We start from the raw sequence: 72,089 nt of genomic DNA, 5'->3' as shown, positions 1-72,089 counted from the left end.
TTGTATTTCAACATTTAGACATTTTTTATTGCATGATTTATGCAATTGAATTTCTTCCTTTTTTTAAATTATTTATACTTGTTTTATTGTTATTATTGCACTATGGCATAATCTAGATTTACTGCCTCGCTACTTACAAAGCGCTAATATAGGACAAACGTTCCTAATATAGAGACCTGGATGTGACGATAACATGTGCAAGGTGGTTTTGAGAGATTATTTATTGTAAGAGAGTAATACCTCTTCCTGTGGGTGACAGATTATGGACTGTTAACAGCGTATTGTAATATACATGTTCATTAATGTTATAGCTTGGATTCAGTGAAATAACAGGAGCAGGAAGTAGTTCTTTTTCCTAACAGCATGTTATGTATTGATGCAACAGTGATGATCTGGTTTTGAGTCTGACAAGCCATTGTGTTGCCTTACAATGGTATTTGAAGTTTATTATAACTTGGGTCTTATTTTCTAGTTTTTTCTATTTTTATTATTGGTTATCAAAACTCACTTGAGTAATTGCTGAGATCTCCTAATGTTGTGATTCATCTACAACAAAAGAAGCACACACCCTGCGATGATTACAAAAATTGTAAGAAAGCCAAACATTTGATTGGGTTATTTGAACCACTTTGTTTTGGAGGTGAAACTGTAATAATCCATCACTGCCGAGAAAACCATGCGCCTTTGCTACTATTATTTAGTCACTGTTAGGGTTGCAAAATTCCGGGAGTTTTCAAAAATGGAAACTTTCCACGGGAATTTATGGGAATTTTCAAAATTGAAGGTTGGCTCTTCTTAGGGAACTTAAATATAGTTTGGGAAAGTATATTTTAGCATAATCTTGACTACAACAAACAGATGCCATTCAAGTACACTTAAATATCCATGCCATAGCACACTGCTTACTGCATGGCTATTGAGACCACACAAAGGTTCGCAACAGGCTCACAAATGTGAGAGTGGAAAAACTGGTTGGCATTCGGGCAAACCTAAGGCTCTTTGAGCAGTGGCGCCAGCACGGGGGCCATGGCCACCCTGATATATTTGTTGGCCCCCCCACTGGCCCCCCCACCACACACACCGCCTCGCCAGTCACGTATGCGTAGTAGTTGATCTGATATTTAACAACAAATACACAGCCAGCGAGTCGCTTGATTTGAGCTTCCAACGCTCATACTGCAGCCCCTCCCTCTCTCTCTGCTACCATGGTAACACTCTGATACTCGGTACACCACTCTGATACTCACGCCACCACTCTGATACTTGCGCGCACCACTCTGAGATTTGCACAGAAAGCAGCAGGTTGCAGCAAAACGTTTCTTTCTACTGACTTTTTTACTGACTTGACAAAAATCCACCAGACTTCTAGAAGGTAAGTCGTATACGTTTGTTGACTGTTAAGCCCCACAACACTTTAGGCTTTAGTGTGTTAGCTTTAGGTAGCAAAAAACGGAGATATGCTTACCTTTAGCTGTTATTCTGATCAAAATGTGTGTTCAATGGCATTAAAATGAGAAACGCTGGAAGACCTGGAAAACAGGCTCGGAGCTCAGTAAAGGCTGGCTTGACTTCAGGTATAATTTGTCTGTAAACACACTTTGGCGGCTATCCTAGTTAGCGTTAGTTTAGCTTGCTAAGCTAACGTTAGCTGATGTCGGTATGCTGGGCTGGTGTAATGCGTAGGCTACTATTAATCACTGCTGTGTGTAATGTCAATTTGCAGAAAATGAAGAGAAAGTCAACAGACATCTCTTCTTATTTTAAGAAGAAGATGAGTAAAGGAGAGACAGAGCTGGCAGGGGAGCAGCAGCATAGGGCTAGTGAGGAGATGGCTATACATGCTATAAAGTACATGTGGAACTCTGTTTTGTAAAAGTGAAGCTAAAACCTAAATACAGTTTTATTGATGTGATTGTGACCTTTTTAATCATTTAAGTCTTCTACACACTTTAGGTCTGCCGCTCCTTCAGAATGAAAACGAGAATCTATGCAGTTTTTCCTCTTCTGTGTTCTGAGGTTATGAGCCGACCATTAGTCAAGTTTGTTTTCATAATGTTCTGTATGCTAATTTTAAAAAAGGGTAACCAGTTTGTTTATAAAGTATAAATATACATTTTCAAAACAAATGGAATACAAGCTATATGTATTACTCTCACCACAGTGTACTAATCTAAAAAAAAATTGAAATATGTCTCGTCACCTATTTTCTGTCTAATACTAAAAGGTGGTGTTTTGTATCATTTATAATGTTTTGAATTTGCTATAAAGGTCAATAATAGATGGTGTTTTTGTGTTCAATCACAATATGTATTTACCCTTTTATACCCCTTGAGTTTTTGGGTCCTGTTGAAATAAAATAGTCATGTTTTAAAACTTGATTTAATAACATATTGATGTGTGTATTGTCTTTTTGTATGTGATATGGACCTTGAGTCTGAAATAAAGATTGAATGAATAAAGTCATGTCAATCATCTTTGATCCCAGTGTGACACAAACAGCTTTGTTCAGTCTAAAACAATTTATAGGGACATAATATAACTGAAGAATATGTTGTGTTGCTGTTGTGTATTGTATGTGTTGAGAATGCTGAACATTTTGTGCCTTACAATAAAGGAACTTATTTAAATTAAGCTGTATTTGTCTTTTTAAAAAGGAAAGAACAACTAGCATATAAAAAACAAAAATAAATCACCAACACATGTATACATAACACAAAACAAGGTTCTTTTAAATGTTGTTTGAAGTAAAATTGTAACTATCCGTATTATATTCACTTCAGATGAATAGTATCAGAAAATGTAAAATAAGAAACCAAAGTATATCAGTAGGTAATTCTCTTTGCCATTGTTTTCATCTAGTCTATACTTTTACAACAATTAAATTATTGGTTTTGGTGGGCCACCCCAAGATTTTCAGTGGCCCCATTTGGCCACCCCTATGAAACATTTCTGGAGGCGCCACTGTCTTTGAGCCCGACACAGAGCCATCCTCAACAAGGCTGGACAGTGACACTGAAGAGGAAGACTCAGAGTTGGATGTTGATGAGGCCCAGGAAGAGCCCATTGACTGAAAGGTTTTAGCAAAAATGCAGAGGATTGCTCGAAGGAAGATTTGCATGTTTAATGGGACTTTTTGCAGGGAGAAGGGCTCTTTTCATTTAACATTTTGAATGGGACTTTTTGGATGGGGGGTGCATTTTTGTTCATTTTTTAATGAGTGGGGTTGGGGGGGATGAGTAACATTTAACACAACATTCCTGTTTTCGTTCTTCAATGAGAAAAAATATTTGATCAATAAAATAATAAAAACTTGTTCTGTTCTACTTAAACAAATTAGAAATAAAATCAGTTGAAATGTCATGTTTTTTTGTTTAATTTTGCATCGAATATTTCCAAAATTCCCCAGCTTAACTTCCCATGGAAACTTTCCGGAAATTTACCGGAAACGTTCCGCCCCTTTGCAATCCTACTGTGCACCAGCAAGTTGATCTGTGATAGACAATGGTGCAGAAACAAGGACGCTTCAGAATTACATTTATTTCCAGAAAAGCCCCATCCTCTCACAATAAAGCCATTTAATTGAATGGAAATTGAATTAAATCTTCATTCAATATCTTCAGCCATGTTGGAGATGTTCTACTATGTCTTCTTAGTGTCTGAAACAGTACATCGTCAATGTAATAACTTCCATGTCTTAAATTAACTGGACACGCATGTCAGCATATTTGGTTTCAAATTTTAATTAACTTGAACTTTAGCCAAAAAGCCTGGCAGAAAATCAGAGCAGTAAAGCATGTTGCCCTTTTGGTGTGAAAACTAATGATTTTAACACTTTTTTGGTCCTCCTAATAGGTTTGGCTGAGTTTATGAGTTTAATTAGAACCTGTTTGATTGCCTGACTGATTTATTTTTTTCTGACATTTTTTTTTTAGCAACGTCCCTACTTTCCCTGATCTCAGCAATGTACTTGGTGAGTACAGTATTATTATCACCGATACAAATCATGGCAAAACTGAACTGTTTACTGTACAGTAATGGAAATATATGAATTAGTAAAGTAAAAAATAGATAATCTAAAAGCTACTTCCTCACACCTTACATAATTTAAGGTGTTAACACTTCACTTTGTCAAAGGGACTTCATATATTTGTATTTCTTATTAGTTATTAGGCCTCATGGTACTATGATACAGAAGCTGAACTGAAAATAACCCGAATGAACTGAATGTGCCTGGAGACATATGCCTGGAGAAATGGCAAACACTCCACCCAGCTAAATCAATATCTTTCTAAGAGATTGCAAGAGAAGAGACTGGCAGTTTGTACAGATACTGTAACCCCAAGCTGATCCTCTCAGTTAAACCATTGGTTGTTTGATTAGCTTGAAGAAACATTGGACTGTGCTTTGGGAATTAAATTACCTTTTCATTATGCACGCTTTAGTTAACTTTAGTTTCTTGTGGCGGTGTAATTTCTAAACAAGATTATATGAGTCTTGCTCTCTGATTAATATGCAAAATGTTTATAAGCAAGCAAATATACCTTAACTTGAGTCTTGTAGCAATTTGCCAGCCATGCACATTACCGGAATATAACAAAAAATATAATTAAGCTGTTGCAATTGATGTCTTTAATCTGCTGTGGATATTTGCCGGTAAAGTGTGCAAATCCGTTATCGTTTCCTTGTAGTTTTACTCCTGCAAATGAGAACACATCAAACTATTAGTAGCTTTAATGATAAAGATTAAATATGTCAATCATATTTATTTTTGTAAATTAAAATATGAGTTTGTTCTGGGATTTGCAGTCCGGTCTGTATGATTAAGCTTCAGTGACTCGAATAAACAGCGTTGAACTATTTTGAGAACCAGTAATGAAATCAGAATGATATTTTAAATTCCCTACATTATGCTTGAAAAGTGAAAAGAAGAACTCCTTTGTTCTTCATCGAGCCTCTTTGTCACTCTGCGGCTGACAGTTCTCGCTAATGGAGTGCGTCTCTTTGAGCTGAGATCAGCAGTTAACCTTAGTTCACCTGGCGGCAGTAAAGTGTCTGTCCCCGTGAGGCTGACAACTCTCGGGTCAGTTAAGTACAAATCTTTATGGCAACACAAGGGCATTTCAGTATCAGCTGTAAAAGTTATCAGGTTGGTGCAAATGAGATCAGTGTCAATGGAACAAAAGGGAACTGGGAGAAAACTATTTGAGAAAGGGTTCATTCATTTTTATCACATTAAAGATACATACATTGCTTCCCCTTTGGACATGTGGTAGCCTGAGGGGTAAAGCATTAATGCCAGGTGGAGGCATATCACCCCTAAATATTGATGTGCTATGTGCAACGTTTGCTTTTATGTAGCCATTTCAAAGACAAAAAGGGCATCAATAACCCCTTAATTAAAGTGGACCTATTATGCTATATTGGAAAAATATATTGTAGGGCCATATACAAAACATGTCGGTGAAGTTTTTTGCTTAAAATACCAAACAGTTCACCCACTGTAGCCATACCTCATACTGATCATACCCCTCTTTTGCAGCCCTGTTAGAGAAACATGGATCTTGGGTACTTAGCTTGAAAAAAAAAGAGGAGGCGGAGCTAATGCCTGATCAGAATTCTACCGGAGATAAAGTTAAATTCTGCTGTGATAAAACGCCATCCTGTTCTAAACCACATCAAGGATTATTTCTGAAACAGTATGGAGCTCAAATGCCTTTTCTCTTGCAGGTTTATCCAGTGCTTGAATTGGAATAAAAAAGGTGCCAGTACTCTAAATCAGCAACAAGTATTTGGCACAAAGTCATAGTATATCCTATAATGCTGGTGGGTTTGTCTCTTTACTGTATATTTTAGAAAGGCTCACTGTACTTAAACAAAATGACTCAGGGTGCATCTGAGATTAGAGGGGGTGCAGTGGTAAAGTGCTATTTTTATAAGTTGGGAGTGGACCTGACACCCTCTAGTCTAGGGGGGTCCGGGGGCATGCTCCCCTTTTTAAATATTGAAGTTAGATGCATCAATCTGGTGCAATTTGAGAGCAAAATGAAGAGATATATGGATACCTCTCAACATCCATAATGAAACAACTGTAAACAGATTTACTTTTTCTTTATGGATATAAAAGAAAGTAAAGCTTGACTCCTACTGGCTGGTTAAATGACTCCTCGTCCCTGAGGCCACTACCAGTTTTTTGTGCCATTTTGCTGGATTTATTTGTCAATAGCGTTGCTGCACAAAGTGATAGCCCTCTAGTTTAAATCTACTACCCAAAAAGAAACATATGGAGATGGGTTACTATTTAAAAAAAATTGCAAATCTATTTGGGAACAGTGGGGTCGGGCCTCAAATCCTATAGGGGGGTCCGGGGGCATGCTCCCCCGGTAAGGTTTTTTTTTTAAATGTTGGACTTAAATGCATCAATCTGGTGCATTTTGAGGGGAAAATAAAGAGACTACACCCATATGAAACATATGGGGGGCGCTCGTAAATTGTTGTTACGTAAGCAGAGGGGTTTTAGGTTGCCATAAGGCTGTTGACGGTCTTATTATAGGCTACATCCATTGGTTGGTTTTGTGGCACATTTGTAACGCTGTGCCAACATAGGCAAGCACGCAGGCAAATTTGAGGAGCGCACACAGGGTGGAGAGGTGGAGTGAGCGAGGCAGAGAGCGTGTGCACTGTGCAGCGGTCTGCTTGCGCACAGAGCAGTTTGTGAGAGAGCCGGCTTGAGAGTCAATTTCTCTTCAAAATATAATTGATTGCCAGCCACCCTTGTCCCTGGCTGGCTTGCTAGCTCGTTGGTAACGTAACTGATTTCTTCTAAGGTGCCTGCATCTGGCGCTCAGTTGCCATATTCCTTTCGTGAACCACTTCCTGATCTACATTGTTGCAGATACATATAAATGATAATAGCCAAACTAACCTAGCAAGAGTAAACTGACAGGCTGCTGTGCCGCATCTCACTCAAAAACCCACACGACTCAACCCAGCGAAAAACCTGTCTCGCGCGCAGCCTTTCATTCGAGATTTCATTCAGAATTTCATAGCAAAATAAAAAAATGATAATAAACCAATCTTTCAACATAGTTTAAAACTAAAATAAATATTAGGACAAAGCCCTAAAAACAACAACAATAAACATAATAATAAAACAATTAAAATGTTGTATTAATTCAGCCCTGATTAAAACAGCGGGCACAAATCCTGGATGGGCGGGCCCGGCCCCATGGGGCCCGCCCATCCAGGATTTGTGTCCGCTGACGCCGGGTCTGGGGAGGGTAGACAAACAAGGACAGGCAAACAAATAAGTATAGTAAAATAAAAATAAATTTAAAAAAAGATTTACTAATGATTACTTGCTGTAAGCATTAGAGGTGGCAGAATGACAACACATGTTTCTCTCTCTATCACAATTTTGGGTTGACCAGAACCTGGACCAACTTCTGTTTCCTGTTCTACAATGGGCATAGAGCTTGCATTAATTTTCAACTAAACAGGATACCGGATAAAGTTAGCAACACACGTTAACCATGAATAGCCTATTAATCCAACATTGTGGAATTAGAGAAAAGGGCTTCTTAACGTGCTTTTATCCGGGGTGGAGGGAGTTACATATTAGTTAAATATAACATTGGGGCGTTTCATTGTAGTGGGTGGAGGTGGTGAAATGAGGATATCCATCTTGGAGTTCAAGCTAGCATAATATAGTTAACATCACACAATAATAAGGAAGAGAGCTATTTGTGTGATACATCACTATTGATATATTTAGAGTGCATGAGTCATTTTTTTTTATGTGGTGCCTTTGGTGTCCCCAGTACAAAATATGTTGTATTTGGTCTAAATTTGGACAAATACTAATTACATTTTGGTTTTAATGTGTGTTCAATTGTTAAGTTATTATTAATACAATGATATTCACATCTAAGTTTTTTTTTCATCTTAAAAGCTTTGGTTAAAGGGATATCGAGGAGTTTTTCCATTTCCCCACTGCTGGTCATTCAACTTAGATCTAAAATATAGCTATTAAATTTTTTTTTTTTATAAATATGTTATTATTATTTTATTTAACTTGTCAAAATCTATCTAATCAAATAATGTTTTTATTCAAATTGTAAACAAATAAAAAAATAAAAATAAGGTTTAATGTTCGTCCCCGCGGCCGCTGTCCACCCTGTTGAGCTGTGTATCTGTCCCTTTAAGAAAAATGCATTATTTCTCAGTCACATCACACCTATGAAATTAAATGACACCAGAGGCGGGAAATTCAACTGAGGTAAGCTGTGTGGGTTTTTACTGCTCTTACAACTGATTTTGATGTTTCTGTCAATTTAGTTTGATGTTTTTGAACATAACATGTCCAACCTGTTAGGCTTAAGTATGAAGGATATTAATCAAATTTGATTGTTTTAAAAAGTTTATTTAAAAAGAGATTGATTCCTCATAAAGTATCCAAGGTCATGCTAGCAAATATGCTAACACAGGCAGGGTAAAGGCTAACCTTTGCTCAAAATGTCCACCCTGTTAGTGTCCACCCTGTTAGGCTTATTCAACTAACAGGGTGGACAACATCCTAACAGGGTGGACATGTAAGTATTGTTAACTTATTACAACATTTGTTAATATTATATTAATATTATATTATTTATTTTTATATTATTATATTACTATTATAACATTATAATAATGTTTTTATTATATCATAAATTATCACCACCATTAGATCTATAGGCACAACACAAACTGCTGCAAAAAATCCTAGGGAAACACTGATGGGTATATTATCTAGTATATTATATACACAAGAATTATAGGTATAGTACTTAAAGTAATGGCATGCATTTGTATAGGAATGGCACCCCCGATAAGTGCAGCTAAATCACAGCGGTACTACAGAGCACACCGTGATGCTGACCCAGAGAGAAGACAGCAATACCTTGAAAAAGAGAGAGAGAAATGGAGGAGGGACAGAGAGAAAGGCATAAAGATGGGTATTAATGAGGTCTGTGAGAGGGATAAAAGGGCAAAAAGAATGAAGTAAGAAATAATTATGAAGAAGCAAAGGCAGAGACAGATACACAAAGTTGCAGCTCCAGCTCCAAATAGTGGGTTCATCAAACCAAAACAATTTGATATATTCAAACAATTTTAATAATTTAATATAAAAGATTGTTTTAACAATAGAATTAATACTGTGTAAAATTTTAACCAAACATTACACTTTAAAATGATAGGGCCTGGAGAGAAGGTCCTGAAGGCCCTGATGGACTTCCACTGGTGTCCACCCTGTTAGACGTATGTCCACCCTGTTAGACGTCTGTCCACCCTGTTATGTTGGTATTTTTCTAGTATAGTTTAATAAAAATATCAAATATCAAGTGTATATTTGTACTTTTCTAAAGAAATGAGAGAGGTTGATTATATATTCTAGAAACTTTGAGTAATTCTTATTGTATTTAAGTTTTCTCAAGAAAAACAGTGGAAAATATGCCACGTTGTCATAATCTACACTTGTTTTTCTCAATGTATACTACTTAAAACTAATTAGGTATGAAATACATATCTAATTAGAGTTAGGGACATACAACCCTTGTTAAAAAGTCATTTTAATTGTAAGAATGCACTGAAAACTCATTTAAGCAGTTATGTGTATGGCCTTAACAGGGTGGACATATCCCGGGTGTCACGTGTTGTGTATATATATATATATATATATATATAAAGATTTAGGTGCCTGAGCTTGACCAAAATGTTTTTTAGCAAATTAGATATGTCCTTTATAGAATAGAACATTAAAAAGTAGATAAATCAACTATTTATTTCAAACAACTTATGAAGTCCAAATGGCACCCTATAAAAAAAATGACCCGCATATTTGAGACTTCTAAACAGTAAACAAAAACGTAATTTATGAGTGAGTGTTTTTAGCAGAGCCATATTATGTCCTTGTGATTCTGTTAATTATGACCTGTCTGTCTGTATTATGTTGCAGCTCAGCTGATTTTGGATTGACGGCAAAGGGAGAGGGACTTAAGTGAGAGTGAAAACACAAGGTAAGTTTCAAATAGGCCAGGAATTTCCCATTCTATAGGTTGCTAGATGTATCCAACCCTTTCTCCTGTCTTTGTCTCCCTCTCTCAGCACAAGAACCCCAGGGGGATTCAATGGAGCCTGAAGACCTGCAATGAGACCCTCACCCTGCACCTGAGTCTCAACTCCCAGAGTTTAGCAAGCCTCTCCCTGTTCCTTGTTTTTATTAAACGGACGTTAAGCTTCCCAATGGTGTGGTCTTCGTTTTGTGAAAAATATGATTACCTCACATATGTTGTTGTTGTCTTTAGTGATAGTTGAATTGCTCCTGCTGACTTGAGCCAGCCATTCTTCCCTCCTCTCTGTGTCAGTGGGGAAACCTTACATGTGTACTCCTTTCTCTGAGCGATTGGAGCATCCCCAGGCAGCACAGCAAACCATTGGGGAGACTATATGCCAAGACAACATAGAGGAAAAGGCACAGACAAACTGCATGATATGCTATGCAATGTTTATTGAATTCCATTTATTGACATGGATGTTCCTAAAACAACACATTTAATATCCTCATGCTGCTGCTGCTAGTCCTTTGACTCATTGTGCTGTCAGTTGGCAATCATTGATAGGCACCTGTGGGTCTCCTGTCCTTTCTGAAAGTCATAAAGATTATATTAGTCATTTAGATTACTTATGTCCTCAATTACCAGGGCCCAGGAGTTAAAAACTTTTAATCCCTATCTGATCAGATCAGATTTGGATTTTGGGGAGTTCAAAACCAAAAAACAGGATTAGGATCACTTTGTTTTTTGGGATCAGTTTGATTTCCAGTGGATTACCAGAGCAAAATGTACTGTACCATTTATTTAAAAATATGTTTCAATATAAATAATATGGCAAAGTTTGTTAACTGAAATAATACACAATTTTTAGCCTTCATGGGAAATACATTTTATTTTTCATTTTTTGATCACGTTTGTGGTGGCCTATTTTGTTTTCAACCAAATGTTGATGACATAAATGTTTATGCTCATGAAAGTATCACAGCAAAGATTGTCAATCACAAATGTAATTTAGATTTTTTTAAAAATACCTTCAACAAAAGAAAAGTCCATCTGTCATCACCTTTCAAAAGTAATTGCGGACAATAGATGTCTGCAATGTGGTCTCTTGTCTTCCTTGTATTATTTTTCATGTCCACTAGATGGCGATCGGTAGGATTAAAGCACTGATATTCAGGATCTAGTCATCTTGAAAAATCGTAATCTGGATCAGGCTGATCCTATCCTGAATTTCTTTGAACTCCAGGGACAAAATCTGGCCGATTTGTCTGATCCTGGATCACAAAAAATGGGATTTCCAAATCTGATCGGATCTGATCGAGATTAAAAGTTTTGAACTCCTGGGCCCAGGGGATTACTGAAACCACCATGAATTAAAGAAATGTTAGAAATTATTCTAATCTGAATTTTGAAACCTTCCTTCCCTCCCTCTAAATATATCAAACATTAGGAAGTGATGCTCCTGACTACCATACAGGTTTAAGAAGATAATATTTGTTTTAAAGAATTCAAAGCAATAAACAACAGCAACAGGCTCTGTAACCAAGGCAACGTTAGCCTAACATGTATATGTTAACAGGTAAAATAGCTGTTCACACTATCTATGTATAATTTCTACTTTTTGTAATGCTATTTTATTTCTATTTAAGATGTTTACATTTTCGATTGTTTAATTCTAGTCTTTTAACTGTCTAATGTACAATGACTTGTCTTTTGCTGCTGCAGCGTAAACATTTCCCCAATTGTTATCAATAAAGTACTTCTTGTTTTATCTTAATCCTCAAATATTAGCACATTTTATTTAAAAAAAACAAACACATTATTGTAACTACATACACATATCGATATGTTGTATACATATTGCAAATCAAAACCTTTATTGACCACTAATCACCAAACATTGCATTTCTATCCTGTTATTAATGCATTCAAATCGTGATTCAAATGGCCCGCCACGAACTTCCGGGAACTTTCTGAGTGTCCATGACGTGACGTAACCACTTGACGATCAAGCATTTTGGACTTCCGCTGTCGCAACTCTTCTCTCTACATGGCGCTGGACTAGCCAATCAGAATTGACCCTCTCGAGTTCTCCGATTGGTTGGTTTTGTGGCACATTTGTAACGCTGTGCCAACTTGAGCGAGCGCAGACAAAGCTGAGCGTGCACAGGCTGGAGAGGTCGAGCGAGCGAGGGAGAGAGAGCGCGTGCAGCGGTCTGCTTGCGCACGGAGCAGGAGTTTTATGAGAGAAAATATATTTCTCTGTGCTCAAAAATGTTCAAGTGCGCGCTCAATCATATTTTCTATGCTCAACATGTTTCATTGCGTGCTCAGGATAGAGGCACAAATATAACGCCATACGGGGACACATATTTATGTATAAAATACATCAAGAAGTGCATTTTGCATGATAGGTCCCCTTTAAGCTAAAAATAATAAATACTGTATCTAAATGGACAATTTGGAAAAAGAAACCATGCTTTCATCATAAATCTTTTTATTCATACTTTTATTAAAACATCATTTGCCTCCAACAAGTAAAGAATGTACAATAATAATTAACAATAATAATTATTAATAATAAATTGAATAAACTTTTTTCTGTTTGAATGATATAGTATTTATATTGTATCTTGTGTCAATTCATTAGTGAGGCGTTTTCTGGACATTTTTTCTGACTTCAAGGCTTCAGCTATAGGTTCGGAGGAATGTACAGTACAGGAAACAAAAAGTATCTCACCCCCATCATATACGGTTTTTTCTATTTTCATGTATTTCTTCAGATTTTCAATACATTACACACATAAACCACTCACATCTGTGCCAAAAAAATAAGCTAAACCTCCTGTGGTGAACACGTACGCCTGCAGGCACACATACTCTATAGGCTAGAGTGTGCGTGACACACACACACACACACACAGTAAAACACACGCTTGGATGCCTGCAGTGGACGGTATAGTGCTGAGCTCCGGTGCTTTTATCAGACATTTGGTCGTAAAGCGTTACACTGACCGAGGCAGCAGCTTCCACAGAGCTCATTTCTCAGCAGAACCTTACACAGAGGGAAAAGCATTTGTCTGCCACCAACCTCGCTGTAGCACAGCACAGATAGCCCCCCATGACTGACCCTTATCACTCTCTGCTCCTCCTCTCCGTCAGTGCCTCGCGCTGAATGGTAGTTCCTTGGGTGATGGAATTCAAAGGAAATGCCACATAGTTGAAAAAGTGACCTTTAAAAAATACAAGATACTCACCGAGGGGCGACCAGCTGTCCATTTACACAACATAATGTCACCGGTCTGCACACTGTGGAGATTGTCTTTTTAATAAAACTTTGAGCTTTGAAAACATTTGAAACAATTAAAAACACAATAGCACGATAAAAACCTTTGACTTGATTTCAAAGTCTGCACGCTGCACTCAGAGTCAAGTGTAGGTTTACAGTATGTTCTGACAGGCAGGTGATGCTGAAAATCTCTTTTATGGTTTCACAGCAGTTCATGTGGGCTTGACAAGAGCAGAATCCCGTCATGCAGCTGATTCCTCTATCCACCTCCAGCAGCTTTCATTAAAAAGCTTTGAGTTTCTAATGATGCTCAGTCCAGAGCTGGCGGTCATGTGTCAATGACGTCCTGCGCCGGCGAGGGTTCATGTGGTAAACTGGTGGCGTTGGGCAGCGGCTGCGTGTGGCTGTTCTGCTGCAGCTCTAGCGCCATGGCGTTCTGCGGGTGGGGGAACTCCTTTACCTGTCGGCGGTACTCCAGGAAGGTGGACGCCTTGGTGGCGATGGCCACCACGTTCTTCCCGACAAAGATGGTGGAAACCCGGCTGTCCTGAAACAGCACCATGTTCACGCCCCGTATGAGGATGGTGACCACGTTTATAGTGACCAGGCTCAGGACCGGGTACAGCATCATCTTCTGGGGCGACATGTGCTCCCCCTGCATGCTGATTTCACTGAGAGACACGCAGGGCAGGATGAGCAGCAGGATGTAGCAGTAGAAGAACATCAGGCCCTCGGCCCAGATGGGCAGGCCTGTCCGCTGCGGCTCCCACAGGTTGGCTTGGATATCCAGCAGGTCCAGCAGGTCCAGAGCAACCCAGAACAGACGACTCCTCATGTCCTCTTTCTTCCGGAAAGTTCTCACATATTCCATACTATCCAGAGCCACTAGAACCAAGTACAAGCCCGGTACACATACTGATAATAATAACGTCAAAGCTTTCCTGGCCACCGTCTCCAAGCTCTTCCTGTCTGCCTTGCAATTCTGGAAAACAAAGTAGAGTTTTATCTCTAGGACAAAGATGTAGAGAAACCAGAGGATCATGGCGTATCCTCTTCGGGCGGTGCGCACCTCTGCACCGACCCACACGGCCACGTAGCGCAGCACTATGAGGAAGCACACATCCCCTACCAGCACTATTATACACACACCAATCTTTCTGGGACCCTGGTTCTGCTCCACCAGGTAGGCGTCCATGAAGGCCATGCTGGTCATGATGACGATGGTGGTGAGGCACACGTGGCGTTTGTCTGGGGGCGGTAACACCATGGCGAGGGCACCTGCTGGCTCTCACTATCAGTCCCCAGTTTCAAAAGCAAAAACACACCAGAAGGTGATTGGGCACTCCAAACCTCTAAGGTTGGAGAAAAACGAGTTGCATTTAAAGTGTTCTGATAGGTCTTGTGTGCACAGGAGCAAATGTCCGCCTAGTGTGTCTTTATATTACAACAATACTATAATTCACTACACGAACAGTCTTTAAAGGAGGACGGTTATTGCAATGTAGAAGCAGAGCGGTGTGTGGAGTCAGCGGAGATATGCTGGCTGCTGATTGCTCTCAGACCATGTGAAAACAGGAACATCACCTCGTTACTCAACGCACTTCCATTGATCCGCCTCTGTCCCTGAGCAGCGACTACACCGCGGGTTTTACAGCTGACACGCCATGACTGATAGTAATCCACACACAGTCAAAGGGAGAATACTCTTAGAGCATGCTCGGTCTAATGGAAATGTGATGGGAATGCGGGACACGCTGCTCTAGTATAGAAATGTTTATGGAGGGGTTTGTTTTGATACGAGACTGTGTTGAAAGCAGGAGTTGCGCCTGTGCTGCAGCTCAGCATGTGCGAAGAATTCCCCTTTGGAAGCTCCCGTAGACGATGGTGCAGTGTGTGTGGCTCCTCGCGATCCTGCAGTGTGTGTGGAGGGAAAGGAGGTGTCTGCAGTGGCCGGAGGCCCCCAGCCGCCATAAATCACGGAGACAGCAGGTCAACGGCCCATGAGGCCTTGCATCCGACGCCGGCTTCCCTGGGGGGAGGCTCTTACACCGGTCTGAAGATCCATCCTTCCCCCCTCCCCTTTCCACGTGCCAGCCTCTTCACAGCCTAGAAGAGGGAGAAATAAAGAGGAGAGGAGGGGGAGGGCAGGAGAGGGGGAGAAAGAAACCTGTCAGCACTACTGGGCCATATAACACAGTTTTCATTGCCAATGGCCCTCCACATACGATGAGCCAAGCAATGTGTCAGCTCGGCTCAAGTAGAGTCTGTTTCACTATTGATAGGGAAGGACATATTGCACATGTTGGAGTAGGACTGCTTCAGGATGTCATTACCTCTCTATTGTCTGTGATCTGTCACAGGACAACTGGAGTCATGGCTTAATATCCTCTGGTGGTAACGTTATTATCTTCAGCATATTTTGGGAACATAATACCCAGAAGTTTAATTTGGGCAGTTGAATTAATAGAAGATTTATTACAATAATTTGTAGAAACTAATTTAAAGTCTTATGAAGTAGTGAACTGCCTGACAAGTCGTTTTTTATTGCTTTACTTGGTTCTACATTTTCTTCTTGTGCAAGGGTAAATGGCAAAAAGATTGCAAGTTAATTTCCTACAGCTTTGGTTCAGTATGGTGTGCTGAGATTTCTAAAATAAAACATAGACAATTTGAATGCTGTGTGCATGCTGTATCATTATTACTGGAGGATTAATAGGATTAGGGCTGTTTGTATCAGTGACAGATATTGATCGCACAGACAAACAAACCGACTTTCAGCTTTAATGTGTGACTTTCATGCATGCTCAGTGTCTAAACTGTGCAAACTGTGTATTGAAGATGATACAATTCCCCCCCGTTTATTTAACCCTCAGTTCAAGCTCCATTTAAAGTCTATTTTTGCTGAATGATGTTTCAAAGTGTTTCTGTTTTGACCTGTTTAGTATTCCAGCTGCTGTGTGTGCTGAAGCGTGTGACGGCTTGGGTCAGGGGGGGCCTCTCTTCAACAGTCCAGTTTACAGCACTTTGGAAAAAGAAACCGTACAGATGCTGAGAGCTTAACTTGCCAGCAGGAGTCCACCTTGCGCACTGGCCTTGTCCATAAATAACACACAAGCATGTCTAAATATTTGCATAGAGAGCAAACAAGGCTTTGAGAAAGTGAAATGTGTTAATTGAGCAGAAAGCTCCCCACGATTTGAGCTTGCTGAGCTTCAGGAGAAACTAGAATTTATCTGATGCTCTGTTCTGCTCTGTTAATTTCTGTCTCCTCCTCCACTCACTGGATCCTTCAGGCAGAACACAAATAAATCACATTAGTGTTTCTGTCAGCTGGGGGTACGTTTCAAATTAAGATATGACTATCAGGGAGCATCTGCAGCAATCCCCAAATATTACTGTCTCGCCAAAAGGGGAGTTTTAGTTGACCTACAGACCAGGATATTAATAATGTCTAAATCTCTGCAAAACAAACAACAGGTGATACTTGAACAGCTTACTTCACTATTTATCAACATAAAAAAAAAACGAAATAACTGACAGCTAAAAAAGCATTTAGTGTTCAAACGTTAAATATCGATCCTTCAAGTGTACTTCACTGACTTAGTATTGCTTTTACATAAAGATTGGTGACCCCCAAGAGACAGATTTAAAGAAGGTGAATGAACCGCGTCGTCCCTTAAAACTGTCCGGGGTCATCGGGAGCATGTTGTTCCCGACCTCTCTCCCTCTTTTCGCTGTCATTTCTTTACAATCCCTATAAAATAAAAGCACAGCAAGATGACGGCCTCGGGTTTATTCTTCAGATTTGGAAAGTCTTTATTAGACACTTTATTTAACTTCTTTCATGGGGTGAAAAGTAGTCCCCATTAACATTTGTTTAAATTTCATGTCTAAAGTCGTAGAAGTTCAGAGTACCAATTTTGCTTTAATGCACCCTTTTATAAGCTTGTACGACTGTCTTGTCATTAGTTAGTATGTCGTTTATCAATGCTTTCACAGTAGGTCACTAATAAGTTCACATTTTGAGTTGCCGCATTATCTTTTATTTTCATCATAATAATTTCATGTAATGTTAGTTAAACCGATGATGATTTAGTCTGCAGTTACAAGTGTCTATTTGTTTAAAAAATATTCAACATTTGGGGAGATGCTTCACTTTTCTTGTTTGCTTAAAGGTGATTTTGGAGAAACCAGCTGGAGTGCGCTAGAATTGGAAAATACACAACCGGAAAAAATCTGCCACTTCCTTACAGAGCCCCTCCTCCAACACACACGAACGCGCACATGACCAATGAGGGCACGAGATAAGTTTGTGCACAGATGGAAGGCTGACAGGCAGGTAGGCCATCCAGTTATTTTAGCCGGGCCGGCTCAGATGATTGGTCGTGCTTTTTACAGCGCCACGGCTTCCACAGATGACGTTTTTTTTATGGATTTGTTGTCAAAGCACTTCAGATATTCATTGCTATCGGGATGTTAAGAGCATTCCATGGAATATAACAAAAAGTGTATCTCGAGCCGATTTCTCAAATGTACCTACCCCACCTTTAACATTAGATTAGGAGATTATTCTCAGTCTTGGATTTGCACGATAAATACGTAACTTGGGTCAGCAGTCGTTTAGCTCGAAAAAAAAAGGGGAATCGACAATCCTAGCTCTAACCAAAGATATCTGGAAAAAATTGCATATTTTCCAAAATGTTGAATTATTCAAACATTAACAAAATAAGAAATACAACTTCAAACTGTGATCAATAGTGAGTCCAAAAGAAACAGAAGGCCAAAGCATTCATTTGTCTTGATATTTACTGATACAGAAAAACAATGGCTGACCTTTCAGTGCTATTGATTGGATTCATTTCGAAAAGCCAATTTAGAAATGGATTACAAATTGATCCACCACTGTTTACTTTTGTAAAGCAAAGGCTTCTATTTCACTCCATTTTGATAAACTGAGCTCCTGATATGAGAGACTTAAGTATGTGATAAATAAACATGAGTTTGTTTTCAGCTGCTGTGTGAAACCTCGAAAGCAAAATGAGCTTTTTCAATGAGATCCAGAGTTTGTAGAGAGGATTTTTCATCAGAAAAATATCACCCTTGAAGAACATGAAGTACATCTATAGAGAATATATGAAAAACAACAACCATGGAGCTTCAATGGCTCATAGTAGAAATGTTAAGAGATACATTGTGCTGTGTCAGTGTCACCTTGTCTGTTGAACAAAAAAAAAATCATTTAACATATAATAACATCCCGATTCAAAGGCTGTCATTGAAAGCCCAAGAGCCTGACACCAGAATGAGCCTCATTTGTAATCCAAGCATGAATTTGAATGTTTAAAACCCATTATGTAGAACAGTGCCTAAGTAAGAGATTACATTCATAGTGCGGTGATTAATTGACTGATTAGCAGAATGCTGTGGATCATTAACATGCTATAGGGAAGGCTGCCCCCACATATACAGTACATCATATCATCATTTAAATGCCATTCATTATCAAGAGAGACTTTGAGATTGTTTCCCTAATAAACGGATTACAGCCGGAAACATAATATGAGAGCGCTAAATTGGATGGTTTGAACCTCCGTGGAATTAAAACTCGAGCTGCAAAACATGGATCCCAAGATGTCATTAACGTGATTTCAGCGCTACATGGAACAGGAAGCTGATGAACTTTGGCAGTAATGGACGATTATTAATCCTTTTGGTCATATTCTGTAGAAAAGTGCCTTTGTCTGCGTGAGATGATGACATGAGTGCTCTGCTCTGCAAATTCTGTTATAATTTAGAACTCTACACTGAAGATTAACCCCGCAGAAAGAAATGTCCATTAATATGTAATTTGACAGCTGTGATGACTATCATTTTACATCTTTGCCTCGCTTTTTACCCCGTGAGAGCAGGAGGCCTCTGTGTACTGAACGCTGAACATGCTTATATGCTTCAATTACATCGTATTAATTATGGTGTACTATAAAAAGGCAACATGGAGGGCTGTGAACTGGCAGCACAACATTTCTTTGCCGAGGAAGGGCTATTACTGTGTCTCTGGTCAAGGCCATTATCTCTCTAAACACCCAGAGTTTTCTTGTCAGGCAGTTATATTAACGATTAGCCTCCTGGCTGCCCCCAGGCCTCCACATGGATCACAACAAGGACATTAGGTTGTGGCAGGAAGTGGCATAACTGCAACTTTCTTTTGTTAGTGTTTCAAGTTATAACCAAAAAACACACTGGAGTTCTGGTTAGGTCAAAGCTCCGTACAGTCAGTACAAATATAAGAACAGCACTTTGGCACCGGATTCTTCCACTCCTTACCAGGTGGAAAATCGAATCAAAAGCGTATAAGTTGTTTAAACGGTGCAGTTTTGAGCTGCTGGTTTTGAATATGCACGATCACAGTTTCCCTTTTAAGCACTGACTTGCAGTATCTTAATTACCTGTGTTCTCGCTTTTGATGTTATTTTTTGACACAGGCTCAGAGCTTAAGGACAGTAAAGTCTTACAAACTTCAAAAGGCTTTTCTTTCAACATTAAGGTGTTCAGACACATCATACACCTCGTGAGGGCTGTGAGCTAGCACTTGTTTACAGCAGCAAAATCATTTCGTCCAGCAACTGTGGATGGTATGCTCTATTACCTTCAGGCTTCAAAGGAAACTGAGCTGTTTATGCTTTTAGGGAGCCATATTGTTATGCATTAAATGTATCCTATTACATTTCAAACTTTGCATTCACTCCACGCTTCTGCTCGCATTTCTCAAGCCTCAAAACCCTAAGGATGATCAAATGTCAATGTCAGCAACACACAGCAGTGGGACAGTGCAGGTCTCCAGAGCTGTCCGTTTTGTACGATATTTATGTCATGTTGTCTTCATTAGGGCCAGAATGAGACCCATATGTCGTCTTGGCTGCCTGCCATCTCCATCATCGCAGCAGGTGTTCTGCGCCGTCCTTTGTGTTACAGTCAGCGCTCGGATAGTTTTGGGAGAGGTGGCAGATTGCTTTGAATCCGCCCAGTACTCAGAAAACAGCTCAGAACAGCTAAGCCAAACTAAATGTTGTAAACACACACAAACAGAATACACACAGGTACGTATGCGTGTGCGTGTGTGTGTGAAAGCTCTTACACACACGCATTCCTTCCCTGAAAGGTTGCTGACAGGTCACGTCTTTATTCCATCTTTCACATCCTGATAACGTTCTGTAACCACACACTGATCTCGTACATTCTGTACTGATTGTAACAAAGTCAGGTATTAGATCCCCTAATCCCTGAATACATGTTAATACATATCTCAGATAACAACCTGGCTGTGTTCAAACACATCGGGCTTGATTCCCCCTGACACACTGACGAGTGTGTGAGGCATCTCTCAGGCGCTCAGCACATTTCTTTAACATATTAAACCTCATCTGCCCTCATAAGGCTTAACCTTGTCAGTGTTGCATTATTCACACTGTATATGCTGCATCTAATGGATCGGTGCGCTGCTTCATTGGAATTACCAACACGTCTGTTTTGCATTTTGTTGTTAGTGTTTTTTGGCAGGTGTAGTCCTTTCCACCTTTTTTGTGCAATTCAATGGCACACACTTTAATGAGTCAAAACCCAATACACAGGGTTTGTGTGTTATTCGCCGCCATCCTTTCCATGCTCTTGTTATCTTGTTATCCTGGCATAATATGCTTGTAATTGCTTATGAGGTTGCACAGGGTTAGAATACTGAGGAGGATCTGAAACTGAGGAGAACACCGTGTTTTGTAGCAGTGGCTAAGCTCATTTCATCAACCATTATGGTTGATTAAAGCTGATCCTCACTTTACTTTGTTATGTCACATTGTGCATGATAAGCACTGAAGGTTCATTTCAGCACATAGCTGTTACCAACCCAATCTGTATCCAGCTGTCTGTGCTTTTAAGTAGCTGTGGGTGTTGATCAAACGCTGCCGAAATCAAGCATGCTGCACATGACAAAGGACGGATAGCTGCTGTGCCGGGTAGCCTCCCATGATAGGCATTGTTTAGGGTTAGAAGTAGAAAGCAGCTCAAATGTGCATTTCCTCCAACTTGGCCCACAGCAGCATAGACGGAGCTTTTCAACATAACAGACGTGTATTCTTCTCTCCTGCCAACTCTGAAACGGCCATGATGTGCGCAGCGTCAATCAAAGTGTATTCTGTATTCACAAAGCTGGGGAGAGGATCAAAGGCACCGTGCCACAGTGAGTCATCATCATAGTGAGGAGCATCCCTCTGACATCCCACCCAGAAGTTAGTCACTGACACAGCATAACTTATACGCAAGTCACTCTTGAAGTACTGTCAATCAAGTTGTTTAAGTGGATACGGCTGTAACCTTTTTGTGGAAGAAGCGTACCATTTCCTCGTCACCAGCGTTTTGAAGTTGCTGTACTGTACGCCAGTGGCGAACCGTGTCTATCACAACTGGACCTTCTCTAGACACACACACCCCCCGCCGCCACCGCCGAGGGAAAAACTCTGAAAGAATACGCCCATTGGCTACAAATCAATATCTGATTGGTTGATCAAACTATCAGTCCAAACGTACGCTCTCATTCAGTGCAACGGCCAGGGCATTCTATCAAGGATGTAGAATGCCCTGGTTGAAGGATATTCTACCCCGAGACCCAGAACAAGATCTGATTGGTTGCTTTCTTTTCTAACACAAAACCACTGAAATGCGTAGTGCATGGTCCGAGAAGGACAAACAAATCAATATAACCCTGTAATATTACAGATCAACAACACAGATACGATTCTCATTTATTCATTTTATATACATTTTATTACATGTTATTTATATAATTCAATCGATTTGTTCCAGGGTATTCTCTGAATACCTTGACGGCCCTGACGGTTCGCCACTGCTGTACGCACACTGAGAGCTCATCACTATAGCCCGGTTCCATCAGCTTCTGTAACTCAATGCAATCTCTCATTGAATCCTGGGGTTCACCATCCATGTTCTACCATCCATGCCCATCTTCTACAGCACTCTGAACCCTTTATGAATTCATCAGCCAGGATTTCCTTTTTAGCATTCATTACATTACATTGCATTTAGCTGACGCTTTTATCCAAAGCAACTTACAATAAGTGCATTCGACCAGGAAGATACAACCTTTAAGAAAACAGAATCATATAAGGACATCAGGTGTCATAGAGCCAAACATTTCAAGTGCTACTCAACTGGCTTTAGGAAAGCCTGTCCTTTATTAGTATATAAGTGCTTTGTTAGTAATTCTATCGCTCGCAGTGGAGTGGAAAGAGATGAGTTTTCAGTCTGCGCCGGAAGATGTGTAAGCTATCTGCTGTCCTGATTTCAATGGGGAACTCATTCCACCATTTTGGAGCCAGGATAGCATTCATGAAACTATAGTCCCTATTTAACGTGGAACCAGTTCCACCCACACTCTTTACTCTCTAACCTCCTCTCTATAAAGAAATGTGAACCATGTTCAGCCATTACTGTCTGTTCTCGCTTTGTTTCATCAGTAACATTTAACCCATGATGATGTTTTAAAAATAACAATAATATTTCACAGTTTTTCCCAAATGTATTCCAATACCATCTAGACAAATGGAGTGAATGCTTACCACACACCTAAAGTGGCAGTACTTAACATTTAGGCCCTGGTTGAACCCTGTTTACTGATGGTAAAAGCAACTGTGTTAAAGAGCAACAAAACAAACCATTTTTGTTTTGATACAAAATTCAGGCAATAATTGGGCTTTTTCTAGCACACTGTAAGCAAAGTGTGATCTGATGTTATGCTGCACAGGGCATGAGTCTATAAACAGCCAAAGTGGGGATGATTCCTCATTGAGGAGTTGGAGCTGTCGCCTGCAGCTCTTCGTCTGACAGATCACTGCGGCTGACTCTTCCATTACTCCCTGCAACACTTCAAACTGATCCGCTGTCAAAAAATCACTGAAATGAACGTTGTCATGTTTTTCAGACACATTTTTGATGAACGTGATTGGTCAGCTCACTGTCAAACTCGTTACATTTCCTCTGACTAAAATTGAGCCTGGCAACCATAGCTTTAATTTATTCATTTACATTTTGTACGAGTTAAGTTTCTGCCTTGCTAAAGAACAAAAGACCAATTCCACTCTCTTTTTACTTTAACTTAAAGGTCCCATGTCATGGCCATTTCTACTGATCATATTTCCATTGTTGAGGTCTACTCGAATAGATTTAAATTGTGCAATTTTCCAAACTCACATTGATTTCCCATACAGCATCTCTGTAATGTATGTGTATTCACCGGTATTCACTCTCTGTCCGAAACGGCTTATTGGAGCTCCTGCCCCGCCTCCTCTCTGTGAGCCCAGTGTGCTCTGATTGGTCGGGACGTTTGCGAGGCTCGTTGCTGTGAGCTGCTGCGAGGAGCGGACAGGCTTCCGTGTCGGCGATACTGGAGAACAAGCAAAACTCCCTACGTAGCGATACCCAGGAAGAAAACAATGGAAAAAGAGAAATCTCCAACGAGGCGTTCTGGGGAAGCATAGACAGGTCTTTTCTGTGTTAGAGTTTTAATCACCACTTTGAGGGTTTTTGACTCTGCAGACCGTTTACATGCATACAAACCTTCACAGCACACAAGGGGACGGGTAATAACCGAAGCATGACATGGGACCTTTAAATGTCTGTCTCTTTAGCAGCTACAGTAAATGTCCCACCATGTTCACCAGCTAGTGACTAACTGCCTGTGTGCCGGCTGTTTGGTGTTGGACAAGAAGAGAACATTTGTTGTATTGGATTTTTTGTTGATGTTGCAAATAACATCTGCCTGCTGAAGCTGGAAGGCTGGGCACGACTGTTGAAAAATAAAACACTAGTAAAATGGCGGCCCTTGAAACGAAAAACAATGAGCTGTTACTGTAGATCCTTAAACACTAGAACCGAGAGGAACTGCAGTGCTGCTGATATTTCTCTGTGGATTCATATAAGATACCCTTTTTTATGATAATTTATGATATCAAAATATTGATTGGCGCTGCTTTACGGATCAAAAACATGATGTTCTGCCAATACTCCGTGTCGTTTGGGATGACTGATGCTTCAGCAGCATGTCCTCTTTGCCATTGTTTAAGAGGACACAATGACATAAATCCAGTGAGGAATGGGGAAACACTACCACTACGGCTGTCAGTGTAAACATGATCCTTTAAAGGGAAACTCCACTCACTTTGAGATTTACTGCAGGTCCTTTGATCCTGGACTTTTTCAGTTGACCTACAAAATCTCTTTAATACCCAAATGTGCTTTAGCCTCTAATGTCGCTGCCAGCTCTGATCAACAGAACATAACGTCATCCCCAGGAAATAGCCTCTCATTTTCTCTCACTTTTATCAAAATTCCCTGATTGTAGTCAGTGAAGCGGGACCACACATATAAATCTCAGCTGCTTTGTCCCTGGCTTTTGGTTTCGCGACTTAAACTCCAGTGATAACAATTAGGAATTGGCCGAATAATTAAGTCAAGCTTCCTTTTAATCCTTTCTGTTGAAAAAACACACCTTCAAGCACATATTGTCACTACCCCTCACACTGATAATTGGATTGTCCCTTCAAGTGATTGTTGGACACTCTTTTCATTTTTCAAATTGAGGGCCACAAAAGGGCGTAAAGTGCCGCAGTGATTACCATTAACCCTCATCCTAAACACACACACACACACACACACACACACACACACACACACACACACACACACACACACACACACACACACACACACACACACACACACACACACACACACACACACACACACACACACACACACATATTACGCACTCCTTTAGCTTTCTATTCTCCGAAGCGCCCATGCAAGGGTTTAACAAGCATATTGATTTTGCAGTTTCAGCTCTCATATTCATTTTCTCTAATGATAATTTCGGAGTGTGATCACCCAGGGACAGAAGTGATTTTTATCCAGCGGGTTTTACAGAGAGATCTATTTAATCTTTGTCTCAATAACCAACCCCCCTGTCTTCCTCCTCTCCTCAGCTTCCTCTTTTGCCATGCCTTGCAATTCCTCCTCCTGTGCTCACTGTCGCCATTTCTAATCCGGCCACCCGAAGGGAGGAGGCATCCATACCTCATTCCTGTCACGCTTCCTTTCAGTTTGCTTTCCATCCCACTTGAGGGTAAAATGACTTCCCAAAGACATCAAACCCTCAGAGGTCCTTTTCAGTATATGTATCACTCCTGAATTGGGATAATGCAGCCAATGTTAGCTGAAAATGCAGAGTTGCAGATAAGAATCCGGTTCAAACAGGTATTTTAGCCACTAAAGCTAACTGTGTTTTTATCTTAATTAAAACCCCACTCCCCCTGCTGCTCCTACTTGCTCCCATATGTAAAAACAGATGTGCACTGTTAGGTAAAAGGATAAGGACACCTGCACTGTCCTCAGAGGGGAAAGAAGAAGCCAGAGAAATAGAGGAAGGAGATGAGATAGAGGGATTGATGCAAGAGAGCAAGGGTTGCAGTTCCACGTGATTGAATGAAAGGGAAAATAGATGCGATACAGGGAGGCTTTGAAGTGCTGCTAATGAGCTGGGAGTAAAAATGGATAGCTTTGCAGAGGAAACAGATTTGAATATTACCAGTCAGGGACTCAGGGATCAGAGAGAAGACCAGGCAGTGAGAAGCAAAAAATGTCGCTTTCAACAAGTCATTTAATCTTACATTCAGTCTAAAAGAATTATGCTCCATGAAGCGAGAGGAAAATCTATTTATAGGGTGCAAAATAGTTCCCCATTTTAAGGGTTAGAGTTTTTAAAGACCGAACACAAGATAATGTACCCTTTTAGCCGACATTTTCAGCAATTTCTGTTCATGTGCTTCTCATAACAGCTGTGAAGTATTTGACAAAACGTTGCTAAACTTTGAATGTGTCTCACGGGCCGGGTGTTGCTGAAGGCGGCACCTGCTTTGTATGATAATGAAATGGAAAACAATATTTCATTCAGGATTAGACAATTGCCTGCCTGCGACTCGCTGAGGAGTGTCGAATGTCTTGGCAACTTCTTCTGCTGAGGTGTGTTTCTAACTCTCTAAAGTTTAGAAGTGCTCTGAGTCTCGGAAACAAGGATTCATGCCATTTTGAATTTAATCAGTGGAACCAAAACTGGAACATTTCACCAGTGGATGTGGCTCAGACTCAGCCTACGACCAATCATTCCCCTCAGGACTTATTATGAGTGTTGTCTACTAAGGTTTTTACAGGCAATTATAGGCTGCGTAAATGTGAACAGACTGGAGGCTTTTGGCATGTTATTGTGAATCTGTTCAGCAGTGTGCAATTGTTGATGGGTAAATGATGTTGATGGCATAATTTGGCTGCATGTTACATTGTCAGGCAGAAGCTATCCCGCAGTTACAGAAGAAAATTAGACTCAATTGTAACCCACTTACTGAACCTGAACAAAATCCATGTGATGTCTGAATTCAGCGGGCAAACAGTTAGGAAGACGCAACATGTCAACAATACTATAACGTCTGAGCTACCAGAAGACGCACACTTCTCTTTTCCATCACCCACACTGTAATAGTCCTTTATGCCAGTGGTTCCCAACCTTTTTTCCCAAGAGCCCCCCCAAATTACTCCTGTTGGAAGTTGCGCCCCCCCCCCCCCACACACACACACACACACACACACACACACACCCACACACACACCCACACCCACACCCACACCCACACCCACACACACACCCACACACACACACACACACACACACACACACACACACACACACACACACACACACACACACACACACATACTGTACAAGTGGGGGGGGGGGGGCGCAACTTCCAACAGGAGAAGAAACATTTATATTAAAGAAAGAATGATATATTTCTGTCTTTTTATGCCTTTAATAGCTACTAACTTGAATTGTTATTCAAATTAATTAATCAATTATTTTTTATATTTTATTGTAATGTAGAGACAAGGCCTTTAGCGACAATCATGTATTGCTTTACAATTATATGTAAAAAAAAAAGAAAAAAAAAAAGGTCTAAATATGATATTTGGCCTCAAATCATCTGAGGCCTGGCGCCCACCCTGCGATCTTTGGTGCCCCCCACGTTGGGAACCACTGCTTTATGCTATATAGTTGGCCGCAGATCATGGAGAGTAATAAGGTATCCGTAGACCTTTGTATGAGATATCTTTATTACTTAACAGGTCTATAGCCATGATACATAGATGCGGGCTTGCATACACACAGTATCACTCCGCAGCCGCAACCCATCAGTAACGTCCTGATGGTATATGTGCGTGGCACTATATACTACACACACCAAATGAACATACACCAGACCTGTCCACTGAGCCCAAAGAGAGGAAACTGATAATAATGACATTCCTGGTAAGACTGCATACAAACATATCTCCATAAAGTGTAAAAGAAAAGGAGCATTACTGGGATTAGTAGCTGCAAGTCATTTGTGAATTTCAAATTAAAACCCCTTAATGCAAAAACGAATAACAGATACTCAGTGTTGCGCGGCGTAACTGCCCATTACTGATGTATAGACATGCAAACGTACTGTGTGAGAAAGTCTTAAAGCCCCTTTTATACAGCCACACAAGTTTTCTCACTCATGGATAGATGTGAATGTTACATTAACGGAGCAATTGCTAGTGATGACACAAAATGATACCCTTTGGAAATCTCAATTCCCTGCTAATTACTGTATAGTCAACTGCGAGAGTCTACAGTTATGTGTGATGGATTGCCAAAGAGCCATTGTGCCCAGATCCATAAAAGACATTTAGGCACAATTATAGGTCAGGTATACCATTATGTGCACATTAAAGAAAAAATCATGTCACATCTGAAAAGGATTATTATCAAAGTGACACTAGAATCAATAAAATATCCTACTTGCTCCATGAATAATTCTCACGATCATACTAGTAATTAATATAACAAAGTGTGCTGTTGTGTGCCACTTCTACCCCTGCACATGGGCTTTGTCAAGGACATCAAGCACCATTGGCATCCACTTAAAGATGATAGCATATTCCTTTTCTCTTCATGCAGGCACTTTCTTATCAATTAGATGATCTGAAGCCACGCATTTAAGAATGACACGAAAATCAGGTTGTCTGATGCAAGCAGCCCTAAAGAGCCCCCCGAGCAGATGGGGCACACTAACAAACTGCTGCTGTGCCATGCTCTCTAAACAATGCTATGCGGTAATTCACAAACAAATCAACAATGCAGAGGAGCCATTAAGAGAAGCAATTAAAGTCTGAGGTATTAATTATGTGACTGCAAACGTTTAAACAGTGAAATGCGGCCTGCAAGCAAACCTTTCATTCAAAATGTACGTTTCATGTCTGCTGTAAACAATATAGAAATGTAAGGCTACAGATTTGATTAAAAGCATCAAGTCGCTGAAAGAAAACTGAAGTACTTAAAGGTGGGGTAGCTAAGTTTGAGAAACTGGCTCGAGATACACTTTTTGTTATATTCCAAGGAATGCTCTTAACATCCTGATAGCAATGAATATCTGAAGTGCTTTGACAAAAAATCCATTAAAAAATATCATCTGTGGAAGCCGTGGTACTGTAAAATCATCTGAGCCGGCCCGGCTAAAATAACTGGATGGCCTACCTGCCTGTCAGCCTTCCATCTGTGCACAAACTTATCTCGTGCCCTCATTGGTCATGTGCGCGTTCGTGTTTGTTGGAGGAGGGGCTCTGTAAGGAAGTGGCAGATTTTTTCCGGTTGTGTATTTTCAAATTCTAGCGCACTCGAGCTGATTTGTCCAAAATTACCTACCCCACCTTTAATGTGTAGCTTATCACACCTTATAGCCAGGGGTGCACACAACTTTCTCAGTGAGGTACTCAGATGAGTACCTGGAGTCAGTGTTTGGTACTCCAACTTCCGGCTCCCCTCAAAGTTCCCATGAAGCCCTCTGTATCGCGAATGTCAACGGGGGGTAGTAGTAGAGTGCAGAGCTTCGTGACCACAGAGCGTGTGAACGTTGTGATCAGCTGTTTTAGCGCAGTGCTGCTGTACAGGCCGACGTTAACAGCAGCCCTGTCTGTGCACACGGAGACCAACTCCGTCGTCCGATGATCTAACCGCCTTCTGGAAAAGCTTCACATATACATCGGTACGCAAATGCGCTTTGTGACACAAGTGACGGTACGCATTTCAGATTGTTGCCGCGCATGCGTACCTGCGTACCACTTATGTGCACCCCTGCTTATAGCAGAGGTGGGGACTCGAGTCACATGACTTGACTCGAGTCAGACTCGAGTCACATATTTTTGGACTTGAGACTTGCTTGACTAACATTGATAAAAGACTTGGTATTCATTTTTGTAGTATGATATTACGTTTAGTTTTTTCGAAAAACGTGATTATAGCACAATGCGTGCAAACCTGGCAACCCACTAGAAGGCAGGAGTGTCAGTTAACATGGCATCGGCTAGCGTTACTCCAAAAATAGTGAAGTTTGGAATCAAGGATTATTTTGTCGATGACGCTAATAAGAAGAGAACAGTGGTATGCAGAGTCTGCAGCATAAAGATCAGTGACACGACCACCACAACATCCAACTTCAGAAAGAAAGCTAACGTTAAGTTTAAGCTACGTTAGACTTGGTTTCAAATCGATTAAGCAAAGAGAAGACAAAACGGTAAATGAACACGAGAACCGCCGAGGGATTCATTTTGTCTAACCCTGATACTGACGAGCTGTCAGGAGAGAGAGAGAGAGAGAGAGAGAGAGAGATGCCTCGTTTATTTACCCCGTGTTATTATCAGAAGTTACTGTCAACTTTTGAATAATGTAGTTCTTCTACTTTTAGTCGTTTGTTTAAATGTTTTAATTATGTTGTTTTTGTTTGTAGAAGTGCATCATTCCTTGATTTATTGTAAAATGAATCTGAACTTTTTGATCTGTTATGATGATTAACTGAAGCCATTTCTAAATGAACCCAATTAAGTGAGTTTTAAATCATCCTACTTAGTTCATAAGGAAATTATGAAGAGGAACACATGAAATGATTTGAAAGTGATATCTATGTAGGTGCTGACACTGTTGGCGGTTCTAGTGTTAACATACATTTAAATTAAATATGTGTAATGGCAAATGCCATATCTGATTTTCTTACCTGGAATTCTGCCTTTTTGAACAGACTTTTTGAGTCAAAGCTATATTGTCTGCAGTTCTGGGGTTAATATGAATCTAATATGATTGTCATCGGTCTAAATTAGATTTCAAATGATTAACTGTGTATGTAATGAAGATCATATGTGGGTTGAATCCATTTTCATAACCACTGTCTTTTAACTGATTTAAATGCAGAAACTGGGCTTATTCATCAGAATTTTGTATGACTTGATTTGACTTGCTTGACTCTCACCACAGTGACTTGACTTGACTTGCTTGACCCTCACCACAGTGACTTGGGACTTGCTTGATACTTGTAGGTCAAGACTTGAGACTTGCTCATGACTTGCACATGTAGGACTTACTCCCACCTCTGCCTTATAGTGTATGGTAACATAATCATAATCAACCTTCTGTTCACTACCATCACCATACTGTACACACAGTTTGTAGCAAAGTAAGCAATCAACAAGCTACTTTTTATATACATATATTTTAAATGCATCCCTTAATTTTTACAATACTGCCAGGTAGCAAATTGAGGGCTCTATTTAGGGTTCCCTTCTTCAACCAGTAGCCAGCTTACAGACTCCTGGTCTTCCACTCATTGATCTTTAGGAAATGGTGCCCTTGTGTGTGTTGGTATTTGCTAGGGTTATAGTTGATGTGGTTTTGACATTATAAAAAGTGAAAGCATCCATATATTGTTTATTTTTTAAATATTATTTTTCTTCTTTTTAGATAGATGGATATACCAGAGACAGATTCACTGAGTAAGGATACCACCACAGCACAAGAGGTAATCATCTGTATTTGGTGCAGTTTAAATTACTAAAGGTAAATAGTTAAAGTAGCTTTAGGAACCTCTCATATTTTTTTATCCAAATAGGTGTGTTTAGTCAAATGTGTTTTGATTTCTTGAGCCTTCAATCTCCACCGATATTTCAAGACAATATGTATATTTAATTCTATAATGTAGCCAACCTTGATCAAATATTCTTATTCATCTATAAAAAAACGACATCATACATGTACTTAGATCTTATGTTGCTTTAGTCATATTTCCAACACTGCGTCAAGCGTTGATTGGAGCAGCGGGAACCAAATATTGTCCAATCCTGACTGAAGGTCTCAGATGAAGCTGGAGGGCTGTTGTGAGCTAAAAAGTCAATTTGATCAATCAGCCTGAATTGCTTTTTCAAATGAGAACAGCCTCCATCTTTTGAAGTGCTACGCTGATGTATAACACACACACGTGCATGCACACACACACACACACACACACACACACACACAAACACACACACACACACACACACACACACACACACACACACACACACACACACACACACACACACACACACACACACACACACACACACACACACACACACACACACACACACACACACGCACGTTCCTCAGGCTAGCCTGCATGTTCAGCAACAGAGTGTATAAACGAAAGAATTTAAAACAGCTATCTGCTGCCTCTTCTTCAGAATGAGCTCTGTGTTTCCAAATGCGATTCTGCCTTTGGGCTGCGCTTTAGCCTTTATTAACAGATTAAAAGCCAAAAAGTAATTGAGAATTAGCAATTCATCAAAAAGTTATTGGCGGGTTGGACTTGCCAAACTGGGTCTTAAATCATTCAGGCCACGGGCTCCCATTTTAGCAATCCTATTTCTCCAGCCCAGAGAGGGAGTTAGTGAAATACGCTGTGGCCCGCCACTGTATTCCTTTCTGTGGTTTGTAATGTCCTTTGACAGAAGCAAAGCCCTATTTAACTGCCTCCTACATTGACACGCAATTTAGTTTTTGCTAATTATAGGGTACAGCGGTCATAAATTATTCCCCGCTCCTTAGCTCTCCCCCTCTTTCTTCATACACAGACAGAAACACACACTCCCACACTAACCATACAAACAAAATTACCATCTGCTGATTTTCACACTGAGGCTGAATGTCACACACAATGGGATGCTGCACACTGACTCTGGGTGGGGGCTGGAGAGCTGAGAGACATGAGAAAAGCAGAGAACGCGCAAAGAAACGAGAGCAGGGAAAATCCAGCAGTTCATCTGTCCCCTGCTGTTTAAAGCCATTCATAAATACTCTGCCTCACAGTCACAGATTCTATGAGACTGTAGTGTCAGTATATCACAAGCAACGCTTTCAAATATCACAACACCAGAAGATGGAAACAAAAAATGTATCCTGACAAGAGAAGAAGTGTAGGGTTCAGAAACTGCCAGCTCAAATGTAGCCTGCTAACAGCATGGCATGCTAGCTCCCCAATTATAATAATGAGACATTCACAGAGCTGCTATATTTAGCCGCGTGCGGCACAAAGGTATTACTGAAATGTTGAATAGTGCTGCAAGTGCTGAAACTCTGAAACTGACTTTTGCTGTGCTTGTGTGTTACTGTATATGTGTCACTATGTCATGGCGTTAATAAGGTCAACACTAAAGGACAAAGACACAGAGAAGCTAAATAAATAAGAAAAATAAGACTATTAAAACATTTGGTGCATCTACAAAATGACTTTATCAGAAGGTAGTCTAAAACAAGCAATATGTTGTTTAATCATTTTTGTTGTCAATCTATTAAATAAAAAGTAGTTATTGAATTCCCCTTGCCTCCCTTGTTGCTTTATGACTCTGGACCTCCATGTGTACACACAATTATTAATTGAATGTAATCTCAGCTGTTAGGAAATGAACCTTGTTAACATGTAACAGTCGTCCTTCTTCAGCTGCATACCCTGCATAATAAATCCATTTCTTTAAATTAGAAAAAGAAAATATTGCCTATTCCTTGAAATCTAGTAAAACAGTTGCTTAAGGATTAAAGTTCTTCAGTCAAAGATAACACACACACCCAAAGCATTATTATGTGTTGATGAAAAGTAGTGAAGCATTTCAATCCCTCCTGCAGCAGACCAGAGTTTGTGTCCACATTTGAACATTGAATTTACGTCCTTGTCTGGTTTTGTTGCAGTCGTTGTGAGCTATGTTCCTAGAAGGTCTTGGTCTGTGGTTTTTAGTTATCCCTCGTCTGGACTATGTTTTTTTTTTATTTCTCTCCGTGTCTGGTCATAAATGTTGAGTATCCACAAGGGGGAAATGCTCCAGTTCTCCCATTTCTCTCCTTGAGTGAGCTCTGAGATTCCTCCCCTAGCTCCTTCCCGCTCTGCCCTGATTCCGTCCTTCTCTTCACAGACTTTGGCCTGTGCTAAGGGGATACGACTCTGCCCTCCTCACCCCACACAGAGCTAACAATATTCCCCTGCTCCTGGTTATGCTGAGCATTCACACTGCAACCCTCACTCAAGGTCATACATGCAAGGCTAAGCTCACGCTGTTCATGTTTACAAAGCAAGAGAGGAAGAACAAGCGCTTGGAATCAAAATTGAACTTCCATAACATAAGAAAAACTTAAAACAGTAATGCAGAGAGGACACTGACTGAGCAGCAAACCAGCAGGGTATGTTCAACAGAGCATGTTAAAACCAAATTCCTTTGTTGCTGAGGCGACCGATCTCCTGGTGGAGACTGGGGAGTGATATTTGAAGAACAGGGCTGTAATGAAGACCTGGCTTCCCTAAGAGAAAACACTCGAGGCCAGTTTCACAGACAAGGATTATGCCTAGACTAATTTGCCTTTTCAACAGATGTCTCTTTTGAGAAATCTCTTTAGCTGGACACTGAGTGTAACGGACCCCTTGTGTTTCCTCCTGAACTTTCTTCAGATCAATTGTCTGGCTTTTCTCTCTCTCCGAAAAGCCTTGGACCAACATGGACTCGCTCGATTGGCAGTCTCACCCCTCTACCCCATCGCTAGGACTGGAGATTTAAAACCTCAGCAGATAGCACAAGTACGGCTCCGGCTAATTCATCATGTTAAATATCCCTTAGCCCTCTGCTCCCTCTGTGTAGATTATTCAAATGACGGCAACCTCATATTTGGAAGTAGGCCGTGGACATATCGGCTCATTAATGTGCGCGATCCGACAACACACTCCAGCTACAGAGAGCTCCCATGATGTATGCTCTTGTGTGTCATAATGTACTATTATTCCATTTTCAACATGCTGGTGGGTGCTGTGCCCGTGTCAGCCACCCAGATTAGAGTCATAAAACTTGGCTCTGGGATGATGTGACATTTCGCCCGCGCTGTAAAATCTCAGCAGGCTGATTATACGTTCACACTGTAATTCAAAGCCTGCAGCAAGAGTACCGAGTCAGACATGCACATGCTAATGGTATGTTAAATGTGAGCATATACAGTAGGAGGCAGTCTGTCTATTCTTGTCTGTATATGCATTCATCCAATTTATAGATGATGGTGTTGTCTGCATGTGTTTGAATTTATACATGCGGCATTTACAGAAGCTGACACGCGGCATGTGGGCATCTCAACCGCTGCTCGATTATGGCAAAAATCATAATCTTGATTATTTGGGTCAATAATTGATATCACGATTATTAAAAACGATTATCCATTTACTTTGAAAACATCAATTTATTGGAGAATTTTTTTTGAACAGTATGTTTTGAACAGTTGATTACCCTGAACTTTAAGTATAATTCAACTGAAAAAACAATTACAAAAAACAATAATAATAATAATAAAAAAATAATCGTTTTATTTTGATTACGTTGTTTTTGTAATTGTTGCAAGCCATAATCGTAATTGCTATTAAAATACGATTAATTGAGCAGCCCTACCCACAAGTATTCAGCCATGACTGAACACACATGTTCTCAATAAAAAGTATTTGTCTCTCTTTCCTACTTGCCTAAAACTTGAATATTCATCTTGCTCTCTTGTGCTGTGTGTGTGTATCAGTATCTCCCCATTGAATCGGGTGGGGTGGCAGCGGGTTGTACAAGGGAAGGAGAAGGGACAATGAATGACATTGACAGGCAACGTGCTGTAGAACTTCTCCCCGTTGCAGGGACACTGAGCTGATCGCTGATAGCAGATGTGTGTCTAATTGCGGAGGGGTTGGGCGCCCTGGATACGTCTCTGTCTCTGCCTGCCAGGAAGCTAAGCCCCCTCCAGAGCCCCCAATCACTGCTTCTAATTAGAGGCCTTATCTCTGTCAATCACTGTGCCATTCGCTCTCTGGATAACAGAGGAGCAGGCCTGGCCAAGGATGGCGTGGTGGTCACAGGGGAGGAGAAACGAAGATAGACAAGGAGGAGAGAGAAAATGCTTCAGGGAGCTGACGGAGGTAGATTTGGATGGGTTGGGGGGGGGGGGGGGGGATCAAAAAGGTGTGTGTTTGTCCCTGCTTGTGTGCAAAAGTGTGAAAGCACTGGGCTTGTACAGTGGTGTAAAAGAGGAAAGGTGTGAAAATGTCTTCCTTTGATCAACACCTACAGATTCACTAAGCTACTCCACTGGAACAGTATGAGGTTAAGTGCTTAGCTCAATGGAAACTCAACACTATTGAGGGAGAGGCAAATTATTTCCCTTCCACCATTTGTCCAGCTGCTTCTATAGATGGTTTTCAGTCCCTACGCCTACAGCATATATGTGCCCTTGACAGCTATGCTCGAAAATAAAATGATAAAAGACATATTCATAGTTAGAAACAGAAAAAAATATATAGAATATTGGTATGCATGGATTCACAAAAGCCTTTCAGACATGCACTCGGTCCGGCTAAGAAGCTAATGTTACTACTCAACTTACGGATTGAAGTGTCGAAGTCCATTGAAAACTCAGAATTCAATTTAAAGCTTTTAGATTCAAACACTGTGGAATCTAACGGCCCTTCTACACTACAGGAATCGAAAAATGCTTTCAACGCTTCGCCCATTCACTTGAATGGGGTGACGTAGAAGATTTTTAATCTTCGCCGAACTGCATTGTGGGGAGCATGGCATGGCTTTGCAAGCATCCCGAGCATCTATCGGCTCGATAATTGGCATCAGCCAATCAAATCCCGTTTATGCAATTCCCGCCAGTACAACCGCTAGCCAATCAAACCGCGTGTATGCTGATACCGCATGTCTTGACTATTTTCCATATGTCATAAAATGGAGGATAAATTAATCATTGCCGTGGCAAGTGTCCCAGTCCTGTATGACTGTGCTCTGTTCACCTACCGGGACCTAAACCGGAGGAACCAGCCATGGCGGGAGGTGGCAGAGACAGTTGGTGAAACTGGTTGGTTTTCAACTGTTTGGGGAGTTTATATCCAGTTTACTTCGTTGAAGAAGCGGGCTTTTTTTTGCTTTGTATGCCGGGGGCGGGCGGGAGATTCCTGATTGGTTGTTGGTCGCCTTGGGCGTGAGAAATCGCCAAGCCTCAGACACGCCCAGCTTCAAGATTTTTTGATGCCTGTAGTGTAGACGGGCCGTAAGAGGAAAGCTGCTCAATGGTATTTGTTTAAAAAATCAGGCTACTCCAGTCTCAAGAGCCAACTTCACTTCTTCATATGTGTCTCTAAGGGGCAATTGTGGATTTTTTTGCTCGTCATATTTCAATTTCCAAATACAGATAAAGTGTCTTTATACCCCAACATTCATGGTTAATGTTTTGAATATTATTAAAAAGATAATAAAAACAACCAATAATGGGAATTATAAGAATTCCTCAATACAAATACTAGTTGGTGTTATGCCGAGTAATTTATTTGTATTCATTTAAAGGTAAAAGGTAAAATGTAGCTTGCTTGCCCAGTGTGAAATTAAGAGACTATAATCATGTTTGTAGGTTAAATATAGAACTGGAGGTTAGATGTGATTATATCAGCTTGGGCAGGGGGAAACATTAATTATTACAATAACGTAGCACAGTCCGTGATGTCATGTGCCTCCCTGAGATTATATTCTCAGTCCAACTAAATCACATTGCGCTTAAAGACTTAAAGTTTTAGGTCATATATACTTATGACTGAGTTAAACAAGATAATACTTGATAAGACAATCACATCGTAGAGGTATGTGAACCGAAAACCTGGGCAGGGAGAGGTGAGATGTTGAGGTTAAGTAAAAGAGATTGAAACAAAAGGACAGACGTGTGGCTCTGAAGCTTAAGTGTGGGATAAAAAGGGAGATTAGGCCAGGGGTGAAAAGGGCTGGAACATGTCCAGAGTGAGAGTGAAAGGGAGAGGAGAGTGAGGGAGGGATCCTCTCTCCCACCCATCTCAATGTCTCTCCATGCCGGTTCTGTCTGGGCACCTTTTCAAAATCAATTTAAGAAATTACCATTCAGCCGGAGTTCCGTCATTAGGATTTTATAATTTCATCTTCCTCCTCCAGTGCCTTTATCCCAGAGCCCCTCAGTTCATCTCTGCAGCACAACCCCAGTGAATAATTAACCGCGGCCGTGAGCGGAAAGGCGATGAGCGACACAAGCCTTCTATCATTCGCACACAGCCGCGCACACCTTGGGAGGCGACGACGGCGTGCTTTTAAGTCTCTTCCTCTGCTTCTATCTTTTTCTACGCTTTAACTTAAACCTGACATGTTTCTTGCTCTCACGCTCACACGCCAGCGCTATGAGATACGGGTTATCCTACACACGCTCTCACATCCAGCTTATCATCTGCACACACACTTGCTTACTGTCTGTCTCCTCTGCCCGTCCTCTAGTCCCTGACGGCATTTCGGCTGAGTGGGCAGAGGTAGGTGGGGCAGCAGGTTTTGGGAGGGGTGTGTGTGCAGGGACCTCAACCTCTAAGATCCACTATGTGCCACAGTAAGTTGGCAAGCTTCTCCATCAATACAAGAACAGCAATACCTGCTGAGGCGGGGGCGGCAGAGCCCTCATCCGACCTCTCTCGCCTGCAGTGTAGAGCTCAATAACCCCAGGGTGGGCTGGGAGGAGGTGGGTTTCTGTTAGAGGTACGCAAAGGTGTGGATCTTAACCAGGTCTTTGCCTCAGGACCAGATAGGGGCGAATGTATTTCTAGACAATCAATAGGGAAGGCTCAAACTCACTGAGATGCAGTCGGCGCCTGAGAGATATTTTTAAATGGATTTAGTTCTGCAAAGTAACTACATGTGTTTGATTTGCTTAGCTGCCTTTTACTGTATGCATATAATTGTTTTACTCTTTCTTTAAAGCGTGTTGTTATTTAACTCTTCTTATTTTCTTAATGTCTTTAGGTTATCATTTTAATTAGTTTCCGTCTTGTATTATAATTGGTTCTTGTGGAGGCGTCATTTGAATGTTTTTTTAAAGTTACTGTTGCAAAAATGTATTTTTTTATTTCCTTTTTAATAGCATACTTATTATATATGCTTAGCCAAACTAGCAGCTTTTGACCCTCGGGTTAGCCAGGATGTTTTTTTTTTGTCACCACGATTGTCAAGACTGAACAATTCTTTGATGGATTGCCATTATATTTGTACTGACATTGATGTTCCCTGGATGAGGATCCCTACTGAGTTTTTATTCAATCATCAACAGGGCAACGTATACAAAATTGAAATATAGCATCTCTACATTTGGCTACATCACATCTTGGTCGCAGCAATGTATGATCACTAGAGGATAGATCCCAACAAATATGATGAGCCTGATTTTTCTTCTAGCAGCAGTATGAGATCAACATTTGTTTGAGCAACAACAGTTGGATACATTAGCTTGTCATTTGGTGCAGACATCCTAACTTATTGTTAACTTTGCAGATACCTTTTAACTTTTTATCTGGTGCTGTCAAAAGAGCAAAATGAGCCTCACAGAGCTGCTAGCGAGGCTGCACAGTCTTGTTATAATGCAGAGTCTTGTTACAAAGCTACAAATACTCAACGTTTTTAAAGATAACATGTTTTATCTATGCAATGAAAGAGACAGGAGCAGTTCTGGCTGGATCTGCAATATCAGGAGAGCCTACCAAGGGGAACTGATTGGTTACTGTGTCTGTCTAGAGTCAGAAACATTTCAAAGATAGGAGCCAGTGCCAACAAATAATGTTCCAAAAGATGTAATCTAGGAACAAATCAGCCAGGAGCTACAAGCAGATGTGCATTCAAATCCCAACTCTGAGTTTCGATAACAAGTAGATAGAAACTTAACTTAACTTAAAGTTAGTTAGCATGAAGTCTGTAAGTTTGTTTCAAAAATGGGCAACACTTAAAAGTAAAGAGAAAAGTTGCAGACATGGCAGAGAAATTATGTTTGCTTTAAATATAGTATTTGTTTGGATATTTAGCTGCCATCCTTGTTGGCATGAACACAGAATAAGCCTCAGTGTTGTTGGCATGTGAGGATGAGTGTGTGGGTTTAGGGTGGCGATGTCAGTCTGACTGAATGCCCCGCTCTCTTTTCTGTGTACAGTGTACTTAGTCAACACATGTTGTTGTAACGTTAGGGCCATTGGACAAGTGTGAAAACAGATAGACATTCATTTTCACTGTTGCGAACTAGGTGGAATTTACAGATTGGAAGTGGCATGCCATCATTCTTAATAATGCACATTCCCCAAAGTGTTGACTAATTGGAACTATTAAAATCTTGACACCAGTGGTTAATTTGTTTCCATGTGTTTTATAGCGATCATTTCTCCCATCGGAAAGCTCTGATGAAACATGAGGTGATTACAGTACAGCAGTTAGCGAGTCTGATGTAGTTGGAGCGGGTTAGCGGGCGCGGGACAACATCTCCCACTTCCCAAAACCCCCAATGTCATCAGTCGCTGTCATTTTTGTAACGTGGGAAAACAGAGAGTGAATCGTTATTGCGAACAAGACCTTTGTGAATGCTCCGAGACCTAAATTGGAGAATTGTCAGCTTGACCTTTTCTTGGAAATCCTTGAGGAGAACACAGTGAAATATCTTAATTAGAAAGAGATGGAGTTAGGAGGAACACACATTGATCAGGCAGAAACTACAGGAGGAGAAAGGGGAACATAATGCAGGGCTGTTGTCGGACAATGGACATGAATTATGTTGGTCTGCTCTGGAATGAAGAATGAGGAAGCCTTCTGTGCAAACTAGTTTTTAATACAGTCACAGAAGACTCCAAGGCCACAGGATGAGAGAGCTGGCCTTCCACATAAAAGAGTTTCCATTGATTCAATTCATTCTTGTCTGGGTTGAGTATAAACTTCAAGCACAAAACATGAAGTCAAAAGCCGTTTTTATCGTGTACACCTATAACAAATCCAATGCAATCCAATACACCAACGTAGCCATACATGTTACATTTACTAAGATGATGTTCAGTTTTGATGGACACTAACAGACAGGTTTTTTTTTTTAATTAGGTGTTCCTAATGATTCTATTTATATCACTATACCATAAAACATCAACAACAAAGTGGTGTACCTCATTTAGTTGAACACTGAATAGAAATGAAAAGATACATGAGTTCTCCAAATGAACATCGTGAACTCGTCTTGTATTGTGGGTGTCATGTTGAGTGGACAAACAGTCCAAAAGCATATTTTGTTCTGTTTGCTATCAAATTAGACACTTTAAAAACTCAAAGCATAACTGCTGAGAAGCTGCAACCAAGTAATGTGTGTAGCCCGTAAAATGACAACATGATTCATTGATTATCAAAGTTAGCAAAAAAACGTTTCAGCTCTAAAGTGCTTATAGATTTTTTTTGTAATTACATTTAATCAAATCTTGACACACAAAGCCATCTCTAGACATGTTCAGGAAACACTGCTTTTCTTTCCTTCTAGTATGTAGTAATTAAAAATGTTGTTATATGGGCTTCAGCTGACATCAGTGAAATCCTATTTGATGCGTGTTTTGATATTCTTTTGATGTCTTTCAGTTTCCAGTTTCCTTATTCTACGGTGTTTGTTACTGTTGTTTATCCTATTTTGTGAATGCTTTCTTCTACCTTCTACCTGAGCTGTATTTCCTGTTTGTAATTCAGTATCACATCGCAGTGCAAATACATGCTATAAAACCCATTGGTGGCCATCTAGGAATTGTTATTGTTATGCTCTACCCATTGCGCTTCAGTATACAGACCCACAGGTTTCCAAATGCAGTCATAAGGGCAGAAAAGGACCTCGTAGCTTGTCTCAGCTATTGACAGAGACCTTGTAAAACTCACTGACTCAGTGAAGCAAGGCAGCAGTCTACCTCGGATTCACCTCCTTGACTCCTGTTGACTGCCTCTGATGTAAACAGAGTGCCAGAGTTGAGCACTCGTTTGACCAAAACGATATGCTGTCTGTCTGCTGCTGTGATGCAACGCTGGCCCTTATCTAATTTCCTGCCTGCCCTTTAGATTTCATTCAACTTGCATCACTGTCTGTGAGTGACTTCAGATATTGGAGATAGATTAAGAGCTCTATGAGATACAAGCGATATTATTTGGCCTGACAGCCTGCAGAAGAGAAACCAACTGGAGGACCCAGATGCTGCTCGTTTCATCAGAAAACTCCAGATAAAAAAAAAAAGTTTTAGCCGTTGCAAACAGACGGAGAGGGAACGTGGTTGATATTGATCTGCTGAGGCTAAGAGTAATGTTCAAAGGCATCAGGCTCCGGGGAGTGGGCTCGTCGGGTTTCATTAAGTGTAAACATTTTCAGGAAAGAAATAGTCTGAAATGAGAGAAATCTAGGGATTGGGAGATGAGGCGGAGAGATAGAAAGCCAATGAGAAAAGAAAGGGAGAACAATTCATGTGTTTTCTTTCTTTAATATTCGAGCCATCTCTTTTACTCGGCTGCCAGCTCAGGATAGATGAGCGTGTTTGCTGGATGATGGAGCTCTACAGCCCTGGTGGTGGCTGCTGTCCTCGTCTCTGGCTCTGACATGAAACTGTGGGCAGCAGCCCCTGGCCCACCCTGCCAGAGCACTGTGTGGACAGGGATAAAGCACCTAGCGCCGCGTTAACTCCGGTTCCAGGAACAACACCCACATAAATGGCCTGTATTGGCTTTTAATAAGTGTTTGAACAAACAGGCACTTGCATCTGCTTTTGTTTGATGCGTTTCAAGGGCATAGTATTGTCTGTTTGGCAGAGCCGGCTTCCACCTGCCGAAAAGCATTGCAGGGAAGATAACAGCATTTGACTTCGATCGAGGGCTTTGCAATGGGCAAGGCATGAATTGTTTCATCTTTGTTTATCAATGTTTTTCCCATGGCTTTCGGCTAATTGCAGAGCAGAGTGGCTTGCAGAATGCCTATTAGTGCCGTGCTGTGTTGAGAGACAGGCCAGACACAAAAAAAAATGCTCTTCACTGAAAACGAGAAAAAGCCATGAGCACTTATACACATTTTTATGTAGAGTTCTCATGTACTGTTATTTCCACATTAACAGTCGTACACACACTGATGTGCACACACACACACACACACACACACACACACACACACACACACACACACACACACACACACACACACACACACACACACACACACACACACACACACACACACACACACACACACACTGATGTGCATACACACACACACACACATACACACACACACACACACACACACACACACACACACACACACACAGGCACAAAGACAACGGGCAAAGATAAGAAGGGCTAGCCTTTTGTGTTTGAGCCCACACACGGAAAACGAAGCAGTACACGTGAGAGTACATCACTGCCGGGTGTGTGTGAGACCTTGCATTATCTTCTGCCTGCTGGGGCTGGTGTTTAAGTGGTGCAAAGAAAGAAAGAAAGAGGAGAGAGAGGGAGGTGAGGAGAGATAAAGTAAAGTTCTGGAAGTGAGGGTAGGAAGGGGACAGGAAGGAGGGGAGAAGAGCCCTGTATCTTCAGAGTCCCTGCATCCCAGGGGCAGTGACACAGCAGCAGCTGCTCCTGCCTTTCAGAACCACAGTCGTACGAAGCAACATTTATCCCCCCAGCAACAACCTCAGCAGACTAATCAGCGAGGCCAGTCTCTCCTTCAGCCGGGCCGAGGCAGGCTGACTTTTCCCCTCGTCAGGTTTGATCTGTATCGATGCTGATATACACAATAGTAGCTGTGATCGCTGGGCTGAAACGTACAACACACAGGCAATAATGTCTTACAGAGGGGTCAGGTGGCCCCATATAGCGAGGGTTAATTCCCTGCCATGGTGGCCACCCCCCTGCACCTCACAGAGCCAGGGAATATGTGGAGGTCTGACAAAGGCCGGTGAATGGCAAACGAGAGAATATAAGGAGCCGTGCAAGAAAGTATGAGGCATGCTCTCCTCTCTCTCCTCCTCTCTGTGTGCGCATGTGTATGTTTCAGTGCTAATCAAATCATGATAGCCTCTGTTTTGGAGCACTGCACATGGAGCCTTGACTAGCTTGAGTGCTCACTCTCTGGGCTTCACTTAATTACAAGCAAACACACTTGTTGTAATAACACACCACCAGCACCAGCTCTAACAATATTTCAACAGTTTCAACGTCCTCTAATAAGCACGCTTAGAGGACGACCCAATGACGTCCTCTTATTATCTACTGCATGCATTCAGCTCGGACAGTGCTTCAGCTAATGTAACCTTCGCTCTGGATGTTTCTGTCTTTTACTGAATAGATAAACAATTCAGATGGATACAGTCATCCCAATGTGTTGTGGCCATTATGATAATAGTTTGATGTCCTCCAGCTGGGTGAGATTTGCACCATATGTCCATACATAGAATGTGTTTCAGCTTACTGGACCACACCATAGCTAATTAGAGCAACATAAAGATGTACAGACAGCGTGTGGTAGAGACACGTCATTGCTTTCACACACATGGACGCACACCGACACACGTCTGCACAGATTAGGTACAGCTACACAATTACTCGGTGCACAAATAGACAAAACACATCCCAGCCAAGGATGTATATTTTTCATTTTGCCGTGTCTCGCCGGTTTTAAGATCGGCTTGTTGATCCAGATGCTCCCCTTTCGTTTGCCTCTCAGCCAGCATGGCAGGGTGCAGACAGGGCCACCACAGGGCCAGGCCTCTCTGTCACCCTGCTGCCCCGCTCTGATCCCTAGCTGTCGCCTACATGCTACAGAACAACATGATAGAATAAAAGGTGGACAATGTCACAAATCACTATGAAACGTTCTGCAAATAGACAGATGAGTGTGAACTGTAATTCCTAAAACCAGTGGTTCCCAACATTTTTAAGTCAGGTCCCCCTTGGGGAATCTGGAAATATGTTCCAACCCCCCTTAACCCGGTTCACACATAGATTTGTAGGATTAATTGTTTATAGTTGTACAAACATTACATTTCTCTAATAATACTGACAAGGTACAAAGATCTAACACATTTTACATTGGTTTATGGATTGAACACGAACAAAAGTGCTTGTATTGGCAAATGATCCTGTGCCACTGTGAAATAATAAGGCCTTGTTGAAACTGAGCAGTAGATTTTTTAAATCATTTTGAATATATAAAAATATATGAATCAACATGAACTACTGCAGGTTGCAAATAATCACTATTCCATTCCTATTGGGGTGTGTGGTCTCCAAGTGACGTTTCAGCTTGTTTGGTTTCATGCTATCTGCTGCTAAGGTTTGAGACAGAGGACACACAGCTGTCCTTCCTCCCCCACCGACCACTTAGATGTGAAGCCAGGGGAGATGTATGTCTCATCATGCTTTCTTGATGTGGGCTTTGTATCTGGAAGGCTTGTCGTCCACTTTTTCTTTTAACTTCACACACTTCAGGCGCCCCCCCCCTGCTGTACCGCCACGCCCCACAGTTTGAAAACCGCTTCCTAAATCGATTTGAACCTACAGATGTGTGAGTTAAGGAAAAACCTGAGAAAGTATCTTAGTTAGGTGTTGGTCTACCACGAGACATCTTTAAACACTTGTTCATACTTTCTACACTGGAGTTCTTCAAAAATATATTTCCACATTTAGTGGTTTAAAGACAGTAACTGAGAAAACTGTGTAACAATGAGTTCCATAAATCGGGTTGACATCTTGTCCAAAGCGAAAGAACATCATCTCTATGTAATGAAAAACATCAAGCAAGTCAAGTCACATGGAATAAATGATCAATTCATGATCATCTAATGTTTGATGCCTAAGCTCAAAACGTGTGCACAGCACATCAGGGAGGAGGGAGAATAATATAACCCCCCCCCCCCAAGGGAAGGTAGTCTGAGACTCTACAGGTGGGTACTCCGTGACGAGGGGGCTTTTGAAAAGCAATATGAACAGAAGTGGTGGCAGCGAGTGTAGCAGCAAGTGACAGCAGAGTTTTCAGGTGAGCGGCAGAGAGTGAGCACTGTCAGCCTGAGTACAGCTCTGTGGTTGAAAGGGTGCTTTGGATTTATGTGGCGCTGACAGATCAGCCATGTGAATGAAGCAGCAGGCTTAGGTTGGCTTCCTTAACTAGCTCACAGGTTTTGCTTCATGCATTTCTGATTGCAGGCGTCTTTTCCAATCTAATGATAAGGTTATTAAGATTCATGATTCCCTTAATCGTCTTACTCATAAACCTACAAAATGTCTCCTCGAGCATCTGCATTTTTTCCTTGTTCCTAAGTTTCATTTGAACTGATTCACTCATCTGTAGCTTTCAGACTTTCTACTAGTATAATAACACTTTAAAACTCTAAAATGCTCTGAGGATTTTTCTCGCTGTTCGCGACTTTAAAGCTGTCTGTTTCTGCTTTAAATGTAAAGTATGTAGTTGCACTAAGTGCTTCAGAAATGGTTATATGTTTAGTTGACACCTCATTGCCACTTGTGTTTAGCTTCCTTTGTAAAATATAAGCGCAAAACCAAGACACACTCACATATGCTCATACTCTATTCTCACAAACAGGAAGAACTCGTACAGAGAGCACTAGACACGCACTTACCATCTGGTTCATGCAGTAATGATACACAAGGATGGAAATTAAAAACAGCCACACGCCAACAGGAGAAACGCATACATTTTACAATCATTTCTATGTAATAATATTCAAAATCACTAGAAACATCGCCCTACTGTGACATCCTCCTCATGCATGAATGCATGTATGTGCATGTTTGAATTCACAGCCATCTGAACCCACATGCTGGTAGAATAATGTGGCTGCTTGTCACGCTGACAGTCCAAGCATTTAAGTTACGCTTGTTGTAAGCGGTTTCCTGTAAGAGCTTCTGTAAAATGTGAAAAATGTAAATGGAGTATACACATCCTGTCCCAGCCTCCTGTCAAGATGAAGCCATTGAAAACTTTGCATGAGAATGGGCTCACATTCCTACTTAAAATCATTAGAAAGGAAGCCGTCTCTGTGAGATAATATGGCAATCTAATGTTTATGGACACTTAAATCCTCCAGAGCCTCCAGCTAAAATACCTAACCTTGCGCTGTTCAATTTTGTATGTGATTCGCTGTTGGCCAAGGCTGCATCCATTGCATCTCATAGCACACATACACAGCTGCAGAGAAACAATAAAATGCATGAATTAGATATGAGGTTGACACAGAGATGAAACAGATCTGTTTGCTGTTTGCCTGCACACTGCATCGCCCACTTTACACAAAAGCAAACACAACAGCAGATAGATTGATACAAGATGGATAGGTAGGTAGGTATGTAGGTAGACGGACTTCCCATGTGACCATTATGAAAACAATTCATATGAAAGTTTTCTAACATCTAATGGCAGCTTAAATGGAAATATCGTAGACTTTGCAGAAGTGGATATTTAGGACACTGAGAAAATGTCATATTTGTTTTGGGAATTCACTTTACTTTTTGCAAACTAGGGGGATTTTGTACCAAAGTTTCTGTAAGATAATGGCCAGAGGGAGTTTCTCTTCCACAACAATCATCACCCCCCCACCCCTGAAACGCCTCTATTGGACTCCTTTGTTTACTTCTGTGACATCAATAGGTAACACTCGCGTTTACTGTTGCTCCAACACATGACTAAGGGGATTTACCAATCGCAACCATCTAACCAATCACAGCAGACTGGGTTCTGTTTTTAGAAAAGAAAGAAAAGCAAAGAGCTGCTGCAGCACATGCAGTATGAGGCAAATAAAAACCTTTTTGAACATTGGAGCATGTAAACATGTCACACTAGATGAACCTGAACATTAGCATAATAGGGCCCCTTTAAGTGGCCTATATTGTATTGTCTTTGCCATAAGCATGACCTTCATAAAGAATTGATCATAGTAGAAAGCACATAGATGTTTGTGTTGGTTCAGTGGTTAGAACAGTGAGCTGCAGACTTGCATCTGGAGAAGAGAAGACTCCTCTGTTCATCACAGGCCAGGCCACTCCACTTGAGCTGATTGATTTCCCATCACTTCTGTATCCATGATAACTGCATGCCTGGAGGACTGCCATGGTTCCAATATTTCACCCCCATATTACCGAACAGCTCTGTTTTAAAGCATGGTTTTCCATGTGTGGACGTGTCGTGTGTGAGTGTCGGTGGTTATATGGTTGGCTGTAACTATGTAGATTTACGTGTTGATTGGTCTGTGTGTGTAACAGCACTAGCAGCTACTGTAGCTATACAGTGGTGTGGTAATGAAATGCCAAACTCTTCTGTTTACAGGACGTAGGGCTGTACCCGAATATTCGTTCGTTGGAGTACTACTCGGGTTTCAATTTCGTTATTCGGATATTCGTTTTGTTTGTTTTCTCCCCGTTTTTTTTCAAATTGAATTAATTGAAACCTCCAATATCAACGTAAGAGCTTGTTCGGGGGGTGCTAACACTTATAAACGTTATCGTTTACTTTCTCCGTCTTTATATGTAGATAGTACTTTTCTCCGTTAATCTCCGTCACTTTGTGTCCATAGCAACAACAACTTCTTGTCAACAGCGCTACCTCTCCTTCAAAATAAAAGCATGTCCATAAATAGGAAGCCAAGCCAAATTACACTTAAGACATATACAACTGCAACGAAAGTAACAAACACAATGCGATATCCGTTTCAATTTCAAAGAACACAAATTGGGTTAATAACCCCCCCCGGGCCGAATATTCGCTGCTGATTACTACCGAATATCCGGAGCCCGAAAAATGGTATTCGGGACAGCACTACAGGACAGAGATAGGCTTTGCATTCTGCTGCTGTCCCTTTCTCTCACGTCAACTATCCTCCACTGAAGCAAATTAGCTGAGATATTGGCAAGAAAATACCCAGAGCCAAACCAGTGATATGGGAAAATCTTTAATCACTATGCATATGTTGCAGTGTTCTATGATAGGCCTACATTAACTCGTCATTTGTAACTCAAAACTGGCAGTGATTGGTGCAAGCCCACATCTGCATCTCCACAATGAGTTTCCTCATCGGGCAACACTCAAATATTTGAAGTCTTTGATTTATAAACGTCCAGTGCAGTTATTGTAACTCTGCTTTATGAGATGCTGAGCAGATTGCAAACAGCTCTCCCACAGAGAACCTGCCAGTTAAGGTGCTAGTGATTTTTAAAAGCCGGATCTAATCATACATTGGTTCTCACGGCGTTAAAGTGTGGTACAGACGGAGAGATAAACATCTTATCTCCCATTCAGGGCAATTTGCTTCTCTGTTGGAATAAAAGCATTTACTGAGCTCTACATGTGACCCTTAGCGAGTTACCTTTCCAATTTGTATTCTTGCCTAAACCCTTTATTCTTTTTCACTGTTCATAATATAATCTCTTTGGATACTAGAGAAAACACATTTCAGACATGGAAAGTTGAAGTGCCTTCATTGTAGATGAGTAAAACTGTTATCTCCCAGATAAAACTGCAGAAATGTTTTTGTTAGCTTTTTACATGTAAATATTGTTTTTCTTAGAGCTCTTTCAAAAGGCATGCATACAACATTGATTAACACTTTAAACCTAATGGATTTTCTGGCTTCTTAGGATTAATCAACATACCTTTATTTGAATAGGTTCAATGTATGAACCATGGTATGAACGCTATTTTCTTGCCTGATTTTGAAAACCACCAATGTGTGTGGAAGTGTGTGAAGGAGAAGTGTAGGAGGGGTATTTTAACAGCTAGTTATACATGAATCTTTTCTTTTGACCAATCATGAATATTTAATGTTATTGCACTGTTAAGTATATGTAAAGTTGTATATCTCAGTTTTGGCTTGACTCTTGAGCTTCTGGGCATATATACATATGTGTGTGTGTGTGTGTGTGTGTGTGTGTGTGTGTGTGTGTGTGTGTGTGTGTGTGTGTGTGTGTGTGTGTGTGTGTGTGTGTGTGTGTTTGTGTGGAGTCGTGTGGTGTGGTGTGGTGTGGTGTGGTGATTAAAGAGAGAGGCAAGCAAGCAAAGTAGTGCCAGTTTTCCCCCTGTGCTTACATTAGCATAGATCATGCAGCAATCCATAATACATGGCTCGTTAACAAGGTTGGTATTTTTGATTCATAATTAAGGAATATATTTAAGAAGAGTTTCCACAGTTAAACATGTGACGGCTGCAGGCTGCTTTCCTTTCTGCCACTCCGGGGCCACGTTATTTTACAGTATGGTGGCTATTGATTCCCCGTGCCATTTGGCCATTGATTGGAGTGGACGCCATTATGTGAGATTATAGCCCTCCGAAGCACAGTGATTCTGGAGTGGAAAACCAGTGGCTGAGAACCGATGAGATGAGCCGAGTGCTTACTGCATCAGATTCAACAGCAGCTGTGTTTCAGCTAATGACATCAAGTGAAGCCCAGCACAGAAGCATACAGCTTAGCTTAGCACGGCACAGCCTTGCCCGGAGCAGAGTCCAGAGAAGCAAAGACAGAGCACTCTCATTTCCCTCATGTCTATCGGTGCCAAAGGGAGCTATAGGAACACACGGGGGAGTGAACAATCACCTTCCGGCCTCACTGAACTCATTGCTGCCTTTTATTTTCTCTGTGACAGCCTTTGCTTCCCAGGTTGTCTTCGGTTGATCATTCAAATCGACCACAACTCACTACGCAGCAGGGTGAGGGGCTTCCACATGGCCTGGGATGATTGGAAAGGAGAGTGAGGAGGGTGAGTGGGTGGTCACCGCCTCTTCCTGCTCTCTGGCTCACGGACCAGGCCGTCATGTATTTATAGTCATATTGAATTTAATTGCGCTTCCAGCATGGGTCCATAATGGAATTCCAAGCATACAAAAAGAACATGGACCAATGTGCAATGAGCTTGTAAACAGCACGCTCATGAAAAGCAACCCCGCAATCAGTGCAATGCAAAAAATCGGAAGCAGAGCTCATCTACAGCTGTGCCCTGGATGCCAATGAGGGCTGGAAACTGCTGACCCTCAGGTTGTGGCTGTGCCATGCTTTCCAATGAGGCACAGGGAGACCGGTTAAAAAGACATCCTTGTAGTGGCAAATGGTGGTTAAAGTAGCTTTGCTTTTAAGATATAAGAAGTGACTCCACATAAATGCCCTGAATTCAGCATCTTACAGTACATGCCCTCCAACCTTAGGAGTTTAATTTCTATTTAAACAAAGGCGCTTTAGAGAGAGGTAACCAGCTATTGTGTGGCCTGCCCCCTGTAGGGCCACTTTCAAATTCAAATTCATGGTCTGTTTATTGGATAATAAATTGAGCATGAAAGATTAATTTGCATAAAGTTCATCATTCCCATGATATAGAGCAGCAATTTCCATACAGTAGCGTCCAGAGCTCAATAACCCAGAGGCAGAACTGGCATATTAAAAAGAGCTTTCTTTCTTTCGGGGACACTAGAGTCAAGCCCTGTGGCAGCATCTCCGCAGATTCACACTTCTTGATTCGTTCCACTAAATTCTTGTCACTCACAGCCTGAGCCGACATATCAGACACAGTTAACAGCGAGCCGAGAGTTATCACACGTTCAGTGTAATCAAAATCCTAATGAACATCATTAAAATCAAGGCTTTAAAACCGAGGCTTACATCTCTGTGGGTTTACACAGTCAGGGTGTGTGAATGCTTTTGTGTGCGTGAGAGTGTGTTGAGGGCTATCAGAGCCTGGTAATGCGCCGCAGGCAAAAACTCATGGCGGTCACCTCTTATTCAAAGCTGGCCTGACACGGGCATTTTTCTTCCTTTACATTCTGAGAATTAATTTGTCTGTGCAAAAGAGCTGCAGCAGGTTCAAGTGATGCATGGAAGAAGCTGGGTGGCCACATCGTTTTCAGCCACGCTTCTGGAAACCCAAAGGTTGCATATTTAATCCCAGCAACAGCTCATGTGCAACTGGGATTAAGAGGGTGTAGAATAAATATATTCTTGAAGATAGCAGTGTTTGCCAACTCTTCAAATTGTGACTTTGGCTCCAACCAAGGATCATTTTCATTATCGATTAATATGCTGATTCTTTTCTTGAGTAAACAATTAAGCGTTTATGTAATGAAATATGAAACATACTGTATGAACATTTACTTTCAGTCTCCAATCCAGCATCTAACACATAAAACATATAAAAGCTAATATGTACCAAATCAATGAGGTTGAACTCAAGCGTTCGTTCTATGATAGCAAAAAGTAATTGTTTACTCAATTTCTAACAATTAATTGACTACTCATTTCTGCTATAATTATGGCAGATGATTGCCAAGATAGTCAATCAAATATGTTAAATACCTCAAAGTCATTTTCCAACACATGATAATGAAAACACCTTCAAGATCACCAGTTAAACACCCGGCATGTGCCTCCAAGAAACCACATAGAGCCTCCATGCAGCAGCCTTGTTTTCTGCTGAGGAGCCATTGAGCAAAAACCTTAACCCACTGGCTGCTGACTCATCGTAAATCACTCTGGATTATTGGCTAAATGAGGTTATATATTATACATGTATAGGTTAATTATAGATATGTACACTGAGTTATTGGTGTGGTGAGGAAGCATGGTGCTCGTGACAGGAATATATTTTATTAGTGACTTGCTGCAGGCTTTGTGTGATTCGGTGTGTGTGTTTGTGTGTGTGTGTGTTTTCCGTGTTTCCGAGTGTGTGCGTGTGTGTTTTTTGGTGTGTGTGTTTCTGTGTGTTTGTACGTTTACATGCATGGGCTGATTTTCCGCGCAGACCGGAGGCACGAGCCGCTGCTGCCTGGCCACGCGCTGACTCTTCAAAATAAGCATCTGCCTTCAATAAAACTGACGGGAGGGAACGGCAGCTGGCCTTATAGCACTAATAATTATAATAATAATAATTGTATAATCATACTAAAAACCTCTATAACGTTACGCGATTACTTTAGCCTTCTTTGCCGTGTCACAATGCGTGTATTCACTATATATTATTAGGCTGCAACGCGCTAAAAATGTGCAGCTTTAACATGGAGAAGAGCGGCGGGAAGAGTCTCAAACTAGACTGGTACAAAGTGGCAGAATGTATGGCATTTATCCCTTAAACATACATGCTAAGAAACAAGTTGAACTGCGTTAATATACAAGAGTTCCGCCAACTCTAGACTTTTCCCCATTTGTAGCGTCGGGTTGCCTGTAGAGCTATCTAGTCCCTCTCTAAATCAGCGACGCAGCACATTTAACACATTATAAAATAGTATTGTTTTCCCCTTGCGACTGCCATGGCCCCACCAGCTTCTGTTAAACTCTGCTGGCTTACCTCCACTGGTCGGTTAGTCTTTTTCTCCAGGCAGCTGTAAGGTTTAGTCGCTGTCCAGGGTTCTGAATATCATAGCAGGCTCCGGAGAGGCTTTGTAAATCCGCTGAGAGGAGACGCCGAAAACGCCGGTCCGACAACTGCTGCTGCCGCCGTCAAGTTACGTTAGAGAACATCCCATTTCCCCGCGGCGTGTCCAACACTGCACAGGCTCAGCGAATGTGCTTACAATTGTGAACTCAAATGTAAAACGGTGGATCTTTAAAGTGTCGCTTGCTGGCTGCGTGGAGCCGTTTTGGCAAGTGTAAGTGCTGAGGCTTCTTCGCTAGTTTCTCCTGCTCCGAATAGGCTCTCTCTCTTTCTCTCTCTCCCCCTCTCTCTCCCTCTCTCTTCCATTCTCCTCACTCTATCAATCACTATTCAATTCAAATATGTTGGAGTGACACGAGGGAAACCTATAGCCTCCAGTATCCACTGAGCTACAATAGGGATGAGCTCATGACTGCCAATACTTAACAGAAATCATTTGGAAGTTGATTTATTGGCACTGATGTGTAAAGACACATTACATTAAATTAAATGTGCTTAAAAAATTATGCAATGCTATGTGCTGTAAGATTAACACAGAGGTTCATTTTCTGATTCTCTCTGTCTCTCTTTCGCTGGTGCACACACACACACACACACACACACACACACACACACACACACACACACACACACACACACACACACACACACACACACACACACACACACACACACACACACTGGGGAACTGAAATGAATGTATGTTCAATGTAGTTATTTAGATGGAACAGCCATCTCTTACAGGAACCTCCTGACCCCTCATTTTGTTTTGTTTGTTTTTGTTTTTTATACACAGCAACAATTGTAAAATTCAGTGGAAAGGAAGTGTAGGATTAGTCACGAAAGAAAATAACTCATTGATTTGGGAATGAATCTGTCACGATCTGTCTGTGTTGTGTTTTGTCTTGTCTTTTTCTGTCTTTGGTTTCCTGTTTTATTTTTTAAAGTGTTCACCCCCTGTCTTGCCTGTTGCTTTCTGTCTGTTTGCTCTCCTACCTGATTACCCGATTCTGTTCACCTGGTGCCCCTGTGTTTTCTCCTCCCTCCTCACCTGTCTCCTGTTTGTTTGATTAGTCCTGTGTGCATTTAGGTTCTGTGTTTTTTGTTAGTCTTTGTGAGTTCCTTGCTTGTGTATGACTGTGTTCACGGGTTAGTGTTCTGTTTGTTCTAGTTAAGCCTTGAAATAAAGGTATTATCTGTGTAATCTGCATTTGGGTCCTGCGTGCCTCACTCAACCCTGACAGAAGGATCTCACCAAGGATGGGCCCAGCAGATTCTTTTGAGCTAGAATTACTCAGTTTTTCCTTTTCTTTGGCTGGCTGCTCTGATAAGTGGAGGGGAGCGTCTGGAGTTCAGCAGCGACAGGCTGCTCTGGCTGAGGCGCATCAGATGGCTATAGAGAAACCAGGTTTAGTGAAATTCTTACCTGGCTGGATCTTGGACTTCCTTTCGGTGTGTGATTCCCGGCCTGCTAGCCCCAAGCATGCTAGATCCCTGCCTCCCAACTCCCAACCTGACACCATACGCCTCGGTGTGTTCCGTCTGGAGTCGGCCTCTGCTTCTTCCCCAGTTCCTGCTCCTGTCCGGGAGCCGTTCTCTGGAGCTCGTCTGGCTTTTGGAGGTCCACAGAGCCTCCAGGGGGCTCCTGGGAGGGGGAGTCGCAGGTCCAGGCTGGCAGCCTGAGCCCCAAGAGCCATAGTTCCGGCCCCAGTTCTGGCCCCAGCAGCCATGCTTCCAGCCTCAGTTCTGGCCCTAGCAGCCATGGTTCCATCCCCAGTTCTGGCCCCAGCAGCTATGGTTCCGGCCCCAGTTCCGGCCCCAGCAGCTATGGTTCCAGCCTCGGTTCTGGCCCCAGCAGCCATGGTTCCAGCCTCAGTTCTGGCCCCAGCAGCCATGGTTCCAGCCCCAGTTCTGGCCCCAGCAGCTATGGTTCCGGCCCCAGTTCCGGCCCCAGCAGCCATGGTTCCGGCTTCAATTCCGACTCCACTACCGGCCCCAGCAGCCATGGTTCCGGCTTCAATTACGGCTCCAGTTCCGACTCCAGTGCCGGCCCCAGCAGCTATGATTCTGGCTCACGTTCCGGCTATCCGACCCACTCCAGTCCCTCGTGTTCTGTCGGTGTTCCGGCCCACTCCAGTTCCTCATGTTCTGTCGGTGTTCCGGCCCACTCCAGCTCCCCGTGTCCTGTTGGAGGTCCCGCTGTCACCTGTTCTGCCGGGGGTCCTGCCGACACCAGATCATGTTCCGTTGGGGGTCCCGCCGACTACTCTCCTGCCGGGGGTCCTCCCAACCCTATGTCCTGTCCCGTTGGGGTTCCCGCCGACTACTCTTCTGCCGGGGGTCCTGCCAACCCTATGTCCTGTGCCGTTGGAGGTTCCGCTGGGGGTCCTGCCAGCTCCATGTCCAGTCCCGTTGGAGGTCCCGCCGACTACTCTCCTGCCGGGGGTCCTGCCAATCCTATGTCCTGTTCCTCTGGGGATCCCGCTGACAACTCTTCTGCCGGGGGTCCTGCCAACCCCTTGTCCTGCCAACCCCTTGTCCTGTTCCGTTGGAGGCCCTGCCATCACCTGTCTCGCCGGGCGTCCTGCCAACTCCTGGTCCTCTTCCGTGGGGGATCCTGCCGAAGCCTGTCCCACCGGCTCCGGTTCCTGTTCGGCCGACACCAGGTCCTGCCCGGCCTCCGGAGCTGTCTGGTCTTCGCCCTCGAGCCCGGCCCCCTGAGAGCCGCGGTCTTCGCCCTCGAGCCCGGCCCCCTGAGAGCCGCGGTCTTCGCCCTCGAGCCCGGCCCCCTGAGTGCCGCGGTCCTCGCCCTCGGACCCGGCCCCCTGACTCTTCCTGCCGGGGCCTTTGCCCCACCATGGACTCTGCCTTGCCCCCCGGACCGTCCGCCCGAGACCCCATCCTTGATCTCTGCCTTGCCCCCGAGACTGCCTGTGGCTTTCTGTCTGTGTTCTCTCCTACCTGATTACCTGATTGTGTTCACCTGGTGCCCCTGTGTTTTCTCCTCCCTCCTCACCTGTCTCTTGTTTGTTTGATTAGTCCTGTGTGCATTTAGGTTCTGTGTTTTCTGTTAGTCTTTGTGAGTCCCTTGCTTGTGTATGACTGTGTTCACGGGTTAGTGTTCTGTTTGTTTTAGTTAAGCCTTGAAATAAAGGTATTATCTGTGTAATCTGCATTTGGGTCCTGCTTGCCTCACTCAACCCTGACAGAATCACAGTGGGACCCGGATAGTAGTATTAGAAGAATTAGTGGTTAGTGGTAACGCTAATATAAACTCAGTATATAGAAGCAAAGAATACTAAAGCGGTTCTGTAGGAGATCAAAATTATAAAAGTGCTTCTGTATGTTTTATGAGTTTCAAAGTAAACTCACCATATCCAGCGTTGAGGAGCAGGGTCAAATGAGACACTAAGATATTATCTCTATGATATGATACCATAGGACATTAAAATGCCAGCATGCATGCGAGGGTCATAACATCTAAATGAAGTACCATGGGGACATTAAAAGTGTCCTTTAGCAATTTGTCAGGAATAAGAGATCAAACTGTAGACAAACACACATAGCTCTGCATGTGAGGCTTTACTGAGAGACAGCTGCATTTGAGCTAAATGCTAAACAAACAAAGTAACTCATGTAACTCATATGGTTACCGATGACATGAATGACTGTAAAATGTGTTAATAGGATACATTTTTCTTGATTAAATAGCATTTTTGTTCAGGAATTTCTGGTTTGTATTTGTATATTCAAGAAGGGACAATGCACATTAATTAACATGATCACTTGAGTCCATTGTGTAAATGTGCCAGATTAAGCCAGAGGCTAATTTTCATCTGCAGTTCCACAAAACCAAAGTACTGGACAACGGAACTTTTGACCTGATAATCGCACTAGATGAACATCAAGGGGATCTCCATAGGCTTAATCCTCTGGGGATCATGCATGTCTGTTCATGGATATCCAGTTGTCAGTGTGGACCAAAGCAGCTTGCCATACAAACAACCACATTAGCCATAGAGCTGAAATGGGTGGTTAAAATACTGGCAACACTTTTTTATTTTAAAACTATTTGTACAGTATTTGTAACATCTCACTAGCTTATCCGTTTAGTTTCAACAACAACAATTTAGCTTCTTCTGTTTCCATTTAACATATTATCTATACATGTGTGACAATTTATAAACATGCCTATATTCTCAGAACAATGTAGTTGTACTTAACTAACCCACTCATCCTATGGTAATTTTGTTAGCTGTTTAAATGTAAAACATATTATAATTGGATATAATGTTTACAACATGTTTATAAAGTGTCATACAAACCACATTAGTAGATTACCTCAACCTGTAGCTGAATTGCAGAATCAAAGCATGAGACAGGAAACATATGACATGTAAGATCTACATGCTAAGACATAAAATACAGCTACATAAAATAAGGTCATACGTTCACAGTTGAATGCATATTAAGTGGCTATATTATAGCAATATTAAAGGAATAGGGGATGATGGAAGACTCTGTATGAGCATTATAGTGTACTACATGCAATACGTGCCAAAGAAAAGGACATTTATCCTCCAGCACACCATAAAGTCAAGGTTGAAGTATTCCATACACAGTCTATATGCTAGCTGTGTTCCTTTAGGGTTATAATGTGAATATTGTAGTGTTTTTGAGTCAGGGATTTGGCAGCCCTCTTCCCCGTGGAGGAGAAGGCTCTGCTCTGTCTCATTAGCTTTCAAAACCACATCTATATGGAGTGACTGCGCACAGCTACTTCAAATCAAGTAGGCACAGAAAAACCCTCCCGCACTTCTTGCTCGTCAGTTTAAAGCAATTCAGAACTCACACATACCGGCATCACATTAAAAGTAATTTTCCATGATTAAGCTTTTCATAAGCCAATCAGTGCCGATTAGACTCGGAGAAAGAGGGAGATGTGAGGTGACTGTTGGAGTGAGCTTTGACGGGGGAGATCAGAAGGTTATTCCTCTGTCTGAGTCAAAGTGAATGTGGGATGAGAGGTGTTAAATATTGAGGATTACCCCCTCCTCCCCCGGCAGCTCTCTGGCTGCATCTCCAGCCTTGTGTAACGATTTTTCCCATATCTTTGGGGGTGTGTGAAATGTGGTCCTCCGCGTGCCGAGGAGGGGAAGCTGATGCGTGAACCATGCTTTCATCATACAAGGGTGAAGCAGCGTTGTTGCTACCTGTGTGACCCCAGCTGAATTGAAAAATTGCCTTTGATAACCCAAACAGTGTATAAAATCGAAACAAAGATAGCAGTATCGAAGTGCACTTTTAAAATCCATCGTTACATTCACAAGACTTCTATGACTTATTGTTTTGAAATCAATTCAGAATATCACATGCTGGAAGATCCTATTAGGGATTTTATCTCTGACTTCCTCATCCGTCTCAATTATGCAGCAAGAACTGATACAGAGTTAATATGTTTCGTAGATACCGTATACACCCAAATACATGTTTTTTTCTTCATACTAAAACATTATCTGGAATGTTTTAGAAAGAAAGTATGTAAATAAACAATACATTTAGCGTTAGGATGCCATTAGCTAAACAATTTGCGACACATTTGTTTTAGAATCACTGCAAAAAGGATTTAGATTACAACATCTGTGCTATCATATTAATGCCTAATCCAAAATCCAGACTTTGTGTAACAGAAATACACAGAGATGAGAAGGTGCACAAATGAAGCTTGAAGCCTGGGTCATTTCAGCCCATGGTGCATGTACTTAGTAACGGCAAAACAGCTCATAATGGCGGCTCTTCACACCTAGCCAGGGCCGGCCTTGACCAATTTGCTGCCCTAGGCAAGATTTTAGCTGGCGCCCCCCCGCGGCCACTTGCATCACAGTAAATTCCGATGTTAATAAAAGCACACAGAAGCTGTATGTTAAGAACCTTGACAGACACTTGGACTCAAACGCACGACTCAAAAGAAAGTTTGTTGTTCAAAAGGGCTTTACTTTGGATAAGTATAAAGTTCAAACAAAAAATCACTCCTGAGAGGTAAAACTTAACAAAGCAGACTACAAACTATATAAACTTGACTATGATCACAAAGTACAAAATCTCTAAGCATGACAAGCTGGCTCTCTTAATGGCACAAGGCACAAGACGAACTGGTACAGGACAAAGGGAGACAGGACTATTTATACATGAGGTAAGTGGGAACAGGTGGAAACAATCAGGGGCGGGGCAGACGCTGACGATGGCGGGAAAACACACAAAGGGAGGAAGTAAGGGGACCTGAAATGAGAGAAAAGAGGTAAGTACAAAATAAAACAGGGAGTGAAATGACAGGACTAGACAGGTGAACAAAAAGACTTGACTAAACATAAATCTAACCTGGGCTATGAACTAAACGTGAAACAATAACATGAACCTGATTAGAATAATTTAGCAGACATGACGGGATGTTACACTGTATACGTTTTTGGGGAGTTTGATTTATTTTAAATTCACACAAATACAAAATTATAACCTATAATTGCACACTAAAACCATTATTTCAAAAAAAGAACTATTTCACATAAACCTCTGTTTTTTACTGGGGCTGGGGCAGTTCAACTTACCTGATTTGGGGGGGTGGGGGGGATGTGCCAAAATGTATGGGCGCTGTACGCAATATAGGTTTAGTTCTGTTAGTATAAGATAATAAGATGTGCTTTGTTGATCCAAAGTCGGGAAATTGTTTTGTTATGAAATTTAAATAAAAACGTTTATTTATTTTTTCGGCGCCCCACATGGGTTGATGCGCCCTTAGCATTCGACTATAGTGCCGGCTATAAAGGGCCGGCCCTGCACCTACTGTAGCAAAGGGTTTAATCCTCCGATAACATCTATACTGTGTTTGTTGACCAGTGATTAGCTTTTAACACCAGCTGGCAAAAATGCAGTGAGGTAGAATCACAATTTTTCAGTTGATTTAAAGGGGACCTGTCATGCAAAATGCACTTTTTACGTCTTTTATACATGAATATGTGTCCCCGGTGTGTCAGGGAACTCACCAAGTGTCATAAAACATAACCCTCTCTTTTCCTCCATACCCAAATCTCTAAAAACGGGGGTGCAACGGAGCTGATCCAGACTGATACAGATTTAAAATTGTTCTGACGTCAGAAACGGGGTGCTCCGCCATATGGGCAACTATCCACCTATCAGGGGAATGAGAGGCTGCGTGGCATGGTAACAGCATGGTAACAGCATGGTAACAGCATGGTAACATGACGCTTGTGCCTCGCCCCCCTCCTTTGCAGGGGGGCGTGGTCAGCTGCAACTCGTTTGCCACAGAATCAGCCCTTGCAAAAACAGGGCTGGAATACAGCAAACAGAGCGAAAAGAGGCATGGCTAAAATGCATGATCTGTTTGGTATTTTGAAAAAAAAATTCATAGACATGTTTTATATAGGTATGGCCCTACAATATATTATTCAAATATAGGATAATAGGTCCACTTTAAAACACTGTAGTGCTTCATAATTTGCTCATGTACATACAGAATAATTACACTGTGCTAGATTCGATCAACACAACTCAGCAGCTACTGTGTGTGGACGGTTTTGAGAAAATCATTACTATAAAATGTCATTTAAAATTAAAACGGCTTTCATTTGATTAACTTGCATGAAGTATATATTTCAGTAGGTTGGATTTTGTCCCATTGGGTTAAAAATATTGATTGGTGCGGATTCAGGTTATTTTCTTCTTCCAATTAACAGAAAACAACTTTTTCTGTGTCTCAGAGTTAAAATACCACTAGTTGTGTAGTTTATTTTGTAAAAAATAATATAATTTCAGCAATATTTAGTTTGATGAAATGATGGACAAGCTGCAATGCTATTCACATAAAGGTTAACTTCAATCTTAAATGTTTGGAATGTTCATAACTCAAACTCAACTCATCAAAAGCTCTTAGTTGTATCTGGTATTTCACACCTCAAAATCCACTTTCATCTTTACCATAATTCTACGTTTCTTTTTCTATAAGACTCAAAGTTGTGCCCAATCATGAAGACCCACATTTTAACCCACCTATTGATTTCAGTGATCCATTTATTGTGCTGCTTAAATGGTTCTTTATTACATTGAACAAGCACACAGAGGTATTTAACTTTAGGGAATCAAAGTAGAACTGAAGAGAATAGGTATGAGGATTTTGTGCTTCTTTGAAGATGACCAAAGTGTTCTTGCGTTCTTGGCAGAAAAAGTGAATTTCTTATCCAACCAAATCAGTTTAGTTTCGAGTCCTAAGCGTTTCCTACCAATATTTGTTTTTACAGAGCAGCTGTCACTGTCTGAAAAAGTCCCATTCATTTAGCCTTTTGACAGATGGACTGCAGTTGTGTTTGTTTACAGCAATAGCCACAGGTTTGTTAGCAAAATATTGAAAATATTATGATAAGCTCAGCAGAAGGACTGAATAAAAGTACCAGCACAAGCCTTTCCCTTTAGGTTGTTTTTTTCCCTCCGTTTCTGTCTCTGCACCAAACACCGCACAGCTAGGCTCTGCTTTTCTTGCACTTGCATTCTTTCAATATTCTTGAGTTTTAAAGCATTTTTTGCATGTTTAACGCTTGATGCACACACTGTGACATCTGTAAGCGACCCCCCCAGTGACAAGAGCTGCTGATGCCATGGTCTCTCCAGGCCTGGCCTATATTTTCTTGGGTTTGGGTTGAGCCTTAGGGAGAAGAAGCGCAAACTGGTGTAAATGGGGTTAGCATTTCAGACAGTGTGGCTAGCGGCTAGTTCTACAGTTCCAGCCTTTACCCATCTGCCACTGACCCTTGTTTTACCAAAAGACCAATTGTAATTTGTGGCTGCCAGATTACTCGATGGAGACATGATGATTTTGTCCTGCATAAAGGTGATTTGACATGCTCTGTTGCCTGTCTGTTGCTTGGAGGCTGCTCAAATCCGGCACTCTGCTTCTGCCTCATTAACACATCAGGAGACGGTTGCTCTGTTTGGTGCACATTAACGCGCGTGTACTGTACGTGTACCAACACATGCATCAACATCTCCTTCTCGTGTGTGTGTCGTATTTTCTGTTTTCATGCGGCTCTTAGTGGGAGTCTGCTATTTGTTCTCATCTGCATGATTTCCGCTTGCTATCCATTATTCATATTTTATCCAAACACAACTTGCTTTTCTCGCTTTAAGGCATTTTCTCATGTTAAGCTTTTACTTTCCCGCAGCTTTCCTTCTGTGTTTGCTCTGAGCGGTGCTTTGAAGTCACGCTGCTGGCCCAGCCCAGCTGTCTGGACCAGGTGAGTTGGGATTTATTCTTAATAACATTACAAAGTACTTCAATTTCGTTGAACTTTAAACACATTTCATGGCCATACCTTGAATTCTCTGTGTTGCGCTTGGGAACATTTTAAGCAACAGAGGGATGAGTCAAGTATAAAAGTGTGAAAAAAGGCTACAGCAATGAAAAAGACCTTGAAATCCCCCTTCAAACCGTTTAAAGTGCCTAATACTTTAACCGTTGGCTCATTAAAATCAATATGTACCCCCGACATAATGATGGAGTGATATTTCCACTGAGATGAAATGTTAATGATCCCCACGGGTAAATTGGGAGTTGCAGTGTAACAAAATGTAGCAATGCGGTGTAAGTAACTGGAAGCACTTCAGCGCTCCTTGCTTCTCACAAACACCTAATGCACATACACGCTCTCATGCATAATGATGGAGATATAACGTTTGGAGAATATAGATTTGTGCTGAACATTGAATTAACAATGACGTTTTTCTACGTTTTTATCCGTTTATCAAAGGAGTGATAGAGAAAGACAGATAAGAACACAGAGGGGAAGACAGTAAATCCTTCCAGGTAACAGTGGCAGCAGTGTTGCTGAGGGTTTGGCTGCCCAAAGAAGTCCGCTCCTCTCTTATCCTCCTTTCCACTTCCATAAAGAACTCCTCCTCCCACCCTTACCTCCCCCTCGGCCTTGTGCATCTCCTCACGACTCACTTTCATCTGCGCTGCACCACAAACAGAGCTTCTTACCACTTCAAAGCTCATACCTGTGATGTCGGCTCTTTCCTGCCTCACATCTGCAGCGATTTCGGGCCAGAGAGTACCTGAGCACACAGGTGGTGAGATTCGGCCAGGGGTAAAGAGTATAGGAACCAGAGGGAAGGCACACAGACATTTAGAGTCAAATAGAATTATAGGCCTATGTATATAAGTATAAAGGATAATAATCTTTTGTCACAGCAGGTAAACAATGAAGTGGATTTGAGCGAAGCACGCAGTCTGACACGCATATCTTTGGCTTGTTTGTACTCAACAAACGTGTAAATGCGGGAGGATTTCAATGAAACACGCGAGGAAGTGGCAGCATGTCATTATGTGTGTGTGTTAAGGCATTTGTGTTTGCATTTATTAGTCAGGCGTTTGGCATTTGGAAGCCAGCTAGAGAGCTTTGAAGCATATTGTGTGTTCCATCTGTGTGTGTGTGTGTGTTTGTGAGCACACGGATATGTGTGTAAATGTATTTAAAGCCTGGCACTGTGTGGGGGAACGGGAGGCAAGATAAAACTATAACTTCAATATGTCGTGTTTTTGGCACATTCACTTCCCTAAAAATATAATTTGCATATTGATTATGTTTCTGATAAAGCTTATAGTGAAAATAACATTGTTTATTTCTACCAAGGGATTGATATCCTGCTCTTGTTGCACATATGGCTTCATGAATATGAATCCTTTGTTGCAAAACTTTCTTTGGCTGCAAGTACATTTGACAGCTTACCAACAATAATCCTTATTTATATTTATGTCCTGTTGTTTTTTCTATTTATTTTTCATATACATGCTTCGGCAAGATAAGCATTTATTGTCTTGTGCTTTTATAGCAAATTAAATTGAATTGTGGGTTTCAGTTGAATGGATGTGTAGGATGAGAGCGAGAGCGAGAAAAATAGAGGAGGGGGTGAGATTAGAGGAGGTGAATGTAGGGGGACAGAGAGGGGGATTAGTGGAGGGCAGAGTGAAAGAGAAAGAGTATTGCTCTGCCAGGTGAGCTTCGAGGTGAACCAAAGCTTTCACAGATTATAACAGGAATGGCTGCAGGTCAGTCACGGGGACACGTTGTTAGAAACCGCGAGGCTTTTCATTCTCCCGCTGCTCGATCTCCATAGTGACCCATTGTCAGTTTGTGCCTCATTACCTGTTCTGGGATCAGCATGTTCTGAAACAAGTTGCTGAGGAGAGATCGGTGCGGCTGATTGCAGCAGCGATGTTGATGGATGGTGATGGAATGGTGTGTAACAGGATTGGGAGACGTGGGGGTTGGTTGAGGCGAGGTTCGATTAAAAGAGAGGGGTTGGGCTCTAATCTTGTGTAGTTGTACCAGCACAAAAGATGGAGAGTTGGAGTCATTCTGGTCAGAAGATGTGAGGTTAGAATAACAGCACTGACCACCTCCGTGTTCAAAACAGAATCGTCTTACAACAGATAATAAACAAAAGAGAAATTCTCGACACTTGTAATATGCAACCAATCAAATGCAACATTGTATTATTTGGTATGAAAGTAGACAACTAGCAAGCTTAATGGATAATGTTGGCAATATTCTTTATGTTTAGCTTTGTTGAAGAGGCTCTACTTTTTGGGGTTTCCCTTTCCTGTAGTGTGTTATGAAAGTTGTTGTGCATGCATGTAAATGATCTGCAAAGGTCATCACCCTGTAACACTTGCGCTTCTATTAACTAGTGCTCCAACACATTGTTTGTGGTGGTGGTTGGCCAATCACAACAGAGAGCAGTTAGCCGGCCAGCTAACCAATCAGAGCAGGCTGGGCTCTGGTTTCAGACAGTGGGTGAAAAGAGGTTCTACGGCACAGGCAGTATGAGACAAATAAAGAGCTTTTGAACATTAAAGCGTGGAGACATGTCACAGTAGAGACACAAAATACAAATATGAACCTGAAAATGAGCTCAATATGTCCTATAAGAGAATTCAATGAAAGAACAAACCCACGTTGTGTTAGTCCTCTCTCAATACTAACGCTCTTCCTTACCCTGTCTGTGTCATGCGGCTTAAAGCCCATTTATTCCAGCTACAAAAGTAAATATTTAAAGATTCCCTGCAGATATGCTTTGAGACATTTAAAAATACTCTCTTGCTATAATTCTTTATATCTTGTATGTCTCATAAAAAAAAGTTTGACGACCTTGTCAAAGATGACTACACGGCATATCAAGAATCAGCGACAATGCATATTATGCTAATTTCAAAAGTGTAACTACTTAGGGCACACGGTGTCTCCTACTTTACTGAAAAGCCCTTTGTGTCTAACTCGTGCAAATTACATTTTGTGTGAAATGTAAAATGGAATGGGAAAACAGCCTTCGTGTGAAACATGACTCATTCTGCACAATAAGCTCAAACATCCAAATGTGATGTACATTTTTAAAGTGGAGAAGGACTTTAAAAATGGATCGTGAGTATTTAAATAAATATACTCTGCAGATGTTAGCAACCAATACTCAGGCAGAGTTAGTTTGGCACTGCGTTGATAATACTTGTAATGTAAAATCATTGTTGGTTTTGGTCGCTTTATTGAAGTTGGATACAGTCATAAGAATATGGAAATGTCGCCACACTTATCCTTTAAGCTTTTAAGTAACTGCATCACGATTGCAAACACAGCTGCAATGTCACACTGCATGCCAATGAGCAGTGTCAGCCCCATATGGTGTGAACTGTTTATGTTTTGTCTTATCCCTGTGTGTCCGTCTTGTCGTGTGACCACTCTCTTGTTTGTCCCGTGAGTGCAGTACATCTGTTTTTGGTGTGTGTTGTCATGGCAGCTAGGGTTATTTCCTTTGACGCTGCCATGCAATCTGATGAATTGAAATGAAAAGTCATACAATTGTTAAACTCTTGACCTTTTTCTTTGATGGCCAAAACTGCAATTACAGGGGCTTCTAGTCAGTATGACATACCCTCTATTTTTACCTCTACAAAACAAAATTCCATCTCCTGTATGTTTTTATTTATTTATATAAAACAGACACAACTGATAGTAGAAATGTCAATCTTGGTAGCAAAGTCTCTTCAATATATCCATACAACTTGGCTTCACTGTTATGAGTGCTGCCTTTTATTCTGTATGTCCGAGAAGGTCACTTGAAGTACATCTTAAACACACTTATTGTACATTATTCATACCAGTAAGCATCAGTATGCTTCAATGTTCTCTGCAGAGTAGAAACAACTCTTAGTGGGAGTATGGGAGTCAATATTAATGTAAGGCACAGAGAGATGTGGAGTTTCCTGTTTCTTTCTCTTTAATAGGATTCCTTTACTTCATATCCTCTGGAGCCTCACACATTACCAGGCCCACCTGTTTGATCGGCCTCCAGTGGCGTGAAGGTGCAGCTAAAACCGACCGGAGCAGAAGGAAGGCTCCGACCTGATACCACTGTCCCCTTTGGAACAGACCATGATATCTGTGCAGTGATGAAATCGTGTGTAAGACATTTCAAACACAGTCCCCTCATCATTAGTTAGACTAATTAGATTTTCCGCCAGGCTTTTATCTCACTGTGATTGATGCCGTTTCTTTGGATTGACATTCTCCGATTGCAAGTTGCCTGGAGGTAGAAAGTCTGATTTAATAACTTTGGGTCTAGGTGTAATTAGTGTGGTCTCTGTTATGACTGCTGAGGCAGCGCTCAACTCCCAAGTTGTTGAAGGTGTACCAGATGTGACCCCAGGCTAAAAAATTGTGCTTAGTTGGCAATGTGTAATACATGAGAATTATATTTTGGAATGTAAGATTCTTCTTCTTTCGTGTAACGTCAGAGGTCCAACTCGGTGTTGTGTAGCCATGCCCGCATCTCTGGTCCTACGTCGAAGGGGCTGGCTTCCGAGGGTGGTCTATATAAAGGGCAGGTGGTTATTAGCACTCGCATGCAGCACTGTCTGCCAGGCCCCACTTCTTCAATGATGTTTTGAAGCGACCGACCCCAGTTCGTAGACGGTTTAGTGTGATCTGTTGCCGGCGTGGTAGGTCGTCTCCTCCTATGGCGCCATCTCCTGGGTCCCATATGTAGCGACGGATGCGGGAGGGCCCGGCTAGCTGAAGAATAAGCTAGAATGTAAGATATTGGAGTTAGTCAGTTTTTAACATATTGATTTGTAGTGAATAAATCAATGATGTCTGTAACAAGACTAAGGCTTTGTATTGGATCCCAATGTCATCATGTAACATGCTCACATTGAAGATGTTGCTTTGTGATGTAGCAGGTAAAACTGAGGAATTGGTTTTGCTAATTTTTACCTTTTTACAATCATTACCAATAATCCTCTGGGCACAATGAATGTTTTTACTCCAATCAATCCTACAATCTTTCAATACAATCCACAGATGTCAAACTCATGTTGGTGCTACAGTGAAAGACAGGGGATCACCAAAGTCAGAAGGCTCATCCTCTGGGGACCATGAATATATCTAGCCAATTGAATGATAATCAATTTAACAGTTGATGAGATATTTTCTATGTGGCCAACGATGGTGGAGTAACCTGAGAGTTCCTACTCACTCCATCTAGGTCAACAATCAAAATGAATGTTAGCACCATTTTCAAATGCTACATTATCTCCAAACACCTTGAGCCGCATAACCTGAGCGTTTTGAAGAAAAGCTCTGAGAATGACTATTCTTAGAGAGGATAAAAGAAGTTAGTATAATAGTGGGCGTTTGAATCCACAGTGCAATCATCTTTCTGCCAAACACTGAAATGAAACTTGCGGGTATTGGCAGTGAAAATGGAGGTGAGTAAATAATGACATTAAATTGGTTTCCGGTGAGTTATCCCTTTTAAAGCTATAACTCCTCACGTGACAGGTCAGCTCTCATTTACGTCATTGCATCTCTTCCCAGAACTCTTGTGAAGTAAAGTGGAGGGAGGATTTATTATTTATTGGGCTTGTCTTAAATTTAAAAATGTATTTTGTTTAATAATAAATACTTACTGTTGGGAGTTGCATTTAAAATGACATCCAAATAAGATGCTTCCCTGCATTACAAGTTATTTTATGATCTTGCAGACCTATAAATTAGAAAGGCAAATCAACTGCATATTCGAGGAAAATTACAACCTAATAAATGTAAATGTAATTTGTTTCCTCCCTTCATTTGGGAATATTCTTAACTCAGGGCTCCGACGGGCCGCTTTTGATTTTAGACACAAAGTCAACCCATGTCCAGAAGTCATGCGTTGTTGAATCTGATTGACTCTGCACGTCACATTTGCTCGGCGGATCATAAATCATACGGTTTGATAGCAGCAAAATGACCTAAATGTCTGGTCCGTTATTTGCCTACCAGTTTAGCCCTGAGCCTGTTTTTAAGTCTCAGGCTCAAAAATGACATTCCCAGAACAAATGACCATATCTTCCCTTCTAAAAGGGGAAAATTAATAATCTTTTTTTTCTCAAAGTAATGATAAACCTGTGATTTGGATGTAGAAGAGTCAGAACAATATAGATGTTTTTTATTTGAAAGAAAATTCAGATTGAACATCGTAAAAAATTGTAAATTATAGTGTCCGTCCAAAAATAATTTTTTATTTATAGTGAAGACCAGGGCCGGACTGGGACAATAAGTCAGGCCGGGAATTATACACCCAGCCAGGCCACTACTAGTTTTCTTTTGTGCCATTTTCCTGGATTTATTTGTCAATATTTACAGCGTTGCTACCCCAGAATAAACATATGGACATGGGTTACTATTGAAAAAAAAATTGCAAATCTATTTAGGAACCTATCCATGCGAACATATTTTAAGTGGAGGTGGACCTCAAATCCTCTAGAGGGGTCCGGGGGCATGCTCCCCTGGTAAGATCTTTTTTTTTGAATGTTGGACTTAAATGCATCAATCTGGTGCACTTTGAGGGGGAAATAAAGAGACTACACCCATATGAAACAGAACTGTATACATTTAAATAATCATAAAATCATAAGAACATGTCCATAACCAATAACATACAATATCCAATATGAAAAAACATTGAAACTTGTTTATTTATTTGTTTTTGGTTCATTTATAGTTGTGAGTGTGTCTGGGCTCCTGAATCACCCTCACCTTTCTCCCTCCTCTCCTCCCTGCTCCTCTTTGAGGCAGCAGCAAAGACTAGTTTTAGCTCTCAACAAGTTTTTAAAGTTTATCTTACCTTTTTTCACCTAGTTAAAAAACATTTTTATTATTCATGCATATTTTACTAATCACTCCCCCTTCAAATGGAAATATGTGTTTACATAAATGGTGAGCAAACCGTTTGAGACCCACTGAGAACATAGACTAAGATAACTATCTAAACACTCAGAGTCCTTTACCTCACCTGAGCTGTAGTTATCAGTCTCTCAGTCTGACAGGAGAGGACTCTCCTCCACCTTGTTGACAGCTCATTATATCCGTTAGCGCAGCTAGCTAGCACCAGATGCTAACAACAACAATACACGTAACCGGTGCGCGCGCTTTCTCTCTCGCTTGCTCGCGCCACACATACACACCCTCTCGAGCTTGAATGACACACATAGACCAATCGAGGGCATTAGTGTATGATATGTATGAAAGTGGCCATGTCGGCAGGCCAGATCATGCAGACAGCCTCTGTGAGGCAGAGTCAGACTCACATTTGCGCAGCGTTGCGTTCACAATACATACATCAAAAAAAAAAAATCCTCAGGCCAGCAGCCCACTTAACAGGCCAGGCCATCAGGAAACCTCCCGGTCCTCCCGGTAGGTGAAAACTACCCTTGGATGATGGTAAGGTAGACTAAAAGCTTTAGGAATCCAAAGTACAATATAGAATAAGTACCCTGTATCAAGGTTGATGCAAAATAGGTGACATTTGACCTCTTTAGAGAGGTTTAGCCAAAAAAAACTCCACCTCTGAGATGATTTGGGTGGAAATGGGGGTTTTACCCTTTCTCTGGAACCCATTGGTCGATTTTGGTGATTGACATCTCTTTCTGACCGTTAGAGCCAATATAATCGAAAGGAAATCTCCCCACTCACACACATGGTAAAACAAAAAGGTGGGGGCTTCGCGGACGCAGTTTTCCATGAGAGTGAAGCTATAGAGCTATAGCTCTAGCTCTGATATCTGGAAACCGAGAAGAAGGTTTATTGCTCATGGATTATCAGAAATCATTTCAAAGGGATACAGACACATTGAATTAACCTATGGATTAACTTCAGCAGCGTTTTTATCGTTTTAATGCCATTGAAGACCACTTTTGACCAGACTACGACACAGGTGAGCCATGTTAGCATTTTTAGCTACCTAGCGCCACGTGTTTTGATGTCTGTTTTTGTTTATAAAGTCAGGATTTCGTATAATTGAGTGATAATGAGGGTACCTTTCGATTCTGTGTCTCCTCACGATCTGAAACGATGTGTTGTTGGACGTGCAAATATAAATAAGGTTTTGTGAGTGAATTTCGGTGCAGTAATCTATTAGCATTTTTCGCTCGTTGCTAATTCAGAGGCTCAGCGTTAGCATTGTGGGTTTTATTTTGAAAAAATAAGTTAGATGAGTTTCTTCCCGTTACATGGATATAAAACATTCATAGTTTATTAAATGAACATGCCCTCAGACACTGTTTCCTGCAAGATGTTGCTGGAGGGCCCCGGTACCGGGGTCTCTCGGGCTTAACAGGATAAACCTTTGCTTAAGGTAATGTTATCAACATATAAAAATGCTTGCTCTTGCAGCAGAGCCTTTTCATTACATGTTATTTGTTAGACGCTTTTATCCAAAGCGACTATACATTCAGTAGGCTAGTGTGGGCAATCCCCACAGGAGCAATTTGGGGTTAAGTGTCTTGCCCAGGTACACAACAACAGGCTGACTGCAGTGGGGTTTGAACTTGCTACCCCGTGATTCAAAGTTCAGCGCTCTAAATTCAGCGCACAATCCCATTGAGCCACAGCCTCCCTTCTCCTCAATGCATCTCTGTGATCAGGGTTATTTAGAATAACAACATGTTTAGAAATTGTGGTTTTCAGCCCAATTAAAGCATGAAACCTTGCATGCTTTAGGAATAGCTATGCTCAATCTAATTTGTGGTGTACAATGCAATTAATTGGGTGTGAGAAACTGCAACTGCTAATCAGAGCAATGTGTTTTTGCTTCTCAACACTTTTTACCCATTATGCAAATGTGCTATTAAAACAGAAGCTCAAACAAGTCTTTGTTAAGAAAAACAGCTCTGCTCAATTAAATCTACCTATAAAAGATCGTTATTGGTACAGTGTGAAAGTTCCCGACAGCTGGTTGAACAGAGGATGGAAAGTGTTGCAGGAGGACGAGTCATGCAGGTGAAATAATTAGAAGACAGAAGACGAAAGATGTAGATAAAGGACAGAAGAGCGAGATAAGATAGATAGATGAGCAAATGGGAGATACAGAACGCTGTGTATGCGGAAGTAAAAAAGGAAGAGTTTCTTGTGTTGCATTTGCTTCATTATTGGTGTTATTTTCTGTCTCTCTTCTCTTCCCCACTTTTGCTGTCTCACAGTGACTCACTCTGGGTAACAGAGCTACCCACAATTCAAAAGTAATTTGGTTCCAGGTTTTCTGCGGTGTTGTTTTTCCACTGCTCTACACTCAGAAACCACTCGTCAGTGTGTCCACGCGGTGATGTTGTTTTGCTCTTTCTTTCTTATATTGAGGGAGTTTAAATTGCTGTAGGTGTCTGTTCATCCAAGTTATATTGCTGTTACATGATGTTCCTACTGGAAACATAAAATGCATCACTCTTTGTGGCGGAAAAGGAACTACAGACACTTAAAAAATAGCTTCCTTGGTAAAAAAAGTCCTATGATTTAGCCATGTTTTGTCAAAATAAGCATCTATTTTAATTAGCTATTAATGTGAAAGTTCAAGCTTTTCAGCCTTCTGC

At 41.4% G+C, this 72,089-nt stretch overlaps 1 protein-coding gene across 1 annotated transcript; it reads right to left on the bottom strand.

Moving 5' to 3' along the window:
* Positions 1-12,619: 12,619 nt before the first annotated feature.
* Positions 12,620-53,298, bottom strand: tmem121ab (transmembrane protein 121Ab). The gene is made up of 2 exons (XM_079644744.1): positions 53,039-53,298; positions 12,620-15,483 (listed from the first exon to the last, which is right to left on the bottom strand). Exon 2 carries the CDS (start codon positions 14,642-14,644, stop codon positions 13,706-13,708), a length of 939 nt encoding a protein of 312 aa, XP_079500870.1. The 5' UTR covers positions 14,645-15,483; positions 53,039-53,298; the 3' UTR covers positions 12,620-13,705.
* Positions 53,299-72,089: the final 18,791 nt, after the last annotated feature.

Source organism: Notothenia rossii (genome assembly GCF_949606895.1).
Source record: "Notothenia rossii genome assembly, chromosome: 8".
Taxonomy (NCBI): Eukaryota; Metazoa; Chordata; class Actinopteri; order Perciformes; family Nototheniidae; genus Notothenia; species Notothenia rossii.
The sequence above is the reverse complement of the archived record's forward strand: the minus strand, read 5'-3'. Positions and strand labels throughout refer to the sequence as shown.

Bases quoted from the DNA above. Each gene is read 5' to 3' on its own strand.
- tmem121ab (XM_079644744.1), bottom strand. From the start codon at position 14,644: ATGGTGTTACCGCCCCCAGACAAACGCCACGTGTGCCTCACCACCATC.